Source organism: Lactuca saligna, chromosome 9 (genome assembly GCF_052625555.1).
Source record: "Lactuca saligna cultivar CGN05327 chromosome 9, ASM5262555v1, whole genome shotgun sequence".
Classification (NCBI taxonomy): domain Eukaryota; kingdom Viridiplantae; phylum Streptophyta; class Magnoliopsida; order Asterales; family Asteraceae; genus Lactuca; species Lactuca saligna.
The window spans coordinates 171,420,221-171,492,309 of NC_136425.1; the positions used below are offsets into that span (position 1 = coordinate 171,420,221).

The 72,089-nt window shown below is 35.6% G+C and overlaps 1 protein-coding gene across 3 annotated transcripts; it reads right to left on the reverse strand.

The window, feature by feature from the left end:
* Positions 1 to 24,894: 24,894 nt before the first annotated feature.
* Positions 24,895 to 32,092, reverse strand: LOC145015178 (protein argonaute 16-like). 3 transcript variants are annotated; one of them, XM_078973629.1, is made up of 24 exons: positions 31,933 to 32,092; positions 31,676 to 31,735; positions 30,965 to 31,191; positions 30,668 to 30,873; positions 30,387 to 30,584; positions 30,144 to 30,280; positions 29,959 to 30,056; positions 29,718 to 29,815; positions 29,466 to 29,637; positions 29,266 to 29,382; positions 29,074 to 29,181; positions 28,922 to 28,984; positions 28,680 to 28,793; positions 28,429 to 28,594; positions 28,229 to 28,341; positions 28,008 to 28,139; positions 27,526 to 27,656; positions 26,827 to 26,892; positions 26,678 to 26,741; positions 26,149 to 26,260; positions 25,945 to 26,018; positions 25,762 to 25,856; positions 25,517 to 25,548; positions 24,895 to 25,299 (listed from the first exon to the last, which is right to left on the reverse strand). In XM_078973629.1, exons 3-24 carry the CDS (start codon positions 31,169 to 31,171, stop codon positions 25,142 to 25,144), a joined length of 2,661 nt encoding a protein of 886 aa, XP_078829755.1. In that variant the 5' UTR covers positions 31,172 to 31,191; positions 31,676 to 31,735; positions 31,933 to 32,092; the 3' UTR covers positions 24,895 to 25,141. The 3 variants fall into 3 exon arrangements, with proteins under 3 accessions (XP_078829755.1, XP_078829754.1, XP_078829756.1); XM_078973628.1 differs by lacking the exon at positions 31,676 to 31,735; XM_078973630.1 differs by lacking the exons at positions 31,676 to 31,735; positions 31,933 to 32,092 and having other exon boundaries at positions 30,960 to 31,071.
* Between the last annotated feature and the right edge of the window lie 39,997 nt (positions 32,093 to 72,089).

Below are 72,089 nucleotides of genomic sequence, written 5' to 3' on the forward strand. Positions count from 1 at the left end.
TACAAAGGAAACCCTAGGCTAGAAGGAATCATATAATCAGGCAATCCTATCATGCAATTCCTGAAGATCTCTAGCCTAGTACTAGCATGTTGTTCTAACATATAACATAATCAAACAACTTGTATGGTATTTTGGGGTCTACTTACTGGCTTCGGCTGATTGTACACTTTGCATCCTCCTTTACTTATTTTGAAAACCATTTAGAAATCATTTTGAAAACTTCGCTTGATTTGAGACTGGATTCACACGAAGGTTCCTCCAATTCACTCAAACCAAGGCTCTGATACCAACTTGTAACAACCAAAATTTTCCAACCAATTTAAACTTTTCAAAAACAATCAAAATCCATTAACTATTACTAAAGGGTTTTCAATTAGTTATTTATCAGAGTATCCCAAAAACATCAGCATAAGAATGAGGAGCGGTACGATCACGCCTTCGCCTTGCCACGATCTTTTGAGGTACCTGAAACAATACACTGAAACTGTAAGCCCAAAACCTTAGTGAGTTACCCCCAAAAACCACATATAACCATACTCATAACATATCACAATATAGAACAACCATGCATATCGAGTCTACAGTATCACTGGTCCGCCCGCACTGGACCTTTAATCCACCTAATCCACTCTCTGAGTCTACAGTATGACCGGTCCGCCCACACCGGGCCTTTAATCCAAAACCCTACTCGACACGTCGAGTCATCTCCCAGACTCGCCAATTTAATACGAGTATTCCCATAATCGAATGATACATAGCTACTCCTTTGATCCAAACAGTAGATCTAGGTCCCTAGAGCGCATTAGCAACATAAAGTTGCTACCTTTACGTGCTTTCATGCCCTAAAATCAGAAAGCCAAGTTAGAAAGGAACTTAATTCAAGTGGGATGGCTTTTGCATAACAATACTAAAGGCTTTCTGCATTTAGGATCCATGTAGAACTCAGATCTGGAGTTTCAACTCCAGATCTAACTCATGCACTAAAATGTCATCATATTATCGCCAACTAAACCCTAAACTCCATGAAAGAGGGGTCTAGAAAGGAGAAAGGCCAAGGTAATGATTCTTTACCTCAAAATGACCTCAAACTGAAGAATAATCTGGATCTCATCAATTCTCCTTGATACCAGCTTCTTGATCCACAAGATCTCTTCACAAAATCACTTATCCAAGCTCCAATATACTCCCAAAGGCTCTCACTCATGATTTTAGGGTTTTTGGAATTTAAAAGGGTAGTAAGGGGCTGAGGGGAGGATAATAGATCCTTTAAATTGGGTGCAAACCCTAAGATTTAGGGTTTTTTCTTCACAGCACTGACTCGTCGAGTCCTACCACCGAATCGCCGAGTCAGGCCACTTAATATGTGCTCTTCACATGCTCTGACTCGACGAGTTATAGCTCCAACTTGATGAGCCCACCCTCCCATTTACACTTTACACCCCTGAACCCTTGCTTTTGAACTTAGGATGTTACATGGTGTAAGTGGTTTGAAATATGTAACCAATCTGGGTAAACTTTAGGGAATTTTTAGAAAAATATATTTTACAAAAGGATTGTTGTTAAACAACAAATAGCTAGAGTCAGTCATTTTCAATTTCTTAGGTGTGTTAAAACCAAACAAAAAGGGGTACAAAAGTGACTCCAAGAACATTGTTACTTTGCACTAAAAATGTAATACAAGATAAGCAGGGTCGATCCACATAACACAGAACAAGTGCTTATACCTTTTTTGTGTAAGGTACAAATGTTTTCACAGAAGTAAGGGGGGGTATGCACTGATTTAAGCAAAAGACTAAAGTAATAAGTAAATGATTGATTAAATAAGATAAACTCAGGTTTTGTAAGTATTCCAACTCTATACAACACAGATAAGTAATGTGATTCCATGGATGAAATGAAATTTGTTTAATTTTATCTATGTTGGCACTTGGAAATGCTAAAAAGCTCTAGCACTTCCCATTCACCACATTGATTAACCAAAATAAGCTCTTTTGATTAATCCTAACCTTACTTATCTAATCTAAACAAGCTCCTTAGAGTTAGGTTGAAAGATTGCATTAAACTTTATGTGAATGTTCCCAACAATATTCACTACTCCTCACAAGCTCAGGAGTGTAAAAATGTATGAATAAGATTTACTCTAAATTCATTTAATAGAAATCAATTTAGTGTTTGTTACCTAGTCCAATTTACAAAACAATTACGGATTTTGCAATTAGATAACTTGAATGGCCTAATCCTAATTCAAATGGCCAATAAGAATCACAACTAAATCAAACATTCGATTGAAATGAAACCAAATTTACTTGATAAAAAAATAAAAAAAATATATCAAGTCACATGATTGAAATCACTCCCAAGTATCAAGACATAAAGTTGGAGAATCTAGGGTTCTAGCCACACATGACTAGAACAAGAACACAAATCCAGAAAATGAAGTTAAAGTAATCAAATCCAAATAAAATCCAAGTGTTTCCAAGTGTTAATTGACTCCAAAATCCTCCAGAAAATCGCCCACAAAGCTCCCAAAACTGACCAAACCAAGTATGAAATGGGTTATCACTTTTAAGAGAGAAGAAAAACTGCTTTTTAACCCATAACCACGTTTACACGACCCGTGTAAATTAACATTGTCCTTTACACGACCCGTGTAATTGCAAAAGTAGACTGCCTAGTATGGCTGGGCCTTCAAAGTGCGTTACTGAAGAATCTTCATTTACATGGCCTGTGTAAAATCAAGGCTATAGTTTACACGGTCCGCATAATTCCCTGCATTACCAATATCTTCATCCCCGATGCCCTGTAAGTTTTGAAATTTTGTCTACATCTCTTATTTATCACCCTAAACAAGATCCTACTCCTAAAACTCCATGAAATATCACAAAATTTTGCGAGTGAAATAATATCATGGAAAGTCCCAAAAAAACATGTAAAATGCATGAGCTTAAGCTTAAATCCAATGCAATTTTATGAAATAAAACTAGAAACGGGTGCATAAAATGCACCTAACAATGTTTCAACAAAATGAGTCCCCTTCCCCAAAGGTTTGGTATAATTAAAACAAAACAGCCCCTCCATGGAAAATTCATAACAGAATCAATCTAATTCTCAAACATTAATCCTATTTAAACCATTTCAATCCCTCCCTTGACTTATTTAAACCAAAGTAGTCCTATTTTTGTTAATTAAATTACCTAACAACCCCCAATAGTTTAAATTTGTTACGAAACAGTCCCGAGAGTATTTCAAAGTTCAAGAATTGTGGATTTGTGGTTTCTCATGTTAAGCTTCTCAAAGAAACTGAATTCGAACGAGTGGAACCCACGCTTCAAGGGTGAGTGCTTACGATCCATTTTTAATACTTTATTTATTCCGTAGGGGGGGGGGGGGGAATATAGGTGCCTAAATATTTTGTTTATAGAAATCAATTTCCTTTTTATGTGAAAACACAATAAATGTAGTTTATAAAAATATTATTATTTAACGATTTACCATATTATTACGAATAAACTACTATAAGTTTTTTGTATACGTATTATAGTTATTTTATCGTGAAATAACCATTTCACACAACAAATATTACACGATACAAAGTTTTATGATTTTTATGTAACATTGTATATTATAACAAGTACGTTATAAAATTTTGTAGTATTTCAAGGATTTAAACTATTACTATGGATGTTTATTTGTATGTTTAAGTACACAACGTTTATACATGTACATATGTTCATTAATTTGAAACATTCATTTTTATAAAAGCGAGCACACCATACTTTTGCATACATGTCAAACATACTCGGCTTTTATAAACCTTATACAATTATATTTATTATGCCTAGTGACTTAATAACAATTAAGTTGGGTCTGAGAGTTATTCATAAACTTTTTTGTTAAGGGCTTTTTAGTGAGATGTTTCATTATTCATTAGCTGAGTTTAAACATTTAACCTACACACACTACTGTAACCGGTAATCTTCGGAGCGAGATACATATGTATAGATCTATACAGGGTTGACATCCCCACCTGAGATTGCTAGCTACAACCCTTGACCAATCAATCGATACGGTGTTAGGTGTCTACAATTTTTACTACAACGTCCAATGAAGCGTTATAGGGGGTACACTCAAGTCATCTAGCTCAGTTATAGGACTCACTATAAACATTAACTAAAAATATCTCTTTCTCACTAACAATCATCGGCTTGAATGCTTTCAAAACTATTTTTGAGTATGGAATTACTTATGTAACATAACAGTTTGGTTTTCAAGGATATTGAAAGGTTTATTATAAACACGGTTTTTAAGTATGGATATACTTATACAAAGATACATTTTTGATTTTAATGACTCATTTCAAACATGGTTTGTACTCTATTTAGTCATACAAAGAAAATACTTTTTGGAATTTTTAAAAGTAGTACTGCGGTTAGGAGAAAACCTATAACACTCACCAACCTTGTGTTGACCGTCAAAACTACATGTATTCTTGGGAAATCACTAGACAGATATTCAAGATGTATTAGATTATAGGTGACATAGTTTACTTGTTGTTGTATTATATGCCTATCAGTTAAGGCAATTCATGTATTATTATTATTATTTGTAAAAAACCTTGTATACAAACATCAATATGGAATGTAAATGTTATTTTGTTTATTGTTGGATTTGTGTTATATATTCAGTTTACCTGTGATCCATGAACTTAGTCACACAGCCTGGCATGTTCCGCCACTTCGGTCGGGGATGTCACACTATTGGGGTTGCGTACAAGAGATCTTTGGTGTTGGGTATCTATACTCTCAGCTTCAGGAGCTGTTAGGAAATAAGTTTATATGGTTGAGCAGTTCACCGTGGGGACACCAATCCTTTTTGTCAAGAAGAATGATGGTTCACACCGGATGTATATTGATTACTGGGAGTTGAAAAAGATGACGGTGAAGAATCATTATCCATTGCCGAGGATTGATGATCTCTTCGATCAGTTACAAGGGGTATCTTGGTTTTCCAAGATTTATCTGAGGTCTGGCTACCATCAGATGAGCATACAAGAGGAGGCTATTCAAAAGACGGCCTTCCAAACTCGTTATGGGTATTACAAGTTTGTGGTGAAGGCTTTTGGACTCACCAATGCACAGTCGGAATTCATAGATCTCATAAACTGGGTGTGTATACCCATGTTAGACCGGTCAATGATTGTCTTCATCATTGACATCTTGGTCTACTTGAAGACCAGAACAACATGAGGAGCATTTACACGGGATTCTTGGGGTTTTAAGGATAGAGAGGCTATATGCGAAATTCTCCAAGTATGAGTTCTGGTTGCGTGAGGTTCAATTTCTGGGACACCTCGTCAATCAGAATGGTATAGGAGGCAATGTCGGAACCCTTCATCTTCAGGTTCCAAAGCTCGTGCTCCAATTCTGCATCTCGCCCCTCAAGCAGTATTCTGCGAGCATGAGCTCTTTCAAACTTTCCCAACCTATGGAATTTTCCACTGGCAGGGTTAGGGATTTAACTCAACCATTCCACCAGGTCAATGCTCTATCAGTGAAGGTGCAATCGGCGAACTTCACTTTGTTTGCTTCGGAGCACACACAAATCTCGAAGACAGATTTGATCTTCTCGATCCATCAAGTTAGGGAAATGACACCTCCATTGTTGTCGAAGGATTTGGGCTTTGCGTTCATGAAGTCTTAGTAGGAACACTCCTTCTGATATCCCTGACCACCCTCCAGATTGAGAGGATGGGTACCACTTCCCGACCCACTAGAGCCGCCAGAATTTATCTGCGACATCGCGGCAGCCACAGTGGCTGTGACTGTTGTTTGGAACATGGCTGGGTCAAACTGAGGAGGTGGTGGTGCCGGATCTGTTGGGGGATTGTTGCTCTTTCTGCTGGGTCTTTTCTTCGGAGGCATCTTGTTCTAAAATAATCAGGAAGAAGAGGATGGTAAGTCCCCTAGAATTTTGAATTAAGAGATGTGGAACAAGATATATCTTAGCCTGATAGATAAAGTGTTCTACTAAGCAATAAACAAGGAAGAGTTACTAATACAAGTAAACTATTGCTAAGAAGAAATAAGTAGCAACACTTGGAATGAATCTCTACACTTTATTCGGTTCTGGATAAAATACTCCTATAGTATTTTTAAATTGTATGTTTTGTTCTATCGATATCTTTTTGTATATGGCTTGGTAAGTTTTAGGCCAGTTGCAACACCACAATCACTCCCAAGCACATGTTGGTCATGTCTCGAATAAATATAGTTGATCAGGCTATATTGACCCTAGACATGATTACATAACTGCCCAGGTTTAACCGCAGTGTCCAACATCCAAATACTTTTGTTTTGTTCTACTTATGATATTGTTTCTGGTATGTATGTATACTTATATACTTCTTATAAAATACTTATATTTTAAAAGTATACTTTTAGTTCAAAGCACTTCAGCCCCTTAGTGTCTATAGTTGTATACCTTGTAAGGTTCGGTATACTAAGTTCACTATAAACAATAGCTCTGATACCAATCTGTCACACCCCCAAACCGAAACGACGGAAACGTCCGGGGTGGATGATGTCATATGTAGTATCACAACCATCGCATCATAGTAATCATAGTAAACACAACCATTACATTGATAATATATGAAAAAGAGTTTACATCTGTTTGATTCTTGTTTTTATACATCGATCAAAAATATAATCAAAAGAAAACGACGTGACTCTATACGTTCCATCTTCTCAAAACTCCAGGAGGTACCTGTCTACTGATTCCTTGAGAATACAAGCAGTTTTGAAAGGGTATCAGCATAAAGCTAGTGAGTTCATAAGCGCTATTTTTATAATGAAAACCTATTGATGAATCCGCAAAAATGTTCGTATGTTTCCAAGAAAATCCAATATTTTCTTTACTAAAAGTAAGATAATACCAGTTCTTCTATCACCACTTAGTTCAGACTAGTCACGTAAAAACCAATATCGAATAGACAATGGATTATGTGGATCCGCCATAAGCCCACAACCAAACAACGAACCGAAAATGAGGCGAAAACCACATACTTCACGGCCTATCCAATATTCTTCATACGTAACCCTGATGCATAAACTAAGAGGTTATAGAACCAACTCTGAATGTTTGTTGTTGTGTCCTTTGTAGTATAAGAAACATGATATTTGTAAGTTTGGTTACTACTAGTATGTATGGTATATTCTGTTTGAAAAACCCTGCCAACTACCAGTATGTAAAGTATATTCTGTTTGAAAACCCTGGCTACCACCAGTATGTAAATTCTGTTCTGTTTGAAAACCCTGGCTACCGCCAGTATGTATAGTATATTCCATTTGAAAACCCTTAAGTATAATGAATGATAGTTCTATTAATGAAAATATAACCATGCTTGATATGACCTAGTGACATTTTCGATGTTCTTCAAGTGTCGGATAAATGACATTTGTCACCCCATGCATGCTTTCCTAACTGTAGCTAGCAGTTCAGGTGTGGGATTTTCAGTCCCGAATAGATCTATTCATAAATCTCATGCTCTCCCTCCAGGAGACTCTGGTTATACTATGATAAGATTTAATTCAGTACACCTAAGGGTACAGTTTTTAAGTAGAGTCTCACAATCCTGTATAATCTAGTTTACATGTAGTTCTGTATTGTTCTCTCATAATTGTAACTATTTGTATACTTAGTAGAGTATAAATATTTATACTTAAATAATTATTTAGTGTTATACTCTTGTTATTTGAACGTAGTGATGAATATCATAAACTAAATCCGTCATAGTTTATATGTTTGATCCATAAGTAGTTCGTATCGGTAAAACTGATAATGAATTTTACAAACTATACCTATTATAGTTTGTCTAAAAAGTTATGTTCTTATTTCGCGATTTGTTTTGAAAACTATGCAATTATGATTTGAAGATGTCCCTTATGCTCCGCATAATACAAAAGGGAATAAAATATCTATATGTTTTATGAAACACATTGGTTTGTATTAATTGCATAAGTTTTAACTCGTTGAAAACCTTTTTGTTTTCGTTCACAAAAAGTCTTTATGTTTGGCTTGTATGAATTCAATGTTTGTTGTGTGTTACCGTCGACTGGAAACGAAGATCCTCGAGTTGTTGTACGTGGCACTTATCGGAATCCTAATATCAAATAAATACATATGTGTATCTAAATTAGCGATTTTGTTAGATGAAGTGTTACAAAAACACTTGTTTTCGGTTAAGGAATATTATCGGGACTTGGTTGAATCGAGGAAATGAGTTTTTCACCACCCAAGAGGTGTATACGGCCGTGATCAAGGGTTTAATCTAAACAGTACAATGGAACACCAAAAGGATTACAACCTTTAGGTGATGAATTACAAGTCCAAGCAATGTAACAAGCGTGTATTCATGTGATGTACACTACCGACATGCATTGCGGAGGAATCCCCGAAGTAGTATTGTCAATGCGATGATAGGTGAAGAATATCAGGAGAAGCCCTTAGCGATGAAAATATAAAATGTGATGATTAGGCGATGAACATTAGGAGAAGCCCTTAGCAATGAAAATATAAAACGTGATGATTAGGTGATGAACATTATGAGAAGTCCTTAGCTATGATTATATGTGATGAAATTATACAAAAATGTGATGTTGGTGATGATCTTTAGAAATAAAAATAAAGAAAACGGGGATATGTAATTAGGTTAATTGTTTGACAATTAAATATACTAACTATATTATTATGGGTTGAAAACCATTTGTACTCACTAGGTTTTCTAACATGACATACTCAGGTTCTTCACAACACATGTAACGGTACAAAATAACATGCATGATATGATATTCAAGGAGATGTAGACTGTTAGTCTAAGATATCATGATGTATGTTTATTCTTATGTTTTGTATCAGTTATGACATCCCATTATTTTTATAAATTAATGAAAAACATTTCTTCATAAGTACTTTTACGGGACCAAATTCCGCATTAATAAATAAACTGTAGTTTTAAATAAGCATAAATAAAATATTTTAAAATAGTCGTAAAAATAAGGATGTCACAGTGTTTCCCAAAATATCAATATTTGTTATGTTTTATGAAATATGAATGGTTAGAAATACATGCTACTATGCAGGCTAGGGATATTTTCAAGAATTTCTGGTTAAAATTGTTTGATACTTAAGGTGCCTATTTGTTGCTTGGAACCTATACTAACATTAATTAGTTATTTGAAAAGTACGTTAGGTTGCATGATCCTAGAATTAAATAGTTTTAGATTTATTGATTTGGGGCAATTGCACAACTATCGTTTTAGTCTAACTGTTGTAGTATCGAATCTATCAATCGACAGACTATTTGATTTTAGCAGCATGTAATTGTATGTGTCCAATAATTAGTTAATATTTGTAGAAGTTCTTCCTCGACTAATAGTATGGTAAAATGAAAGGAATCATAGAAGGAGAGTCTAGGAAGTATAATATGTGCTTGATTGGGCATATATTAATCAGATAGGGCATCGGTAGAGAGGTAATGTCCTAGTGGAGGTAGGAAAATATGTTGTATGTGATCATTGGACATATATATATATATATATATATATATATATATATATATATATATATATATATATATATATATAGCGATCGTTGTATATACTGTTGGAAGTGACTTGGAAACTACGAGGCAATTCTTGGGACAAGCATAATTAGGTGTGAAATGTAATAGATGCTTACACTACCCGAAGCAGAGGACTCACACTTAGATCAGGAAGAGTCACGAAGTTGCCAATATACTAGTAGTTGGGTAGATAGTGTGGCTAACACTATAAATTTGTTTTACATTGTTTCCATCATTACCTATGGTATGGTGATGTCTATGAGAGTGACTCTAAGTTCGAGCCGAAGTGACCATAAAATATCGAGTCCAAATAAAAATGAATTGCGTAAGAGATTTGGTTCTGAGAACCTTATTGATATAATGTCAACTTTAGAAGAAGTGATCAAAGGTAATCGACAGGATGATTGTAACCTTCATTGGGGTGAAGCAATGGGGGTGGCAATTGATGACACGACACAGCAAAAATACACGACACGAAACGAAATTGGGACAAAACTGAATTCGTGTTCGTGTCAAGTATAAAAAACACGATGTCGTGTCGTGTCGTGTTCGTGTTCAAAATTCGACACGAAATTGACACGATTTAACATTTGGCAGTCGTGTTTGTCATGTTATGTATGATTATGTATTAAATAAATAAATTATATTTTATATTATGTCGTCTTTTTCATGTCGTGTTTGTTGTTTTTTGTTATGTTATTTGTTATATGACCTGTTAGGGTGGCTGAGGCATTTTCACTCCCTGCAGAAAGCCAAGATACGGGTGGACCAACTTTATGATGAATGCTAAGGGTGAGTTAATGGCAATAGAAACTTAAGCGATTATAAGCCTAATAGAAATATAAACTTAAGTGATTGTGAGCCTAAATATTCAAAAGGAGAGGTGATGACAATAACAACTTAAGCGATTGTGATCCCAATTAACAGTAGTAGCAACTTAAGTGATTGTGAGCCTAGATAGGAGAAGCTGTGACAACCCGGAACTTTCTCATTGTGCATCTAGTCAATTCAATCAATGTTAAACTTGTTCTGATAACTTCTATCGTTGTTTAAGATTTCATTTGAGTGTTCTAAGCTTAGGTATATTCAAGTTTGAGGTTAGGAATGAGTCAACAAGTCATGTAGAGTCAAAATCAGGCCATACACCCCTTTTGGAGGAGTGTGCAGCCGCACACAAGGGTGTACGGACGTACACACCCCTCATGGACACACACCCACTCTTATATAAAGGGTAGACTCCTTTTCTTATATAAAGGGTAGACTCCTTTTCTTTCATTCCCTTCACCCCTCATGGACACAACATCATTTATCTCAAGCTTCTTCAACCACAAACCCTCCCAAGGCTTCAAAAATGTGAGTAATCCATCCCTTAGCTTGTTGTGCTTGAAGAACCACTTAAATTAAGCCTAGAATAATTAAATACCATCATGTTCTTCATCTCTTTAAAGGAGTGCGGCCACACACCCACTCAAGGTGGCCTCACACTCCTAAAAGACCCTCCAAAGTGAGATTTGGACTTCCATATTCGAGTTGGACATGAACCTAGCTTTGCTACACCTTAGAAGACCCTCAACTATGGCAGATTTAGTTTATGTTATATATTTTCTCATGAGTATAAAGTACTACTATTCAAGGATATTTATTGTTTTTATATTGTCTCTAGCTAGTAAACTAGATTATACGAAATTGTGAGGCTCTACTTCAATACTGTACCCTTAGGAGTACAGTGGTAAATCCTATCTCAGTATAACCAGAGTCTCCTGAAGGGAGAGCATGAGATTTGTGAATAGATGTATTCGGGACTGACAATCCCACACCTGAACTGCTAGCTACAGTTAGGCAGGAATGCCTGGGGTGGAAAAATGTCATTTAGCTTAACACCTGAAGAACGTTATAAAGGTCTCTAGATCATATCAATTATGGTTATACGACTCGCAAATAAGTATAAACTAATTTTGGTTTACAGACTCTACTCTTCATTGTTTTATTTTGAGTAATAAAACTACTTTCATAAATACTCTAATAGTAATCATGGATTTCTAAATTTTCATCTCTACCTCTAGTACGGTTAACCTGTTTTTAGGGAAAATATGGGATTTTTCCTAGGATGACGCTGACATTTCTAAAACTGATGGTTTATTTTCTACTAATAGATACTCTTTCAACACTACTTTTTATAAGAAAATATGGGATTTTCTTGAGGAACACTTTTCAAAAGAATCAAAGAACATTTTCCACTAAAACTAAATGCTTATGAACTCACCAGCTTTATGCTGATATTCTTTCAAATTGCTTGTATTCTCAGGAAATAGGTAGAAAGGTACTTCTTGGATTTAGAGGAGCCGGATCAATAAGAGTCATGTTTTTATAATTCTACATACTTTTGGTGTAATTAAAACAAGTTTTAGACTAATGTAAACATTGTCATATATGTATTTAATGTAATGGTTTTGTTACTATGATTGTTATTGTACAATGGTGGTGATGCTAAACATGACGTCCTCCACCCCAGAATGATTCCGACATCCTGGCTTCGGGGTGTGATAGATTGGTATCAGAGCCCTTGTTTATAGCGAACTAAGTATATCGAACCTTACATGGTATACAACTATAAACACTAAAGTGGACTAAGTGCTCTAAACTAAATGATATTTTCAAAATATAAAGTATTTTGTAAAAAGTATACTAGTATGCATATGTAGCAGAAACAGAGTCATAGATGGAACGAAACAAAAGTATTCGGATGTTGGGACACTGCGGTTAAACCTGGGAAGTTATGTAATCATGTCTAGGATCAATATATCCTGATCAACTATATTCATTCGAGACATGACCAACATGTGCTTGGGAGTGACTGTGGTGTTACAGCAAGCCCAAAACATACCAAGAACAAAAACTTCCAAATTCAATATACAAATTCATCCTATGTGTTGCTACCTCTTCTTCCTTAATCAATAACTTACTTGTGCTAGTAATATTTATGTGCTTATTGCTTGGTAGAATATTTTTATTACCAGGATGAGGTATATCTTGTTTCATGCATCTCTATGACTTACCATCCTCTTCTTCCTAATTGTTTCTAGAATAAGATGCCTCCCCATCCAAGACCCAACAGAAGAAACAACGACACACAACCATCACCACCCCCTCAGTTTGACCCCGTCATGTTCCTGGCAGCAGTTATAGCCGTCGGGACTGCAGTAATAACATAAGTGAATTCTGGTGGGGCTGGAGGTGGAACCGACCCTCAAAGACAAGATGGAAGTCAGGGAAATCAAAAGGAGTGTTTCTACAAGGACTTCATGACTACAAAACCCAAGTCCTTCAATGGAAATGGAGGTGTTATCGCTCTGACTCGATGGATCGAGAAGATCGAATCCATCTTCGAAATTTGCAACTGTTCTGAAGCAAACAAGGTGAAGTTTTCCGCCTGCACCTTCACCGACAGAGCTTTGACCTGGTGGAATGGTCAAGTCAAAACCCTAACCCTTCCAGTGGATAATGTCATGGGTTGGGAAAGACTGAAGGAACTTATGCTTGCGGAATACTGCCCGAGGGGCGAAGTGCAAAAGTTGGAGCACGAACTCTGGAATTTGAAGATGATGGGTTCTGACATCGCTGCCTACACCGCTAGATTCTGTGATCTGGCTCTCCTTTGTCCAGGAATGGTCACCCTGGAAAGCAATAAAATCGAGAGGTACATTTGGGGACTAGCACAACCAACCAAAGGAAATGTCTTGGCTGCTAGACCAGCTACATTTTAAAGCGCCAAGGATCTGGCGCAGACTCTGGTCGATCATGGAGTCGATCTGGATGAGGAATCAACGGTCACCGAACCACAAAAGGAGATCAGTGAGAAGAAGAAGAACTTTTGGAACAAACGCAAGGGCCAGTCTCCTCGAGAGCCCTCCAAGAAGCAACAAACAGTGGTTGTCCATGCTGCTACTACTCCTACTGCTGCTCCAACCACCCAAGCTCCTATTGGTGGTTATTCAGGGGAACTAACTTTGTGCAACAAGTGTACCTTTCATCATCACGGACCCTGTCGTGATTTGAACTGCAAAAACTGTGGAAGGAAGGGACACGCGACCCGATACTGCAGGGCACCAGTCCAACCAACTAATCCGACTCCTAGAGCAGGTGCCAGGCAAGCCTGCTATGGATGTGGGGAAGTGGGGCACTTCAAAAGAAACTGCCCCAAGACGGCAACGGGCAGCAATACAGGAAGGGTGCTGGTGATGGGCCAGGAAGAAGCGGTTGTTAACCCTACCGTTGTTATGGGTACGTTCCTCCTTGACAACTCTTATGCATGCATTCTTTTCGATTCGGGTGCGGAGAGGAGTTTTGTTAGTTATGCATTCAAACATCTAATCAAATGTAAATCCAAACCTTTAACCGAAACATTCACCATCGAGATGGCTAATAGAAAGAAAGAGAGCACTAGCAACATATTCGTAGGTTGTACTCTTACCCTAGATGATCATTCATATCCCATTGATCTTATGCCAATCTCCATAAAAAGTCCCAATGTCATTATCAGCATGGATTGGTTAAGCCCCAATCGTAATGATATCCTTTGCTTCGAGAAAGCTATACGTCTCAACCTTCCCTCAGGTGAAGCCCTCATGATTTACGGTGATAAACCCAGTTCAAACCTTTGAATCATTTCATGCATCAAAGCTCAGAAGTATATGCGGAAGGAATGTCGTGCATTCCTAGCTCATGTTGTTGACGAAACGCAAAAATTTAAAGACCTTGAGAGCATCCCTGAAGTCTGCAACTTTCCTGACGTCTTCCCTGAAGACCTCCTGGGAATTCCTCCTGAGCGTCAAGTCAAGTTTCACATCGACTTAATCCCCGAAGCTACTCCTGTAGCTAAATCTCCTTATCGCCTAGTGCCGGTAGAAATGCAAGAGCTATCCAGCCAGCTCAATGAGCTGATCAGAAAAGTATTCATAAGACCGAGTTCCTCACCCTGGGGAGCCCCGATCTTATACATAAAGAAGAAAGATGGATCTTTTTAGATGTGCATCGACTACCGGGAACTGAACAAGCTGACCATCAAGAACCGTTATACCCTACCCAAAAATCGACGACCTCTTCGATCAACTTCAGGGAGCCAGTTACTTCTTGAAGATAGATCTAAGATCAGGGCACCATCAATTGCGAGTTCAAGAGAATGATGTGCCCAAGACAACATTCCGAACTCGCTACGGAGACTGCAAGTTTGTAGTAATGCCCTTTGGTCTGACCAACACACCGGCAATAATCATGGACCTGATGAATCGGGTGTGACGCCCTTTCCTGGACAAGTTTGTGATCATGTTCATTGACGACATACTTTTCTACTCGCGGAGCGAGGATGATCATAAGCAGCACTTGAGGCAGGTGCTAGAAACACTAAGGATGGAGAAACTATATGCAAAATTATCAAAGTGCGAGTTTTGGATCAAGAAGGTAAATTTCCTTGGTCATGTGGTTAGCAAGGAAGGCATACACGTGGACCCTTCCAAGATCCAAGCGATTGAGAACTGGTCAACACCAAAGACACCCACAGAAATACGCCAATTATTGGGTCTCGCTGGCTATTATCACAGATTTATCTAAAACTTCTCCAAAATCGCTAATCCTTTTACCACCCTGACACAGAAAGGTGTAACCTTTAATTGGGGAGAAAATCAAGACATTGCATTCGAAACATTGAAGCATGCCTTATGCAGCGCACCTATCTTGTTCTTGCCCGAAGGGACGGAAGACTTCGTGGTCTACTGTGATGCATCCAATCAGGGCCTCGGCTGTGTGCTCATGCAGCGAGGAAAGGTTATTGCCTATGCCTCGAGACAGTTGAAAACACATGAAGTCAATTACACAACTCACGATCTGGAGTTGGGAGCGGTAGTCTTCGCATTAAAGATCTAGAGGCACTATGTAACATCCCGAAATATCAATAGTAGAGTTTAAGGGCCTAAAAGAGTAAGTTGTGAAAGAGTGACTCGGCGAGTCCATGGATGGACTCGGCGAGTAGAGTCGCGACTTGGTCGCATGTTAAGTGGCCGACTCGGCGAGTCAGTGTAATGGACTCGGCGAGTAGGCGCTGTGTGGAGAAAACCCTAATTCTCGGGGTAGAGCCTTATATAAAGATCATTATGTTTCCCTCCCAGCCTCTTTATCACCCCTTGAGCCCCAGAAAACCCTAAATCACGAAGAAGCACCATTGTTGAATGGATTGGAGCTTGGAGAATGTATTTGTGAAGGAATTTTGGGAGATTGAAGGCTTGGAGCAAGGGGCTTTGTTTGGATTCGAGTCTCATTTCTTTTGGGGCATTCCTTTGAGGTAATATCTCGTTTTTTTGAGCTGCTATTTCTTAGATGCATCATTTTGGGGGTGTTGGAGATCATATCTTTGGATGTATTGGAGTTTATAGGTTAGATCTGAGGTTGCTACCTCAGATCTGGAAGGGAGAAGGTCTAGAGTGCATGAAAGTCCCTGTATTGGAGTGTTTAGTGAAGCTTACATGTCCCAAACCCTAGCCCCAATGTGCAAATGGATTAGATCTCCTTGGATTCACGTAAAGTTTGCCACTTTATGTGATGGATGAGTGGTAGGAGACTAGATCTATGTTTTGGAGCAATTGCATGGCCTGGAATGCTTCTGAATGGATTCAAAATGGTGGTACTCGGCGAGTCACATGGGTGTACTCGACGAGTTGGATGAAGATGGCCTGGAACTCGGCGAGTTGTATGAACAACTCGGCGAGTAGGTTGAAGATAGCCGTAGACTCGGCGAGTCTGTTCTTGGACTCGACGAGTCTTGTCGAAGGGTCCCGATATTCTCTGGTTGAGTCGAGAATCGGTGAGTCGAGGGATGACTCGGTGAGTTGTGGGCGAGTGGACTCAGAGTTGTGGGACTCGGCGAGTTGAGTCGCAGATTGGGGAAGTTCTGAGCATGGGAGCTCGACGAGTCGACGGGTTGACTTGGCGAGCAGGGTCAACCAGGAGGGTTGACTTTGACGGGGGACTTTGACTTGGACCAAGAGTTGACCGTTGACTTTTAAGGCTTAGTCAGCGATGTGGCCTTTGGGCCAAGAGAGGGGTAAAATAGTCTTTTACCCTTAAGAGGGTACCATGAGAGGGTTGATTCTAGTCTCGAGAGTTATATTCATGAGAGTATTTTCCTTATGTGTTAGGTGGCGGTGGGTTCGAGATTCAAGTGTGGGGATATCTGCTTTCTGTTTGCCAGGTGAGTCTTCTCACTATACTTTACCTTGAGTAGGTAACCAGAGTTATGTGATCAGAGTATTTGTATGTTATATGTACGTGATGTATTGTACTGCATTATTTCTACGTGATTTATGTTGTGCATGTTTTTAGAGTTGGAACCGGAAGGTTCCCAGAGTTAGAACCTGAGGGTTCACAGAGTTTGGGTGCACGGACCCATAGAGTTATAGCCTCGAGTGGCTAATATGTGTTATGTGTGGTATTTTGAGGAACTCACTAAGCTTCGTGCTTACAGTGTTTTGTGTTGTGTTGTTTTTCAGGTTTCTTTCAATATCACGGGACGGCACCGGCTTGATTGTACACACCAGAGAAAGAGTCATGTTTTGGAGGATCCTGGTTTTCTATGCAAGTGAAAAAGGAGTTTTGTTTTTTTGTAATTCGTTTATAAATGAGATTTTAAACAAGTGTTTCTAAGAATTTACGATTATTTTAAATGAAAAATTGTTTTGAAATTCACGGTGTTACACACTATCTCTACAGAACCAAGTGCACTATCTTCACCGACCATAAGAGCTTGCAACACATCTTTGATCAGAAGGAGTTAAACATGAGACATCGACGATGGGTAGAGCTACTCAGTGATTATGAATGTGAGATACGCTACCATCCCGGCAAGGCCAATGTGGTGGTAGATGCCCTTAGCCGAAAAGAATGCTCAGGTCGTAGAGTAAAGGCACTGACAATAACCATCCATTCCCACTTATCCGCACAAATCAGATAGGCTCATCTAGAAGCCTTAAAACCAGAGAACATGTCGGATGAAGCCCTGAGAGGAATACAAAAGAACTTAGAGGTCAAGGGAGACGTAGTGTACTATTTCATAGACCGTATCTGGACCCCAAAGTATGGTGGTTATAGAGAAGTTGTCATGAACGAAGCCCACAAGACGAGATACTCTGTTCACCCAGGTTCAGATAAAATGTACCTGGATCTCAAACAACTCTCTTGGTGGCCCAACATGAAAGCAGAAATTGCTACATTCGTGGGCAAGTGTTTGACTTGTGCCAAGGTGAAAGTAGAATATCAGAAGCCCTCAGGTTTGCTTCAGCAGCCGCAAATACCTGAGTGGAAGTGGGAAATGATTACAATGGATTTTATCACTAAGTTACCCCAATCTCCAAGTAGTCACGACGTCATCTGGGTAATTATCGATCGGTTAACAAAATCCACCCAATTTTTGCCAATCAAAGAAAACTTCAAGATGGAGAGACTCACATGAATATATCTTCGAGAAATAGTTCGCCGTCATGGGGTACCTATATCCATTATCTCTGATCGAGATAGTCGGTTTACCTCAAGATTCTGGCAATCACTATAAAAGGCTCTCAGAACTCAGTTGGATATGAGCACAGATTATCATCCACAGACAGATGGACAGAGTGAGAGAACGATCCAGACATTGGAGGATATGTTGAGAGTCTGCATCATCGACTTCGGCACGTCACATCTTCCCTTGGTTGGATTTTCCTACAACAACAGCTACCATACCAGTATCAAGGTTGTGCCATTTGAATCCCTCTATGGCTGTAAGTGAAGATCCCCTCTGTGCTAGGCTGAGGTGGTGGCACGCAGCTAGCCAAGGGTCAAGTCCCCGATAGCACTCTCACAGGTCCTGAGATCATATGAGAGACAACTAAAAAGATCGTACAAATTCAAGAACGACTGAAAGCCTCTCGAGATAGACAAAAGAGCTACGCTGATAAGAGACAAAAACCCTTGGAATTCCAGGTTGGTGATCGTGTCCTTTTGAAGGTCTCACCCTAGAAAGGTATGATACGTTTCGGAAAACGTGGAAAACTAAACCCAAGGTTCATTGGACCCTTCGAGATCCTTGCTAGGATCGGTCCCGTAGCATACAAACTTTACCGCGAGAACTCGACAACATCCATCCCATCTTTCACATGTCAAACCTAAAGAAGTGTCTGTCCGACGAGACACTTGTGATTCCCCTCGACGAGATCGCACTAGACGAGGGTCTGCACTTTGTGGAAGAACCTGTCGAAATCATGGACCGGGAAGTAAAACGTATGAAGCAGAGTCGCATCCCGATAGTAAAGGTCCGCTGAAATGCTAGGCGGGGGCCTGAATTCACTTAGGAGCGCGAGGATTCAATGAAGCAGGAGTACCCTCATCTATTTCCAAGTTCATGAATTGTACTCTACTCTTGAATTTTGGGACGAAATTCCCTCTAATGGGGGGATAATATGACAACCCGGAACTTTCTCATTGTACATCTAGTCAATTCAATTAATGTTAAACTTGTTCTGATAACTTCTATCTCTGTTTAAGAGTTCATTTGAGTGTTCTAAGCTTGGGTACAGTCAAGGTTGAGGTTAGGAATGAGTCAACAAGTCGTGTAGAGTCAAAAGCAGGCCATACACCCCTTTTGGAGGAGTGTGCGGCCGCAAACATGGGTGTACGGTTGTACACACCTCTCATGGCCACATGCCCACTCTTATATAAAGGGTAGACCCCATTCCTTTCACATCCTTGCAGCACACAATATCATTTCTCTCAAGCTTCTTCAACCACAAACCCTCCCAAGGCTTAAAAAACGTGAGTAATCCATCCCTTAGCTTGTTGTGCTTGAAGAACCACTTGAATTAAGCATAGAATCATTGAATACTGTCATGTTCTTCATCTCTTTGAAGGAGTGCAGCCGTACACCCACTCAAGGTGGCCTCATACTCCTAAAAGACCATCCAAAGTGAGAGTTGGACTTCCATATTCGAGTTGGACATGAACCTAGCTTTGCTACACCTTAGAATTGGCTTTTTGGACATCATCATGTGGGGTGTACAACTGCACACACCTGTATACGGCCGCACACACCCTTGTGCGGCAGCACACTCCTTGTGTGCGGTCTTGTGTGCGACCACACACACACCCTAGGACCACAAACCCACTTCTAGGACCCTTAACTTGCACTACCATCGAGTATAGGCCTAGAACACTTCATGGATGCAAGTATGGACCTTGAAAACACCACAAAGGCACCACTGATCATGAGTGTGCATCCGCACACCACTTGGGCCACACACACCTTTAAGGTTGCCATACACCTCCCTCATGCAATCCTTTAAGGTCCTAACACTTAGTGCAAGTAGTTCCAAGTCCCGAGAGAGGTTCTCCATCACATCTACTAGTGAAATACCCTCATTTGACTCATTTATGTGTCATTACGTGTTAATTAGGATCAAATTGTGTTCAAGGCTTCACTTGAACATCCAACTTTCCGTATCGATCCTTCAATCAAACCACTCGCTTAAGGTGAGTTCATACCCCTACATGTTCCGTGTTTTTAATGTTTTCAGGGGGAATACAAGCCAAACTCAAAGAATTTTATTAAGTTTAAACTTATTAATACAGTCTAACGATTTCCATGTTCAATAACATATTTGGATATTTTATCCCCTTTTTGTAATATGTTGAGCATAAGGGAAACTTTTATTTTGGAAATCTGACTACATAGCTTTCAAAAAGGTTTTTACAAAGCATTTTCCTTATCAACTCTAATAAACTATAATTAGTATAGTTTGGGATAACCCTCTAGGCAGTCTCTACTAAATCAGATTTCAAGGATGAATATGAATAAACTATGGCAGATTTAGTTTATGTTATATATTTTCTCACAAGTATAAAGTACTATTATTTAAGGATATTTATTGTTTTTATACTGTCTCTAGCTAGTAAAATAGATTATACGGAATTGTGAAGCTCTACTTCAATATTATACCCTTAGTAGTACAGTGTTAAATCCTATCTCAGTATAACCAGAGTCTCCTGGAGGGAGAGCGTGAGATTTGTGAATAGATCTATTCGAGACTGACAATCCCACTCCTAAACTGCTACCTACAGTTAGACAGGCATGCCTAGGGTGGAAAAATGTCATTTAGCTTAACGCTTGATGAACGTTATAAATATCTCTAGGTCATATCAAGTATGGTTATACGACTCGCAAATAAGTATAAACTAATTTTGGTTTACGGACTCTACTCTTCATTGTTTTATTTTGAGTAATAAAACTACTTTCATAAAAAATACTATAATAGTAATCATGGATTTCTAAATTTGCATCTCTACCTCTAGTACGGTTAACCTGTTTTTAAGGAAAATATGGGATTTTTCCTAGGATGACGCTAACATTTCTAAAACTGATGGTTTATTTTCTACTAATAGATACTCTTTCAACACTACTTTTTATAAGAAAATATGGGATTTTCTTGAGGAACACTTTTCAAAAGAATCAAAGAACGTTTTCCACTAAAACTAAATTCTTATGAACTCACCAGCTTTATGCTGATATTCTTTCAAATTGCTTGTATTCTCAGGAAATAGGTAGACAGGTACTTCTTGGATTTAGAGGAGCCGGAGCAATAAGAGTCATATTTTTATAATTCTACATACTTTTGGTGTAATTAAAACAAGTTTTACACTAATGTAAACATTTTCATATATATATATATATATATATATATATATATATATATATATATATATATATATATATATATATATTCAATGTAATGGTTGTGTTACTATGATTGTTATTATACAATGGTGGTGATGCTAAACATGACGTCCTCCACCCCGGAACGATTCCGCCATCCTGGTTTCGGGGTGTAACAGAAGCATATTCCATCGGCGATCCAGAGTAAATCCCATAGGTAACCAGAAACAAATAGTTATATCCTTTATCTAAACCAACAGTCCTCGAAGGATAAAATGGAAAAACATAATCTAACTCACTAAAATTTCATGATTTCTTCAGAACAGGCAGAATTTTAAATAGGGTTCATGATCCATCTCGTTAAACATTTTGATCAATTCCTCAAAAAAAAAAAAGGAGACTGGTATTGATTTGCAACCTGTAAATGAAGAATTCCAATGGAACCCTTCTTCATCAAAGAGAAATTCTAACTAGAAGCGAAGTGAAAAAAATTGAATCACTCTTTTCCTTGTATTTGCATAAAACTAAGCAGCTTAAACAAGGTTCATAGGAATTTCTTTACTACATAAAGATCATAGGCCAATGGGAAAGATATGACAACCTCCACCATCACTTAAAGATCTTTGGGAAACTTAGAGTAGTTTGTAGAATCAAACATAGCAAAAAAGTTGTTCTTGTGAGAAGTCATGATGATGACTTCTTCTTTAAATATTGGATGTTGAACATGAGCATTGGATTCAACCATTATTTAAAGTTTGAGTGTGATTTTGAGATTTGAAATTGCTAGAGTTCTTGAGAGAATTTTGAGAGATGAGACATTGAAAGCTTTGTGTGTATCTTTTGTCCTTCTTGCACGTCCCTAGTATTTTCACAAATAGAGTCCTCAACAAGATTTTTGTTTCCTAATAGCATGGCAATTGAGTGTAGCTTTTGTCCTTCTTTCATGTCCCTGATATTTTCACATATTTGTACTTTTATCAGTTCATGGCTTCTTAAGTTTACAAGCATGCTTTGTAGTTCCTTAGTTTTGATATTTTCACTATTTTTATAACATCAACATGATGTTCCCTATTTTCATTAAGTGAATCAAGAGACTTTAACATAAGTTAAAATTATATGTTAATGAGTCACTCTTGTAAGCAAAGAAGTTTCATACATGTGCTAAAAGATGTTTTCTTTATTAACCTTAACCTCATCATAACCATCGTAAGAAACTTTTAAAGTATTCAACATCTCTTTTTTCAAGTTGCAACTATATGGTACTCATCATAGGGTAAAAGATTGTAGATTGAAGCTCTAGTTGTAAAGTCAAGATTGACACTTCATCTTTTCATCTTCAATCCATTAGGTTATTGGAGTTATGCCCCTTCTAAGAGGCACTCTTGCGTTAGGGATGACTTATGGGATAGGGATGCATTTTGTAACTAGAAACCCGACATGGAACCGAAACCGGGACTAGTTAGAATCGAAGTATGTATAACAAAGATGGGTATCGAGTTTTATTACTAGTATTCTCCAGTTTTTGGGTTTAGGCCCATCGGGTACCGGGTAAATAGGGTATTAGAACCAGAACCGGTAATTTAAAATGGGATTGGGATAAACCTGGTACCAGAATTGGAACCCGATATCTAAAAGTTTTTTTCTATTCCACATGATGATCGTCTACACCCACAACATCAACATTAGACCGAATTTTTTTCCGTACCATCGACGATTTTTTCCCTTCTGCTCTCATCATTATTTGTTTTGTCCTTCTGTTGCCATCGATTCCTTTTAAAACGATAGGACATCATATTGAATATGTTTGATTATCTTCTTTGGTCGACTTTTAAGAAAATTATGTTTGGCCTCTCTTATTTCTTAACTCGTTAACATAACCCCTCTACTTATCTTTGAATTACTTCCATTCTATAATTGGTATGTCTTTTTTATAGAAACACTTCTCAATTGTTACAAGACTAAAAAAGAAACTACATTGTTTAAACCAATTTTACCTGATTTCATATCCGGAACTGGACCAAAATCGGTTTCTGTATACCAGTCCAATTTATGGTTCAAAAAGGTTTTGGGTTTCCAAATCCGGGCCGATTATGGACCCAATGATATCCCTACATAGGAAGATAAGACTTGTCGGTGATTATCTCCAATATGTCGTAGTCTATTGTTTCTCGCACCACGAGAGACTTGTCAAGTCCCATTGTGAAGTTTTCATCAAACAAAGCAACTTGTTTTCAGGGTTTGATTGAAAGGAATCCAAAGAAGACATGACGATTACAAGATTCATAGATCAGTTTGGTTAATCCTAAAAAGCGCTTTGATACCACTTTTTAGTCCCAAAACATGCAATTACAATAAAAAGATAACACTTCGATAAAAAGACAGTTTGTAGATACCAAAGATTAATCTGAAACATATCTCTTTTAGATACTAATAATTTATCACAAAGAATCTACTAGCATATTCTCACAAAAATACATAAAAAGATAATCAGCATAACATATATATTGATAATAAACCATTATAGCAATCTTATACGAATCGGAAATCTTCTACATCTTTAAGTTTTATCTATATCTTCCCATTTGAACTTCAAACAAGCTCCATCTTCTATATCTTCATGTTTTATCTATAGCTTCCCATTTGTCAACTCCAATATTATATTAAAACACTTTTGATATAGAACCTTAAATTCGTTGTTGACTTTTTTGGGTTCCTATGTTATCGACTAAGTGTTTATTTGTATGAGGAAAATGGTTTACAATGAAAAATGTTTTTCTTAAAAAAATGAACTTATTTTAGCTTTAAATGCTCTTGGAAAAGTGCAATCAAACCACATTGAATAAAAAATAACTAGAATTTTTATATCCATCAAACTATATTGGAATCTACGATATAGTTTTAAAATAAAATTAAAAAAAATAAAAAAATAAAAATAAAAATAAAAAAAATAAAAAAAAAAAACACTAATACATATACAAACAATTTATTTTGATGTTCATCAAATTTGATTAGAAATTGGATTCAAACAGAAATGAATCAAAAATAAATGAACTGAGCTCATAGGGCCCATATTATGACAACAATATATGGTAATGGCACCGATTATTTATTTATAAGGTTCTTGATAATTGATATAGCTTGTGTCTTTGCTTATGATAATTATTAGGGAACCAATTAATTATTTATGAAAATTGAATCTGTTGTCATTTACTATCTGATTCACTAATTAGCTTACAAAATAGGTAGATATATCTAACGTTTCGTTTGGCTTTCCAGATATCTAACAAAACTCGATCAATTTAGGTTCTGTTTATCACACCATCATAGAATTTATTTTCTGATTTTCTAAATTGTTATATTTGTAAAACCAAAAAATAACATATTAAAAAATATATATACTTAGACTAACATATATATACTTAAATACAATAATCTGACCATATAATAAGTTTACAAATTTTATTCTATTAACATCTATCATAGTTTAATACATGTCGATGACAATATAAATCAAACTTTAAAAAATTAAATGGATGCAACCAAAAACAAGCAAAGGCATAAGGGGCACTTTAATCAATACCAAAAGGTCCATACTCCATACTACATTAAGGCTCAAGTTATGGGACTATCTTCAAAGTACCCACATGACTAATTGACTACCCTACAATAAAACCACAAAATAGTGACGTGGCCTCTAATTCACCAAAAATAATAATAACCCAAAAAAGAGCCTATATTAATTAACACTATGAACCTTATAAATTTACAATTACCAATAAAAATGTAACACGTTAACAAAAGAACATGGACCCTTGAACATCCTCATGCAACTTGGGCAGCTCGGGCACTGGTATACTTCCTACTGAACTAATACTTTCCGCCAAATCATCAAACTTTATAAACTGCCCGACTTGTTGGGCAGCAAGATGAGCGTACGACACCGGAGCCACTACAAAATATTACATTTTTAGTCCCTAAGTATATTTGGTTTTTGTAATTTTGGTCCTTATTTAAGGTTTTATAATGTTTTTGGACCATAAGTAAAGTTGATTTTTGCAATCTCATTTTATCTTGAACAAGGACCATAATTGAAATTTTAGCAATACTCAGGGACCAAAAATGTAACTAAGTATAAATAATTATGCAAAGATGAAGATGGTATATACCGATTGACGTTGCAGAGCTACTTCTTTGATACCTGTGACACAATTTTAAAAGTTATCATTTTATTGTGATTTAAAATATATTTATGTTATAAGTAAATCATATATATATATATATATATATATATATATATATATATATATATATATATATATATATATATATATATATATATATATATATATATATATATATATATATATATATATATATATATATATATATATATATATATATATATACTTACACATATGATAAGGAAAGGATTAGATTTTGGAGGTGATCAGGAGAGAAACCGATTTCATCAAGCAAGACATGATAGTGAGCAGGACGGGAAGTGCCCTGCAAAATTATTTAATATTTTCATTGAATAAAATAATAATAATATAAATATAAATAAATAAATAAGAAAAAGAATTTAGGAACTTACAATCATTCCTGATTGAGCACACATGTAAAAATCATAGTTTCTTGGATGCACAATTTTACTGTCTACCACAGTACCTAATAAGATGGATAATTTGAGGGTTTTTTTTTTAAATAGAATTAAATAGTTTTTTTTTTTTTAAATAAACATAAAACATTAAAATAAAAAAAAAATAAAAAAATAAAATAAAAAAACAAACAAACAAACCAGAAGGGACATTTTCAGGGGCATTAGCTTGGAAGAGCTTTGTGTGGTGATTCTTTTGAGCGATAATTACTGTGAATTTAGGAACATCAACTTCACCAAGATACTGGTAAGCCTGTTGTATTTTATAATATCAAATCTATCAAATCATTAAAAATAAAATAATTTACAAAAATGGTCCCTAACTGTTGCTATTTTTTGCAATTTAGGTCGTTACTTGACGTTTTTTGGTTCTTATTCGATATTTCATAACGATTTTGGTCCACTTTTATCTACTTTTTACATTTATTTTATTAATAATTTGCATGTACAAATATTTTTAAAAAATCAAAAAAGGGTAATATCGTCATAATTTTACTTGAAACATGGACAAAAACGTTGGAAAAACTCATATGATGACCAAAACTGCAGTAGAAACTATTTTGGGACCAAAATTGAAAAAAACTGAAATATTCAGGGACCATTTTTGTAATTTACTCTAAAAAAATCAAAATATGAAAAGTTATTAAAATTTTAAGCTTATTAAACATACCTTGATCATTTGATCCAACTCAAAATTTAGAACTTGACTGAACTGTGATTGGCTCACGCCATCCCTTAAAAAAAAAATAATAAAACATTAAATAAAAGAAAAGTAGCATATTTTTATAAAAAATAAGAAAGTAAAAAGACAAATAATACCTGAATACTATAATTTGAGTTGGTTTCCGTTGATTGCTTGTTTGATAAAATTCCAAAAGTAGTTCACTGTGCAAGACAAATATTATGTCAATACAAAACACATCAGGAACAAAAAAAATAATTAACAAATGATTTGATCAAGAGTAAAATACATTTTTGGTCCCTGTGTATATCTGATCTTTGCAATTTTGGTCTAGAAAAGTCTTTCATTGCAAATTTGGTCCTTATTTTATGTTTCATAACAATTTTAGTCCCTAAATCGCTAAATCCAACTACACGTTTATAAATGGCCATTTTACCCTTGGAAGTTATATTAATATATATTGTATGTTGTTCAAATATAAAGTTATTAATATATATTAGTAATTTAAATTTAATATATCGACATATTCAATTTACAATAGACTAAAAATATTATAAATTAAAAAAAAAAAAATCATATGTACATTTTTAACCTAAATTAAAAAATAAAGAGAACTACAAAATTGCAGATTGCCCCCTATGATGTATGATTTTTATCAGGTCTGGTCCGGGTGATCCAAGGGCAAAACGGTCATTTAAAAAACAAACACACAGGTAGTTGGATTAGAATTAACGATTCAAGGACCAAAAATGTAATTTACTCTTTGATAAAACTTTAAAAATAAAAAAAAAATTTTAAAAAATAGATAAAATTCATGAAAATAAGGGATTTAATACCTCATTATGCCATCATCTGTACCATCTGCTTGTGGTTTAAACAAACCTTCAATCATTTCCATCTTTGATGATTGAGCCCTTACAGATGCTTTATATCTTGATATCAATGGCCATGATATTGATCCAACAACCTATAATTTTAAATATAAAAAAAAAAAAAAAAAAAAAAAAAAAAAAAAAAGACCATAAACATACAGCCAATTTTTGCAAATTTTGGTTCTCTTACAAAAACCCCAAATAAGGATCAAATTTGCAAAAATCAACTAACCTTAGGGACCACTTTTGTAAATTACTCAAAGTTACAAAAATAGACCATGAGCGTATAGCTGAGGCTTAAAAATCTTGGTTCTCTTATAAAAAAAACTTCAAATAAAGACTAAAATTGCAAGACAAAACAATTTGGGACTAAAATTGCAAAAACCAGCAAAACTCAGGGACCATTTTTTTAATTTAGTAAAAGTTATAAAAAATTAAAACAGTACCGCAGCAATTGAAGGGATATCGGATCGACCCGGCGACCCGTGAGAAACATCCATCCCCATTATCATTGTTGGAGTGTCATTTATGAGGGGTATGCAGCCTTCAATTGCTAATAAAGAATTAATCCCACCAAGCTTAAAATGTAAAAAACAAAAAAACAATTAATTTAAGTTCTAAAAACAATTGAAAGATGTAAAAAAGTTCAAAGATTTACATTAAATACCTTGGAATTAATTTTCAAAAGCACATTTGTGAGATATTGGTCAGTGATTTTGACTGGGCACATGCATTGTGTAACAACTCCATAATCACTTAAACATTTTTTCTTCCAAGGACCTTCACACATTAAAAAAACACAATATATACTTTACATTTATTCACCCATTATAGCAATATAGCTAAAATAGAGTTTATATTTTATACCATATAAGTCAGAATTTTTTCTTTCTGGCAATATGCAAAGGAGAAATTGAGGGGCACCAGGGAGTTTTGCTAAAATTTGGTCAAACATTTTTTCCACACGAATTACAGGGCCAAATTTTCGGTTTTGTGGGTCTTCTTCCATTAGTGAAAATGGGCGATCAATAATCTGATAATCAAAAATCAAAATCAAAGTCAAAGTCAAAGCAAAGAAAACAAAAGTAAACATATCTTTGACTTTGACTTTGACTTACGATTCCTTTATTTCTTCCACAATTTATGAGCTCCCGTGAAAGATAACTTGCATCACACCTGGCAGAAAAATTGACAACTACCCATTTTTCGATTTTAATGGGAGTGAAAAGCTTCTGCAATAAATAAAAAATTCAAATATATAAAGCAGAAAAAAAAAAAAAAAAAAAAAAAAAAAAAAAAAAAAGATAATAGAAATATAAGTTGAAAGTAAAAAGGGGACAACAGAATAAGAATAGAATACCTTGTTATTAAAGTTCCATCGCCCATTACGAGGACAAATGTCTTCTCCATTACCAACCTTCAACTGTAATTTCAAAAAAAAAAGTAAATGAGAAAAAATATCATGATGAATATATGAAATTACGGAAATACCCCTAGTACTATCACACAAACCTTTGGTGCATCAAGAACACGACCATCAACTTGAGCAAGTTGTTTCTCAATAGTGATTCCACAGGAAGCGAGTAAAGGGTCATCATCGTAATTATACTTTTTCATAGCCTGGTTATAAGTTAAAACAAAGGATAAATTTACGATAAAGGACACAAAGGATCAAAAGGGTATGATGGTAAAATATAACTTTACATCGGTTATAACTCGCATTTTTTCAGGAGGCTTTTGTCTTGATTTTTCAACTAAAGATGCTCTTTGTAGTGTAGATAATGCCTTTGTATACCGTTGAAGTGAAACAAGAGAACAAAGCTGGGGACAATGGCAAAATGGTAATAACATTAAAAAACATGGAAAATATAATAATATAAAAAATAAAAAGATAAAGATTCAACCTCCAAAGGCAAATAGTTAGGCTTCTTTGGTTTCCCAACATCAATGCAAGGTATATATGCAGAGTAAGTAATTTCAATTTTACGATGTTTGGTAAAATAATCCAACACTGTAATATTTATTGTCTTGTCATCATCATATGTCCCATCATCTTTTTTCACTCTCAAAGGAAACCTGTTATCACCATGTCAGCATAGGGGGGGGGGGGGTTATACACTTATAATACTCAAAAGAAGCGAAGAACAATAACTTACAATAATTGATTACAAGGTTTTTCACTCATCCCAGTGATCTTGAATTCCATGTTGTTGTGACTTGTTTTTATTCTCAAGTTTTTAAGCATTTTCTTGGCCTATTAAGTGTGAGAAAATGGTGTGTGAAACTGAAATTTAAAAATATATATATATATATATATATATATATATATATATATATATATATATAAAGAAAATGGTGTGTGTGTGTAAGTGTGTGAGTGTAACTTTTTTTATTTACCTTAACCCAGTCAATAGAGCGAAAATCGCGTGCATTTTGGTTGGATTTTAGAAAATCGATCACAGGTCCAGGAGTAAGAATCAATGTAGTTGATACATCTGAATAGACAAATGTATGAGCAATTAAACTAACAAGTGAGTGAGAGCTAAGAGGGGTATAATAGTAAATTCAATGGTCATATATACCCATATTTAGTGACAAACCACCATGTGTTGGATGAAAACTAGAATGAAATCCACGGCATCCAGTGACACCCCCTCCAATATCACTGATGTTTCTTGAGTCATCATGAAAGAATGACTGTTTGACCAAAAGGCATCCCCTGTATCCAACGTTGACTTTTTATTAAACTAGAAGAAAAGAAAACCCAAAAATAATATCACATAAAGCAGATAGTAGCAATAAAGAATGGAATTTAAAAGTAGTGCCTTTGAGCTGCTTGTTGTCTCAAGATAATATCAAGAACCCTTAAAGAATCTTGAAGTTTTTCTGGCTCTGCTCCTTGAAGGGCAAGATTGACCGAATTTAATGGTATTTTAGCAGCATACTTAATCTCTACTTTGAAAGTCTTCTCTTGAAAAGACAGTTTTGACCTTTTACCAGTTTCATCGTCAGAAGGGGTTCCACTACAAAAGGAATAACTTTATTTAAAATCTCCAAAATGTAAAAAAGAGATAGAATTAATGACAAGGTTGAGAAAGTAACAAACCGTTTTGCAAACGAATTTTCTAATACAACCATGAATTCAGATTGATTTTGTGGGAGAGGACCAACAGTGTAAAGACTCTTTTCTCCATCATATGCGAATTTTTTACCAGAAAGTTCAGATGAGTATGTTTGGTAAAGTTTGTCAAGAATTTTTCTCCCTAAAACTTTGTTCTCAATTGCTCTATCATCTTCAGAAGTGATGGAAACCTGCAACAATATGAGATTATATGAACTATATGTTTGACTTTTTAAGACTATAAAAGAATATGCTTAAAGCTTTAATCCCATAATACCATACACTATAGTGGTAGAATATCTCATCTGGATTCTTGATAGAAACTTTGAAGTGATTAACAAGCAATGGAATGTGTCTTCCACCACTTCCAAATCCAGGCCTATTGGTTATAGAACGTGTATGATGATTTGGTAGCTCTGTTTTGTCTTCAGGTTGTGTGTCATTTTGTTGTGGAGAACCACTATCATCTTCACTGTTTACTTTCTCCATCTTTCACATCCACAAGACTCCTTAGGGATTTGAACATATGGAAAAAGAATTAGAGAAACAATAACTAATAAGATGGCATAATGATTTTACTTTTACCTCCTAATAACAAATAGGAACAAAAGGTGATTCTTTTGAATGTTATTGGGGAATATAATGAGTTCACAATCAAACAGATTAGACATTAGAAGTCAAATACAAACTATGGTCATTCTCAAAGTTAAAAAGCAACACATTGCCCTAAAAATCAAACACTAAGTTAGTTAGGGGATGGAAGGAGCACAACTAATCATCGTTTCATAACCTAGTAAATGAATCAGAAGCTTGAACTATCAAAATTCAGTCATATCGTACAATGCAAACTTACGAACAAGTGTATTACGAAAAGAAAAACTCAAAATACCTATAAGTTATCAAAAATTCTACAATGCAGCCCGTGAAAATGGATCAGAGACCCAAAATCAGCTAAAAAATCATCTACAAACACATAAGAAAGTAAAAACTAACCATCATACGTATTACAGACAAAATATAGTGATCCTCGTCGAATTTTGGGTATACTTGTTACTAAAAAGAGGCAAAGGGTTAAAATAACAAATTAGAGCATAGAACATCAGCGGCAGCAGCAGCACCACGGATTCCGAACATTATCAAGCATTCAGGTGGATTTTAAAAGTATAGGTATATCAGTCACAAACATTACGAGAGATTGTATGGAGAGAGGTCAAAAAGGTAAAACTGAAAACGAAGATTATGAATTTTACCTTTTGACGATGACGAAATTGGGGTTTTGTTGAAATGTTTAGGGTTTTAGAGAAGAAAGGAGAAGAAACAGCGATGCACTCGGTGTTTGATTCTCTCTCCCGCTTCTTGTAGCGAGTCAAATCAGTCGTAGTGTTGATGGTAATGGTGCAGCGACTACGTCCCAACAGTTGCAGTAATTTTGTAAACCATTTTTCATGAAAATCGTCACGCAAAATTACTTTTTTTTTTTTTTTTTTGTAAACGAAACAACTTTTGAAATGTAATATTTATTGTAAACAATTCTCAAAACAATTTAATTTCGATACAATTTTTTGTAACATCATACGTGAATATATTACTTGATATAGGGTTTGTGAACGTTGTTCATTATTTTTGCGAAGGTATAGATTTTGGATGTATATAATAAGCTACAATTTTATTGAGAAGTTGGGGTTGTAAAATGAATGGTTTGTTAACAGTTAAAAGGTGAAAACATGTTTATGTTTGTTTTTAAACACTTAACTCGTTTACATTTTGTTTATAATGGGATAATGACTTGAAAGGGTAACGAACTTTCAACTTTTGTCACATTTAGTCACTAAACTTTTTTTCGTTATCTATTTGTCATTGAACTATTGAAACTGTTCACATTTTACCCTTATGACCGACTATTACCGGTCATAAGGGTAAAATGTGAACAGTTTCAATAGTTTAGTGGCAAATTGATAACGAAAAAAAGTTTAGTGACTAAATGTGAACAAAATCGAAAGTTTGTTTCCCTCTAAAAAGTTCAATGACTAAATGTGAACACACTTCCTGTTGTATTATGTTTTAGGAAAATTATTTATTTTTGTTTAATTGTAGCAACATTTGTTGATGAAGAAATCTATGAAATAAAAAAAACAAAATGAAACATCCGGATTTCCAGGTATCATAATTTAAGTATTTTTCTTTTGAGTTAGGAAGAGAGACTCAACGAGTTGACGCCTCAACTCGTCGAGTAAGGTCGCGACTGATGAATTGGATTAATGAATGGACTCGACGAGTCGGTGAGGCGATTCGACGAGCCCGCGTTGTTGGCAGAAACCCTAAATCTTTGGGCCCGAGCCATATTTAAAGGAACTTATGACCTTCAATTGCGACTACTTTTCCTATAAGTGAGAACCCTAGCGAGCTTGAGTGTGTAGAGTGAGAGGAAGAGTTATCTTGAGATTTTTGGTGTGATAGATCTGGACCCTTCTAGGTCCAGAGAGACGAGAATATGAAACTTTAGTAGAGTAAACCTTAGGGTTCGAAGTTATGAAGCATAACCTTAACCAGCAATGTGATGAAATAAAATGATGAGAGATAGGTGATGATAGAAAGGTGATGATAATTAGGTAAATAGATGATGATGAATATGTGATGTAGGATGAAAGGAGATACCATAACCTTAACCAGCACTGTGGCGATGTAGTCATCTACCAGAGTATAGATGGCGACCACGGACTATTCTAGACAGCCCAGTGGAAACACCAGCAGGCCCATAACTTGTAGGTGATGAATTACAATTTCAGGCGATATTGTAACTACGTATTCATGCGATGATACTCTAACCCCTTACTATGAATTACGAGTTCAGACGATGTTGTAACTATATATTCATGGGATGTCACAAATTTCGCATGCCAAACCAATGGTCATAATTCACATCAGTGAGAATGATCCATTTTTTTGTAAAACCAACATCAAATTGGAAATTTTGATTTTTTATTTTGGAAAATGTCAAACCATTGGTTTTTTATTTCGGTTTTGGTTTTTTGTTTTTTTTTTTAAAATATATTTTCAGGGTTTTGTTTTGTTTTTTTTTTTTATTTCATAGATTTCTTCATCAACAAATGTTGCTACAATTTAACAAAAATAAATAATTTGCTAAAACATAATACAAGAGGAAGTTTGTTCACATTTAGTCATTGAACTTTTTAGAGGGAAACGAACTTTCGATTTCGTTCATATTTAGTCACTAAACTTTTTTTCGTTATCTATTTGTCATTGAACTATTGAAATTGTTCACATTTTACCTTGTTGCCGGTCATAAGGGTAAAATGTGAACAGTTTCAATAGTTCAATGGCAAATAGATAACGAAAAAAAGTTTAGTGACTAAATGTGACAAAAATTGAAAGCTCGTTACCCTTTCAAGTCATTATCCCGTTTATAATTGGTTAATTTTTTTTTTTTTTTGAAAAAAGTATCATAAATGGTCCCTGTGGTTTTCCCAAATCTGAACTTTAGTCCTCATGATTTAGAAACGTCATAGCTGGTCCATATGCTTTCAAAACTTTTGACGATTGGTCCTTAACTGAAAGGTATTTTCGTCATTTCACTACCACGGTGACCATTTATGATGCTTTCTTTTATTTTATTTTTAATAAATGAAATAATATACAAAGAGGGTCTCTCTCTCATATGAACACCACCGTAATCCCTAAAATACTACACATGTTCTGAATTTTGGGTTCTTGAATCTATGTATAGGAAAGGAAGGAAGAAACTTTGTGGTTGCTTATAAGGAGGTGGGGATTCAGTTAATTGGTACAAACAATGGGGAAAAGGAATCCTCGTCTTCATCAGGTCGATGAAGAAACAAACGAACAGAAGGAAAAATTAGGAATCTCCAGTGAGGCTGAGAGATCATAAGAAAGGGCAGGCGTCGACCTCCGGCTGCCCTCGTGGGTTCAATCTTCGTCTTATTGGGAGGGAGAAGTACGAACAAAATAAGCAAATGAGGTGGTCTAGTGGGGTTTAACAGATCGCGAGGAGGGAATAACTGATCCCCAACGAGCCTTCATATTCGCCCTGGTCATCGTCTTCATCTGATTGGAATTGAAATCGAACGGAGTGGTCAAAAGTGGTGGTCCGGCGATTGAAATCGATGAAGAAGATGGGCTACTGGATTTTTTGATAACCCTTATCTTGTGTGTTCGTTTCTAGCTAACACGAAAAGGGGAGGGAGGATTTTGGCCCTCACCTGTTTGAGAAAGAACTGGACAAAATCAGAAGTCGAGTGGAGGCGTGGGACCTCGTCTTCTTTAGATTGAAGGATAAGAGAATGAGAACAACGACATAGGGTGTTTGGGGGTTGAGCTTCGACAAGAAAGGATATGTTGGAGGTTGGGATGAAGGCAACAACCTCCTCTCTCTCTCTCATATTCGCATTTTCCTGTGATCGGAGGACCACCCACCTCCGGTGGGTGAGTCTTGGCAGTCTAATGAAGAAGAAATGGGGACAACAATATCAAGTATCGGGGGTGTTTGTGATGTTTTAAACAAATAAGACAATAGAAGAGAGAGAGAGAGAGAGAGAGAGAGAGATAGAGGGGTGGGACCCTCTTTGTATATTATTTAATTTTTTTTAAAGTAAAAGAAAGCATCATAAATGGTCTCTGTGGTAGTGAAATGAAGACAAAACCTTTCAATTAACGAACAAAACTTAATGGAGTTAGCAATAAGGAACAATCATCAAAAGTTTTGAAAGCACAGGGACTAGGTATGACGTTTCTAAACCACGATGACTAAACTTCAGATTTGGAAAAACCACGATGACCATTTATGATGTTTTTTTTTTAAATTAAATATAAAGGTTAAAATATTTAAAAATTTGAATTTATAAGAAAATAAGAAAAATAATAATTTATTATAATGGAAATGTTTTTATATCTTTTAGATATAAATGTGAAAATATTTTAGAATTTTGAAATTAAAAGGTAAGTTTATTAGTGAAATTAATATACATTTATTACAACATTTATTGCAATTATTACATTAAAATATTATATGAAATTTAATAAAATAAAAAAAAAACTCATAAATGATATGTGGAAAAAATATAATTAAAAAAATCACAAAATAACATTTGACAAATTGAATAAGAGTATGACAAGTATATATATATATATATATATATATATATATATATATATATATATATATATATGACAAAATTACATAAATGGTCCTCATGGTTGACAAAATCGATCAGTTATGGTCCTTATGACGAATTCTTTACACAGATGGTCCCTGTGGTTTCAAAATCTTACAAAGACGGTCCTTTTGACTAACAGCGTTAACTTTTTCAGTTAATTTTTATGTGAAATGACATATTTGCCCTTCATGCATAAGGACGCTTTATGTAATGTGTTTCTACCATAGGGACCATTTATGTAATTTTCTCTATTATTTATTATTTTTTTTATTTATTTTAATTATATATTTAAGGATTTAGATTTGTTTAAATTTATTGTTTTATATATATATATATATATATATATATATATATATATATATATATATACATGCTAACATTTTTTAACGTTTTGCTCAAATTATTTTTTCTAATCTTTTTGATATTTTCTTCAAATAAATTTATTAATGTTTTTTATTTTGACGTTTCATTCGAATATTATTTATTTATTTATTTTATTTTTTTGACGTTATGTTCGAATACATTTTTCAACTATATAACGTTGTATAATTATTATTTTTGTAAACTAATTTATTAACATTTTTTTATAAAAAAGTGTAAAATGTATGTTAAACGTGAATATAATTAATATAGATTAGGTAGACATAGGCTAAGCTGAGACCGCCTCACAACGTTGCCGAGAACGACGAGGTCATTTCACATTAGATTTAAATGTAATTATTTCGAGTTATTTTTTTTTTGTTTTGTTTTTAGCAGTGTTGTAAAAAATCACAACACAAGGGTCTCTAATCGGTCAGGTAGCGTTTAGGGATTAATCTGAGTTTAAACGGGCCTAATTGTAATTTTTTACAACACTACTAAAAACAAAAAAAATAAAATAACTCAAAATAATTACATTTAAATCCAATGTGAAATGACCCGGTCGTTCTCGGCAACGTTATGAGGCGGTTTCAACGTAGCCTATGTCTACCTAATCTATATTAATTATATTCACGTTTAACAAACATTTTACATTTTTTTTATAAAAAATGTTAATAAATTAGTTTACAAAATAATAATTATGCAACCTTATATGGTTAAATATTTGAATTAAAAAGTAATAATTATATAACCTGATAAAAGAAAAAAATGAAAACATAATTGAAAGTGAATTAAGTTAAGAATTATAATTACAATAGCCGTGAAATCCTTTAACAAATATAAACATACTATATGTTGAAAAATGTATTCGAACATAAAGTCAAAGTAAAAAACATTAATAAATTTACTTGAAGAAAATATCAAAAAGATTAGAAAAAATAATTTGAGCAAAACGTTAAAAAATGTTATATATATATATATATATATATATATATATATATATATATATATATATATTAAACAATAAATTTAAAAAAATCTAAATACTTAAATATATAATTAAAAAAGATAAAAAAAAATAATAAATAATAGAGAAAATTACATAAATGGTCCCTGTGGTAGAAACATATTACACAAAGCATCCTTATGCATGAAGGGCAAATAAGTCATTTCACATAAGACTTAACTGAAAAAGTTAACGCCGTTAGTCAAAAGGACCGTCTTTGCAAGATTTTAAAACCACAAGGACCATCTGTGTAAAGAATTCGTCATAAGGACCATAATTGGTCGATTTTGTCAACCATGAGGACCATTTATGTAATTTTGTCTATATATATATATATATATATATATATATATATATATATATATATATATATATTAGAGAGGAAATAAACTAATATGAATAATATTTTTTTATTACGTATAGTAACACAATTGATCTTGTTCGTTATTTTTGTTTGTGCCGTTTTGTTTTTTAGTGATCTTTTATGTTGTTTATATTTATTTAGATTTTGTTATATTTGTTCATGTCCGGAAAACATCTCAACAATTCTTGTAGTGACAAAGGATAGAGGAATCTCCAACAACTCTCATAATGACAAACTATAGAAGAATAAGAACATGTAAAAGGTCCAAAACCGAAGAAAACTCTTGGGCCTAAGAGGATGAGAAGCATGTCGTAGTTTGGGCAAGGCCTTTCATGGGTTGGGAACCTTTCTTCGGCCCATGGGAGTTGGGCTAATACGCATTTGTGGCCAAAATTCTGACTTGGGCTATTCTCCTTATTTTGGGTTTTGATCCATTTGGTGCTAGAGGTTGCTTTGCGGTTAAGGTTCATAATTTTTAATCTTTATATATATTATAAGAGAAACTTGATGATATAATCTTCAACAATCAGGATCATTCATTGTATTTTCTTGATTAATTTCAACCATTGGATCATTTTGATGATGTCATATAAAATAAAATAAAATTAATATTAACTAAATTAAGTTGACTAAGTTTGGAAAGTTGAAAACTTATTAATGGTGACTGAAATTTTTAATTGGAATCTATACAAGTGAAATAAATGTCGGTATAATTATCAAAACATAAATATGGTTCCTTCCTTTTTAAAATCAAGTAATTTGTATATACCTTTCATAATTATAGAATTTGAAATCAAAGAATTCAAAATAGTGTGATATGAATCACAATATTTATTTCTTCATATCCTTTCCAAAATCGTTGTTCAAAATTATGTTAAGTATATATTCTCATTCAGTTGTTATCACAATTTCGTGAAATTTGGACTTTATAGCATCACGTTCGAATACCAGCTTCATAAGGTTAGCAATTTTTTTGATTTACTTATTAATTTCTTACTTTTGATTATAGTTTATGTGTTCAGTATATATATATATATATATATATATATATATATATATATATATATATATATATATATCAGTGACATATTAATGGGTTTTTGATAAACGGATTTTCTATTCTCTCTCTCTCTCTTTATCTCTCTCTCTCTCCCTCTCTATGTGTGTGTTTGGATTGGATTAAGTAAAATTTAGTTTAATTGATTATATGTTAATTGGATTGGATTATGTGTTTGGATTGGATGAAAAAATAAATAAAGAAAAGTAAAAATATAGTAGCTTCCAGAAGGGTTTAGTGTCTATATATTAAAAGAAAAACTTGATGACATCACCTTCAACAATCAGGACCATTAATTATGTTTACTTGATTAATTTCAACCATTGGATCATTTTGATGATGTCATCATAAAATAAAATAAAATTAATATTAATTAAATTAAGCTGACTACGTTTGGAAAGTTGAAAACTTATTAATGGCGATTGGAAAATTTAATTGGAATGTATTGAAGTGAAATAAACGTCAACATAATTGTCAAAACATAAATATGGTTCCTTCCTTTTTAAAATCAACTAATTTGTATATACTTTTCATAATTATAGAATTTGAAATCAAAGAATTCAAAATAGTATAATATGAATCACAATATTAATTTCTTCATATCCTTTCGAAAATCATTGTTCAAAATTATGTATAAGTATAATCTCATTCAGTTGTTAATTGTTATCATAATTTCGTGAAATCTGGACTTTGCAGCATCACATTCGAATAACAGCTTCATAAGGTTAGCATTTTTTTTATTTACTGATTAATTTCTTACATTTGATTATAGTTTATGTGTTTAGTATATGTATCAATGACTTATTAGTGAGTTTTTGACAAACAATCCAAAGGTAAAAAAAAGTATATGTTCAGTATATTCTTGCTGTAAAAACTACTTTTAATTGGAATGATTTGTATATTCTTTAATATATATGTGTATGTGTTTCTCAATCAGCATATGCATTTTTGTCCAAAGGTAAAAAAAAAGGCAAATGTAATTTTGATATTGCAATATTATACATACTTGTTGTAAAATGACCTATTTACCTTTGTTGTGTGTGTTTGTGTATGTGTGTGTGTGTTTGGATTAGATTATGTGATTGTATTAGATGATGTAAATTTCAATTTAATTAGTTATGTGTTTGGATTTGATTATGTGTTTGGATCAGATGAAAATAGAAATAAAGAAAAGTAAAAGTGGAGTACCTTCTCAAAAAGTTTAATGTCTACATATATTATTTCTTCAAAATGACTTATTTACCCATGCAATAAAAACTACTTTTTTTGGGAATGATTCATATATTTCTTTAATATATGTTTGTGTTTGTGTTTCTCAATCAGCATATGGTTTTTTGTCCAAATGTAAAAAAAAGGCAATGTACTTTTGATATTGTCTTATTATACATACTTGTTGTAAAATGATTTGTTTACATTAAAATGATAATGCAGGTGTTATCATCCTCCTGCGTATGGCAAATATCAAAACTTGGGTGGTAAGAATATTTTTTTTCATTATACATGTTCATGTCATTACATTAATATTTTATTTATAAGATAAATTAATTTATAACTTTAATTGTTATTTACAGGTCAGCCTCAAGTAGGTAACTGTTTGTTTCGGTCAAGATTGCATATTAATGATGACATGTCTCACATTTCAAAATTCAAAAAAACATACGTCATTTATCATTAATTAATATTTTAATGTTTGTTTTTCCTTATTCTTAATCATTAATTATTTATATTGTTTAAATTCTTCATTTTTTTTTCTTCTTATATGTAGTATTGTTGATATGGATTTGAATATTAAGGGGATGTTTGGATTAGTTTTTTAGCTTATTGCTTATAGCTTATTTGTGGTGGGAATAAGCAATAAGCAATAAGCATGGGGAGGAATGCTTAATAAAATTAGTTTATTTAGCCTAATAAGCTGGATTTTATCCAAACACTAAAATTAGCTTATTGTGGGAATAAGCAATAATCACTTCTTTTTTTCCTATCCAAACACCCCCTAAGTCTTCCATTAGTACTACACAACTTAACACTAATACTGTTGTGGCTAAGGTAGAAGATTACTACCTCCATTTTCCAATCAAGAACATTGATGATATTCCAGATTACAATAAGGTATACTTAACAGTATTAATATTTTTCCATTAATTTTATAAATTTACAGCGCATAACACAATGAATATATATGATTTTTTTTTTATATATTTTTTTATAAAATAGGAAATTAGTTTGTCCATCATTGCTACTATCATCGGTTTTGATTTAAATGAAGACTGGTATTCTTTTTATTGTTGTGACTGTTCAAAAAAATTAAGTAAGAATGATGATGAAACCAATGCTGAACCATTTAATTGTGATGGTTGTGGTGGAGTTTCTGATGTTTACAGCAAGTAAGTTCATAATTTTACATTTGTAAAATTCTTGTGTCATTAATCTATATTCGAATGTTTCCAATTTTATTTCATTGTCCATTAAAGTGTCAATTTATAATTTTTAGGGTAGGAGTCGTAATTCGTGTTCAATATGAAACTGAGTCTGCTTTTTTTGTATTGTTTGATCGTCATGTTAAAAATATTATTCACCAGGGTAATAAGTGGCTGATGGAAAAAGTATCAAAGGTAGCGTTAATTTTTTTAATCGTCAACTCATCTCTTATTTTGTTTTATGATATTAATTTTTTTAATATATGTATTAAAGAATTGAATAAATTCATTTTAACCCATTAATGCATCCAATTCTTTTTAACATAAAAATTTGTCTACAAATATGTTCTTCAACGAGTTATACTTTTTTCATGTGTTCCCTCGTGTTTAACGCATGTTATAATCTAATATATATTAAAAGAGAAACCTGGTGACATCACCTTCAACAATCAGGACCATTCATTGTGTTTCATTGATTAATTTCAATAATTGGATCATTTTGATGATGTCATCATAAAATTAAAATAAAATTAATATTAACTAAAATAATCTGACTACTTTAGGAAAAGTTGAAAACTTATTAATGGTGACTGAAATTTTTAATTGGAATGTATTGAAGTGAAATAAATGTCAACATATTTATCAAAACATAAATATGGTTCCTTCCTTTTTAAAATCAAGTAATTTGTATATATCTTTCATAATTATAGAATTTGAAATCAAAGAATTCAAAATAGTATGATATGAATCATAATATTAATTTGTTCATATCCTTTCCAAAATCGTTGTTCAAAATTATGTATAAGTATAATCTCATTTAGTTGTTATCACAATTTCATGAAATCAGGACTTTGCAGCATCACGTTCGAATACCAGCTTCATAAGGTTAACATTTTTTTTTTGATTTATTGATTAATTTCTTACATTTTATTATAATTTATGTGTTCAATATATGTATCAGTGGCTTATTAGTGAGTTTTTGATAAACGGATTTTCTATTCTCACACACTCTCTCTCCTTCTCTCTCTCTGTATGTGTGTGTGTTTGTGATTGTGTGCTTGTGTGTGTTTGGATTGGATTCTATGTTTGGATTAGATGAAGTAAAATTTAGTTTAATTAGTTCTGTGTTAATTGAATTGGATTATATGTTTGGATTGAATGAAAAAAAAAAAAGTAAAAATAGAGTACCTTCTCGAAGGGTTTAGTGTCTATATATATTAAAAGAGAAACTTGATGACATCACATTCAACAATCAGGACCATTAATTTTGTTTGCTTAATTAATTTTAATCATTGAATCATTTTGATGATGCCATAATAAAATAAAATAAAATTAATATTAACTAAATTAAGTTGACTACGTTTGGGAAGTTGAAAACTTATTAATAGTGATTGAAATTTTTAATTGGGATGTATTGAAGTGAAATAAATGTTAAAATAATTGTCAAAACATAAATATGGTTCATTCCTTTTTTAAATCAAGTAATTTGTATTTACCTTTCATAATTATAGAATTTGAAATCAAAGAATTCAAAATAGTATGATAATGAATATATGTATGAATTTTTTTATATATTATTTATTTATTTATTTATTTATTTATGAAATATGAAATTGGTTTGTCCATCATTGTTACTGTCATCAGTTTTAATTTTGACGAATGTTGGTATTCTTTTTATTGTTGTGACTATTCAAAAAAAGTAAGTAAGAATGATGGTGATATTAATGTTGAACCATTTACTTGTGACTGTTGTGGTAGAGTTTCTGAAATTTATAGCAAATAAGTTCATAATTTTATGTTTGTAAAGTTCTTGTGCCATTAATTTATATTTGAATGTTTCCAATTTTATTTCATTGTCCATTAAAGTGTCATTTTATAATTTTACGGCGATGGTCGTAATTCGTGTTCAATATGAATATGAGTCTGCTTCTTTTGTATTGATTGACCATCATGTTAAAGATGTTATTCACCATGCTAATTAGTGGTTGATGGAAAAGATATCAAATGTAGGGTAAATTTTTTAATCGTCAACTCATCTCTTATTTTGTTTTATGATATTAAGTTTGTTTAATATATGTATTGAAGAATTGAAAAAATTCATTTTAACCCATTATTGCATCCAATTCTTTTTAATATAAAAAGTTGTCCACATATATGACATTCAACGATTTATACTTTTTTGTATGTTCCCCGCGTTTAACGCGGGTTATAATCTAGTAATACAAGCAAAATACATTCCAAAAGCTACAAAACCTAATCTAAATTATGAATTCTTTGATTCAAATATTACAAATCGAAACATATTGACAAATTTACAAATAAATAAGCATTATAGATAACACAATACTTGTTTTAAATCCAGTAATGATTTTTAATACATCAAAAAACAATATTTGTTTCGTGGCTAGGATTTTGGCTTCAAAGAGAGCTATTAGGGTTTTGACTCAAATAAGTTGTTAAAACTTTTATTTAATTGGCAGTTATGGATTTTTCTCAAAAGCCTTTGATGTCTATTAAATAAATCCCACTCCTCTAAAATAAGCAAGTTACATTTAAATTGATGAAAATCTCATAAATACAAACCTAAATAATAAGGAAACAGGGAATTTGTTTGACTGAGAGAGTCAACGATTGAGTTGCACAAACCCTTTTGACTGCCTTCCCTAACGCATAACCCAACACATTTGATACAAAAAATGCAACTACATTTTCAATCTGTAAATACATTCAACCTATTATTTTTGTTTTTTATTAAGGAAAAAATAATGAAACATAAATAGAATATGGTAAGTTATGTTAGAATGTTTTCTATACTTAATTATAAAAGAATAGCAATGTATTTTTGTTCTATAAAATCCTATTTTCCTTTTCTGTCTATTATGACATTGAACATTTAATTTTTTTTACGAAAGCGTATTGGTTTGGAAAATCTAGTCAATTATATTTATACCCAATGTACGGGATGTAGCAATAAAAACGACTTTAAAATTGGGTATGAAAATTATACATCTTTAAATGGTATTATTACCTCTCGTTAACAGAACCAGAAAGTTTATAATGATTAGGAAAACCTTGCAACCGTTCATTTTCAAGGATTGTAAGTAGTGTAGTTGTGCCTATCAAGGGAAAAAATAATAAAAAAAAAAACATAAATCTTAATCTTTGTAATTTAATATTTCAATAATTGTGAAAGGGTTAAATTTTACAAACCTGATTATGTGGCTCCACTCTACCCGCTTAAGCTTTGACAACATCATCTAGTGACGACCAAATTGCTTTGTTTTTTATTGTATTATTAACTTTTACCAACCAAAATCATTAAATGACAAAATTGCAAAAATGGTCCCTATACTTGTCAAAATTATGTGGTTTTGGTCCAAAATGGTTTCATGGTGCATAAGTGGTCCAATATTGGATTTTTTTAGTGATTTTAATCCCTAAACACTTGAAATTACTTTTATACCCTTATAGTTTATATTTTCTGTTTTTTAATTGCTGAAATGTTTTAATTAAATTAATTTAACTTAAAACAAAAAAATAAAAACCCAACTCACCCTTTCATCCCTGTCATAATACCAAGGAGGAGAGAATCCCAATCATCACCACTACCCTCCATCACCAGTGTCTGTAACCAGCGTTGGTGGCCTCCATTTTCACCGGAGTTACCTGGTTCGCCACCATCACCCTTTTATATATTTCTGCCAGACATCACTTAACTTCACTTCTTTCTATCTTTTTCAAATACACACACAAACACATAGTCTCAAGAACACCCACACCGGAAACCAACGACAATAGGCTGGAAACCCACACCACTAGTGGCCGGAAACCTACACCACCAGCTTCACTTCTTGCACATATGTCACCACTGCATCCTCTGTCCTACAAGCTCCTTCCTGTAAAATCTATTAACCCCCACAATCTCTTTACTCTAATACTCTACTTCACTCCCGACTTTTGATTTTGGCTCCTGAAACCAAATTGGTAACGATTTTGAGATCCGATTTTAATGAAAATTTCAATACATGGACTTTAATATTCGGATTTAAGTTTATCAGGAAGCATTATTGCAGTGAAACAAATCGACCATAAACAACTCCATCAATCTGGGTGGAGGTTAGTGCAGGCGGAAAAGGAAATGGGCGAGATGGAGGTTTGGGACGACAAACTTCTTGAAGGCGTAGTGTTTGGGATCGATTTGCAGGTCCATTACTTGGCATCGTTTTGCAGGTCCTCTACGAGACATCGATTTGCAACCCCTGTCTCACCTTCAAAATCAGTAGGTGTATGGTATAAATCGATCTCATTCTTCGGTACTAGAGGAAGAAGGAGGGCGACGAAGGCTGGTGACGGCAAAGTGAGTAACGGAGGCCGGTGACGGCACAGGGAGCTAAGGTCGCCGGTGTATGAGTGTTTTTTTGGTTGGATTTTAAAGGATAGAAAGGTAGAGTCGTAGAGGGAAAGGGATTAGAAGGGTACGGTGGGTTTTGTTTTGGTTTTTTAATTAAAATAATAAGGAATTAATTAAAAAAAATAAAAATAATAATTATTGAAGGGCATATTGGTCTTTTCATGTAGGGTATGGATCAAAACCACACAACAATGTGAACCATAGGGACTAAAACTACACAAGGTATCCAAAATTGGACCACTAATGCACCACCAAACGTTTTTGGACTAAAACCACATAATTTTGATAAACACAGGGACCATTTTTGCAATTTTGTCTCATTAAATTAAAAAATAAATCAAAAAAAGTAAAAATAATAATAATAATAATAATAATAATAATAATAATAATAATAATAATAATAAATTAGGGCTTTAAATTCATAGAAATGATCAATATTACTTTTTTGAAGTACCACCAACAAAGGTCGTAGAATAACTTGGAACTTGTATCATTAGCTAAAATATAATGACAAACATATATCTTGTAGCATCCGGGATTTTCCAGGTATTATTATTAATCATCTTAATTAAAGTATGGAATGGTTTGGTTGTGGGCTTTGACCTTTGGGCTTTATTAGAGGGCTGAGGAAGCTTCGTACGTAGGGCATACATTGCCCAGTGTGCTCGTGAGAGTGAACCGCGGAGGCCATGCACGTACGTCCAGCGTACATGTGCGACTCCTTAAACCCAAAAATTTAGAGTTTACTCCATATATAAAGAACATTACTCCTGTTTCTTCAGCCTCCCTTCACCCTTATACAGCCTCCACGAAAACCCTACCTTACTTTTGTGTGTCCTTGTGACTTGGGAGTTATTTGAGAGTATTTTGGTGTAGTTTTGGTGCTTTGGAAGAGAAAGGAACTTGAAGAAGGAGCAAGGATCCACCAAGAGCTTGTAGATCTAGAAGATTAGCACCATTTCTGACTTATTTGAGGTATCAAGTTCCAACACTGGCCATTATATTCTTAGATTTGTTTATGGGGTGTTTAAAGTTACTTTTGGACTCCATTGTTGAGGCTTATTACATCTTAATGATTTCAGACCATAATAGTTGTCCTTTTGGGCTCTTAGAGACACTAAGAGTCATAAAAACCGGACCTTGATGGTTAAGCCACAACCATGCAAGTGTTAGTGGGTCTTAAAGTTTGTTAAAAGGAACAAAATCATGTTTTGACCCCAACCATGCATGCAAGCACATAAAGTTCATGACTTTATGACTTAGGAGGTACTAAAGGGCCTGGATATGCATTTTGGATGTAAAGACTTAACGAATTAAGTCATGAATGAAGTCTCAAAGAAGTTGGCCAATACGTTGGGCGTACTCCTTGGTACACCGTGCGTACTGGGTCAACTCCCCTTTCTAATCAAGGCCAGCGTATACTGGGCGTACATGCCAAGTACGCCATGCGTATGCATGCAAAATGAATGTTTTGGGCCTTAATAAAATGGGCCTGGACTTTTGGGCCCTATGGCCCACTATGAAGTATAACTCTGGACTTGGGAATCTAAAATTAGAGTATTGGGCATATTGGGCTATAATTGGACCCTTTGGAATTAGTATATTAGGACTTGAAACTTTTTTGGTCCTTCTGGGGGTTAAGGCCCAATTAATAAATTGGGCAATTAGTGGGCCCTTAGAGAGTCCTTGATGGGCCATAGGAGGGTTAGGCTAATAAGCTAGAATTGGGACTTATGAATGTTCCAATCGGACCAAGGGGTAAAATGGTCATTTTACCCTAAGTAGCATTATAGATGCTAACTAAGTATTATTATGATTATGATAGCCGTGAGTCATCAGAGCAGCTGTTAGAAGTTACTTCTCGTGAGATTCGACACTCAGCTTGGCGAGGTGAGTTACCTTCCATTAGAAGTGGGTCCAAGGCCACAATGTCGGCCCACTAGTAGGAGTTCGTAATTTGATAATTGTATGTGTGATAATTATTTGGAATGCCGCTATATATTATGTTATATATGTCAGTATGTTATGATTTTATGTGGTAGTGGTAGGGGTGAAATAGTCTCCGGTATCCGGTTGAAATAGACCAAAGGAGAGGCGAACACCCAAATATGCTAGGCAACTATTCGGTTGAAATAGACCGAAGGGGAGGCCAACATCCAGATATACTGGACAACTATCCGATTGAAATAGACCGAAGGGGAGGCCGGCACCCAGATATGCTTGGCTAGATATGTTATTCTATGGTATGTGGTATGATTGGGGAACTCACTAAGCTTTGTGCTTACAATTTTCAATTTTGTTTCAGGTACCTCTTCAGTAAAGGGGAAGGAGACGGTACGATAGCAGCGCATCGCACACACATGATTTCCGCATTTTGAGATTCATGGGATTTGTACTATGACATTATGACTACTTTCTATTACAATTTTGAGATATGTGATTATGGTATGATAACTTGAAACGATGATGATGTTGTTTTCAAGTAAATGATTTTATAAGTATTATATTTAAAACGAAAATGTCTGGTTGTGAAAATTATGATGTTACATATCTGATGGTATAATTGCTCCTCCATAAAGTGAAATAAAAAAAACATTATATTTCAGATAATTTATGGCTAGTTTGAAAAAATGTTGAAACTTTAAGTGGATCATGGTCATGTCAATTGTAAGAGCAAGTGTTGGAATATGTTCATGTAAATTCAAAGCTTCCATTGTTCAGATTGTAAACTTATTTGCCATGCTAATCTTCAAATCATAGAACCAATTCACGTTTATTCAAGTAAACAACTAATCTTTGGCTTCAATAATTTATTAGAACTTGTGTTACCTTACCAGAACCATATCAGCAAAACATCCCCTATTTATTTCATATTTTCTGCAATCATGAAAAAACTCGATACATGTTTCTTCAATCTTGACCTTCTAGCAGATTTTTGGTTAGACTGCTTTCTCTTCTCTCTTCTTAGATCTTGATCATTCTTGTCAGTTTATTTGAGTAAGTGGATAGTATCACCATTGATGAAATGGTCACTTTAAAAGCATTTGCCCAAACAAATTAAAAATTATAAACTCAAATTTCCTTCCATCTAGTTACATATTGAATAATAATAATAATAATAATAATAATAATAATAATAATAATAATAATAATAATAATTAAAAAAAAACAAATTATACCTGAACATAATTTATATGCTAAAGTAAGGCGCCCCCTGTCCGGTAACATTTCAGTTTCTACTAAAACTAACCTCTTTCAAATTCATCTGCTTCAAAGTCGTAATGAAATGAAGGAAACAAATAACAACTGAGATTAGTATTTCATAAAAAAAAGTCACAGTAAAGGCGTATAATCTACCCAAAAATAGAACATTAAAAGTCACAGTAAAGGCGTATAATCTTATAGTGAGAAGACTCACCTCGCAAGTAGTAGCTAAATACCGCAACTCACACCCAACAAAGACTATTCCTACATGACACCTAACAACAATACATAGTACCCTCTCAGTATACAATCCAAAACCCTTAATTGATGTGACAACCGTTAATTTTAGTCAAAGGAAGTCAACAAAAGTCAACCAGGTCAACTCAACTCGTGATAGAATTTTAGGAGAAATGTGATATTCCCTAATGTTTCTAATATACTATTGACAATTTATAACACAAAGTACCTCTCTATTGTCAATTATCGAATATAAACCCTAATTAGAGTTAGTAACGTAACAATTCGATAATTCAATTTTATATTATTTAGGTATAAATAATATTCATAACACAATGTAGTGGAGTTCGTAAACCTTATACTACATGACAAATTCATAATAAAGGTTACATATACAGTTTTTTGGTGAATTCATCACAAAATGCGATAGATTCGATACCCGACTTAGTTACTCAAACGATAACGAAAAGAATTAAGAATTATCCTAACTTTCGTGTAATGAGTTATTATTTTTTATGATAGTGATTTTTATAATAATTTGAATTTAAATGATCCAAATTAAGTAAATATACATCATTTTTAGCGAACTTTTTATAAAAATCACAAACTTTGATCAAAATTACTCATTCTTTTATAAAAAATAAAAGAAACAACTTTTGTCTTATATGGTGATGACATATTTATTAAAGAAATAATATAATAATCAAAGTCTAACCCTACACCTTACCTCCCCCCAATACCTTACCTCCCCCATACCCTACCCACCCCACCACTACCCTCCTCCCTCCTTTAAACTTCGGTCGACCCCCCCCCCCCTTTCTCAATTCATCTTCATCATCTTCTACATTTCCTCTCAAGAACAATGTCATTTATCTCAAGGTTAATTCTCATAAGTGGGTTCTTGATCTTTTGATAAGTTTTTCTTTACTAATCTAGTGATTCTACGCACATATATACTAGTTTTGTTACAATTACATGCATTAACATTAGGGGTGCAAACGAGCCGAGCCGAGCCCGAGCCTGGTCAGGCTCGGCTCAGGCTCGTTTAAGTTATACAAGGCTTGAGGTCGAGCTCAGCTTGATTCGAGCTTTCTTTTACTAAGCTCGGCTCAGACTCGTAAAGAATTATACAAGCTCGACTTTTTTTTCGTTTGATGTGCCTAAATAAGCTTAAGCTCGACTTAAGCTCATTTACTAATACCCGAAATCCATAATTTCCCAAATTTGTTTTTTTATTTTAATATATGAAAATAATAATAAATTATATTATATAAAGGCTCGGTTAGGCTCGCGAGCCTAATCGAGCTTAGTGACATAGGCTCGAGCTTGAGCTCGTTTAATAAACGAGCTTAATATTAAGCTCGAGCTCGGCTCGGGCTCGTTTAAAACAGGTTTCGAGTCGAGCTTTTAACGAGCCGATCCCGAGTAGCTCGCGAGTAGCTTGGCTCGTTTGCACCCCTAATTAACATGTGTTAATATCCAGAGGGTAATTCAACCTTCAAGTGTTCTTCAAGTATCTTCAAGTGTTCTTAGCTTGAAACATTTTATCTTCACCTTTTTATCCACCAAGAAACACACTCAAGGTGAGTTCACATACAGAATTAACAATACATTTATTTTACGGGATAACATGCGTTCAAGTGGTTTTATAAAATAATAAAACTATGTAATACTATTTTAAGTATTGAAATACTTATACATTTTTGGTCTTAGGGTTTTTAAGACTACGACTCATTTTTAAGAAAATATTGGATTTACTGCGAACAAACACTATCATTTTACAAGGAAAGAGTTACAGATTTTTCACATACAAAATTCTTATGAACTCACCAACTTAATTGTTGACATTTTTCAAAACTACTTGTATTCTAAGGAAACTATTAAACAGGTAACCACAAGGCTTTTGAGGATGGGATGTTACAACGTCATATTATTCATTTTTTTTCATCATAATATAATTGGTTTGAAACATACAATACATGGTAACAATGTAACATTTTCATTATATTTATGATGGTTGTGTTTGCTTTTATCACTATTGTACATTATGTTGTGATATTGTTCATGAAAGTCATCCACCCCAGACCTTTCCACCATCCTCGTTTGGGGATGTGACAATTGACCAAAAGTTAACTCATGCTGAAATCAATGGTTAATGTCAAAGTCACCAGCCAACAGTACTAATAGTTGGTCCTCACATCGTGACCAGCCCTTGGTCATGTCGTGAGAATGCACTCAACCCGATTCCAACTCAACCTCGCTCCATCTCAACTAACTCAGTCACAGACAACCCCAACAACTGGCATCATAATGTGAGCCTTCCATGGTCACTTCGTGATCACATCTAGACAAATTAGTCAAGGGACCTCCCATCGTTACGTTGTGACACTCTCCTGGTCACGACGTGACCGCTATCGGAAACAAGATCCTAATGGTTTGAGTCTTTAATCCTTTAAGCCAAACCTTCCAACCTTCCAGAAGGCTTTCCCCAACCTAAGGGACCATAAAAATTACATCTTTTTAGTCATTCATGTACAATGCATGACTTGAACACTAATTAGGTTAAAACAAAGGAAAATGTGATCAAGACTCATGCTTGGAGTCCAAACCACCATAAATCATCATCTCTGAGATATATATTAAATAAAATACCTCAATGATCCATAAATTTGCTAACTTTATGGATCCCATGCATGCTACCCAACCCAAACATGAAGAAACGTGCTTAAAACTTAGATCTAACATGCTTACGAGAGAAAAGAAACAGCTTTAGGACTTACAAAAGTACAAAAACAATATAAGGTGGTGATGAAGAAACTTGATTGCTGAAACAATGCAGTAAAGGGACCATCTTCTTCAACAAGGAGCACCAAAAGTCCGAAACCACTAAAATGAGCTAAAACCACCAAGATGAACTAGGTTTAGGGTTTTTGGGTTTAAGGGAGATGGAGGTTAAGAAATGAACCCTAAATTCGATTTTAGGGAGCTTAAATATGAATCAAACCCTAAAAGATCACGGGCTTAAGCTGCAACTCTTTGCATGTCGTGGCCAACTATGTATTACGACGTGACCACTCTTCTAATGCGTATATTCTTCAACTCAACTTGTCACGTCGTGACCACTCTATGGTCACGTTATGACTCGGTTTTCCCCAAAAACCAAGTTTTTGACTCCGCAATACCCTAAACCGATCCAATCCTGGAAATGGGTGTTATATTTATAATAAAAAGTTAATACTTTTTTTTTTCAATTTTATTCTTATCAAAACATTGTATTTTAACAAAAATGAACCCATTACAATGAGATAAGTAACCTCTTAATTTAAAATCTCCATGTCGAATATATTGATATCATCCTACAAAATAATTAACATTTTATTATTCTAAATTTTTTTCCTTTCATAACATTTTTCTTGAATCGGTTATGTCAACAAGTGAAATGACAACCGATGTATTTTTTATAAAGTAGCATGCCTTAATAAGAAAAAAACTTAAAATAAGAACATACCAACGTCATTTCAAGGACAACCAGTTTAATTTAGCAAAACATTTACAAAATGTTGCATTTATTTATAGTTTTATACCTTCAAATCCAAGAATAATATCAAGCTACAATTTAGGAAAACCTAACTGAGCAGTAGAAATAGCAATTCTAGCATGGCAAGCTTGAAAATTAAATCAAGGAAACTTCACAAAGAAATCACTAATAAAAAATTAAAAACAGCCAAGACAAGTAAAACATACCATAGCAACTTCCAATCCTTCACCTAAAGCAAGCCCATCAATAGCAACAACAGATAATTTTCTTACAGCTGAAACCAACACCAACATTTACAATAAAAATAAAAATATATAATTATCTTTATGAGGGGTACCGTGGTAAATAAACATTCCTTCAAGGGTATCATATAGAATAACAACTGATACATAAGTTGCTCCCGTGTCATAGCTGTAAACAACAAATCACAAATGGAAAATTAAGAAATTTTAGCAAAATTATGGATAGAGTGTACTTCATACACTATGCATACATTTTCCTTTATGAACTCCACCAAGAGTATTAATGTCAAAACCACAAGAAATTTTGCTTTTGCATCTGTTTCAGAACACGTAAAGTGTTAACTATTATATAATGCTAAAAAATACTCAATTTATATGTAAGACTTTGTAAAAGAATAAAAAAAACTTGCATATAAAAACGATTTCCCTCAACTCATGTATTTGTAAGGCTTGGTTAAAAGAGTACTGGAAATAAAAAAGATAGGAGAATTTCAATATATTTAACAGATAATAAAATATTAGTAAAAGTACATAAATAACACTATATTCAAAGGCCATGACAATATTCTCATGTCTAAACAAATCACATATCATGTGGATAAGTTTATTAATGGAAAATGCTTTCTGGAAACTTGATTATACATACTCAAATACTTTTCACAAATTATCTTATGCTGGTATGTATATGTCTCTCTATTTAATCTACTAAGGGAATTGCAATAAAAAAGCATGATCATAACTTCCCACGTGTTTGATACTTATTAAAGGAATTCACAAACTTTTCCCTAATTGAAGTATGATGATAATAACCCAAATAATTTTGTAACATCCAAAAATATTAAGTAAAAATTACATTTTTAATTCAATCAAACATTCATCAAATCATCAAATCAAACCATCGAAGTATGCCAATGTGAAAATAGTTATCAGAGTACAAATCCCAAAATCATAAAAATTACGGAAACACGGGTGGATGCGCTGAGATCAAGCCAGGACCTTCCCCCTCGAACTGGAAGCACCTGAAACATAAACTTAAACCGTAAGCACAAAGCTTAGTGATTTTACTCAAAATACCACATACCATACATATAATGGGTCTCTCCTGACATTCATCGGACCCCGCCCGGTACAGATTTATCAGTACCTTGCGATGGTCCCCGCCCAACACATTCACTAAGCCCCACAAGGTATATATACAAGCACATACAATACATGCAAGTGTCACACAAACAACTAGCATCTTATAAACGATAATCAATGGGCCGACATTGGTTCCTTCGACCCACCAAACACTATGAGAAGACTCACCTTAATCTAATGATAAGCAATCATACGCAAGCTACTACTACAACGAATCCTCACACTGAACATATTCAAACCAACCCTAATCACTATTTAGGGTAATAAACCATAACTAAAAGCCTAAATCATAATCCCTCTCACAAAGGGTAAAAGACCCATTTACCCTTCCTACCCTAGGCCCAACAAACCATGATCCATAATGGCCCAAACCAACCCTAAGGCCTAAAATGGCCCAAAATAACCCCAAGGCCCAAAAATACTGATCCAAGGTCCTTTGGTGAGTACGCTAGGCATACCACCCTCTAAAGCCCAACGCACAAGTTCTAACAACAACGAAAAACGGGGACTGAACCCAACTCTTTTTTAAATATATAAATAAAAGCCAATTGATAAATAAATTAAAAAGAGAATATAGACAAAATAATAATTTAGAGTTCAAAGTAAATTCTTAATTCAAAATTACTTTGACTTTTAATAATCATTAAATGTTAAAATATAATAGGAAGAAACAAAACAAAAGAAATAATTCCATCTAAATGAATATATATAAAGATCAAGCATGTAAAGTGTCTCAAACTTTAAGGACTATTGAAAAATTTTACTTTAAAATTAAATTAATTTAACTTAATTAAATACTTAATGCTTTTCTATTCCAATTTCAGACACTAAATAATAATTGTATTTTTATACGCGGTGAATTTTCATAAATATAATATAATGACAGATATTTTTGTTTATCATAAATCGTTGATATTTTACAAACTATGACATATTTTTATAACAAACATGTTTTTGTCTGTCATCACATGGTTGTACGTTGTAATTCGGTTGTTATTAAATGTGTTTTTCTATTAGTGTTACTTAGGCTTGAAGAAGTAGGTAGCAAAAAGTCTATTTGGTTTGCCATACAAACATCACACCTCAAATATAGCATGGCAAAATAGCATGTTAGTGCCATACAAACACCACTCATCCTCTAAAAATCGCATGCTTATGTAAAAATAACATGAAAAATATTTGTATGGTTTTCAAAGATACGATAGCATGTTTACACTCCTTCATTTTAACCACCAGCACCACCAAAAAAAGAAAGAAAAATTAGTGGCCATTATATTTTGGACACTTTTTCCGAGATGTAAAGCAAACATTTTTATCGGATGTAAAAGGCAATAATGGCCGCATTAGAAAAAAAGAAGTAAAAATTGTATGTTTTAGTTGGACAATTCCATTTTTTAGTTATTAACCCCAGAATTGCCGACAATATATATAATTTTATGAAATTTGGCATACCTTTTAATAAGATGATTATTTAAAAATAGTTCATTTAAACCGGCCCCTATATCCCGATTCAAAAAAAAAAAAAAAAAAAAAAAAAATAGTCTTTTATATTTTGTTTCTAGTATCATCCTACCCATCTTAGATGATAACATGTCTTTTAACGATGTAAAAGATAATAATGCATGTATTAGAATAAATAAAAAAAAGTCAAAACTGTATGTTTAGTTATTAACCCCAGAAAGTGCCGACAATATAATTAATTTTATGAAATTTGACATACCTTTTAATAAGACGTTATTAATTAGAATTGCTAAAACCTTAGCTAAAAAGTATACTTTAAAAATAGTAAACATCATTTGAAACTAATTAAAAATTGTTACCAGTAAAGATCATCATGCTTACATCACTCCTGTTTCAAAGTCCGTACAGGCTTTAGTAGGCACAGCTTTAAAAAGATTCAAGAATTTGTTCTTTATGCATATTTATACAACTAATGTTTGATCAAAGTTATCTTCCATAAATCTTAACTTTTTGTATATTTCACTGTTTGCATACTTTTCATGTTTGATCTCTTCGGGTGGGTACTTTCAGAAGCCGCATGCAAAAAGACACCTTTGGTGCGTCTTTCACTAAACAGTGATTGTGTAAGCCAAACAAATGTAGCATTCAGCATTCATCAATCATAAGGTACACAACATTACTTATTAAACAACAAAACATGAATATTCCAAATAAAATTACATAAAGTTGCCCAAATGACTAATTAACATTTGTAGAATTAATCTTCTTCACCACGATACATCTAGGCTCTTCCTCTACTCTTTTTACAACATTCAACACCTTATTCTTTGCTCATAGAGATCTTCCATGCCTTCATATACAACTTGTAGAGTAACTATTATAACTTGCATTACTTAAGCAAGATCAATGTCGTAAGAGATGAACAGTTTAAAAAGTATAAACAAGAAAACCGAACTTCCATTTCACAAGGTTATGAACATGGTTTACAACAAGCATCTTGGAAAAAGTCAAAGATAGCTACGGGCTTGCAAGGTCAAGAAAAAGCAGAGATCATCTACAAAGTTGGATAAAAGAAAGAAAAGATATAAGAAGAATAAGCTCAGGAGGGATAACACCAAAACTCTTTTCATAGTTTTGTTTGTTGTTCTATCAAATTAGCAAGGTCACTTATAACCAAATCACACATGACCAAGAGACACAAAAGTGGGTGGTTAGCCAGGCTAGCCATGGCTTAGGGTCCAAAGAGAAAAGTGGCTCAGAGAAGAGGGTTTTAGGGTTGAACCACTATATGTTATGAGAACATGATTGGATGCTTCACGTATTTATAGAGTTTTGAGAGACTGATTGATGATAATAGGGTTGAAGAGAAAGAATGGTATGGTTTGGGTGATCTTTTTCAAAACCCCACAAATAGTACAAGTCCTGATGCATAAAGTACGGTTTTATTGTACTGAAATTGATAATTTATGTGTCAATAAACAAATATTAATGTGGGTTTGACTTTGACTCATGAAAGAAGAGGTTGGGTATGTAATAAAAGATGGGTTTGATATGTCATTTTCTACATCAAAGTACAGGGACAGAAAGCATGATGAGAGTTTGTTTGTTTTTTGCTTTTGTAAATCCGGCCACTAATCTTTTTAGCTTTGACATTTGTACGCTCTATAGTAATCTTTTTAGTGAACATGACTGAATGAATGTTTGTGCTTTACGTAAATGTTGCATGAAGTATATGATATGCAGCTGATCATTAAGCAACGTAAGGATCAATACATTAATGATATAAAACATACGAAACTTAACAAACATAATTTTTCATATGTGAAATGATTGGAACTTTATGAAATTGCTCAATCTTCTTTAAGCTAAACTTTATATAGTTCATGCTTGAGCTTAAACATATCATAATTCGAGCACGAGTGTATAAAGACTGGATTTGAGTTCTTATTGAGCTTTTCCAGCAAATTATGTGTAACTATTCCGAGTTGAATTTTAACTAAACTTGTTTTATTAGATAAAGTTTCTATAAATTTTAGAGTCGAGCTTGATCTCTTGAGCAAGTTTTGACGTTAGTCAAATTCAGTCAAATAATCGACTTGAACTTAGTTGTGGAGTTTGGTTCATTCAGGCTCATTTCTAGTTTTGGATGTAAGGTATTGACCTAATTATCCCTTGATGCCCAAGAAAAATATGCAACAGGAGAAATAGGAGAAGAAACAGGGAGAAAAAGAAACGTTAATATTACTAGTTAACCAAAGTTTTATTGTTGAAAACTCTAAATAAAAGCAACGAGTACAAGCCCCATTTACACTAAACTAAAAGACTTTGACTTTAATAGCCCAAGATATGAAAACTGTTTTTGAATTTATTTGACTAAACCGATTAACCCAAAATCACCCTCTTAATTAGTTTGATCGTACTTCTCATTCACAGTCACAACAACATTTAATCACATTCTTTTTGAACTATCTCAATTCTTGATCTTCTACGGACACTGGAGGTCACATTGAAAGTCTTCTATCAATCCATTTATAATCATATTAATAGTATGTTCCTTAAGGAACAATACTATTAATTTATTGGACCAACATTTTTTTTTTTAAATTTTTTCGGTCGGTGGTTTTCTTCCCAACGCTTATCATAGGCTTTCTCCGCACCACCGCTTCAATTGATCATTCCAGTTTCAAAAGAAGCCACCGTCTCCCTCTCCACCACCAGCATGCCAGTCTGCTTTGTATGTTATCTACCGTTAGCCTGAATATATGAATGATGTAAATGATCGGGAGAAGTGAGGTCATGAGGGGGATATAGAGATTGAACATTCAAGAAGCACAAAGTGGAAGAAAACCCGGTAGAAATTAGGGCTTTTCTTTTCCCCCAATTCACATACTCTATAAAAGCCCTCGTAGTGCTTAATCGTCTTCCTCAACTCAACGTCTTCGAAGTTTGATCTCCATTTTTAAGCTACACGAAATCATGGTGAAAGGTCCTGGTCTATACACCGACATTAACAAAAGAGCCAGAGGTTTGTTCCCTTTGAACTCCTTATTTTCTCTCCTTAAATATCACATACACAGATGTCTATATATATATATATATATATATATATGTGTGTGTGTGTGTGTGTGTGTGTGTGTGTGTAATTCAGCTTGAAAAGATTGTAAATATTGTTGTTATTGGATTTGCATTTACTATTTAATTTAATTTAATTTATTTATTATTATTTTTTTTTGTGATGAAGATCTTTTGTATAGGGATTATCAGGCCGATCATAAGTTCACCATCACCACCTATTCACCTATTGGAGTTGTGAGTTATCTTTTTGTTTTTCGTGTCTGAAGTGTCACATTTTTATCCGACCATCACCCTATAACTTATTGTTCACCACCATCATCATTCTATACACTTCACCTCACGATGACCCCCGAGTTGCTTTCAAGTTTTTCAGGTACCTTTTGTATATTTTTTCCTCCTTTATATGTATGCTTTTCGTTAATTGAAACATCCAAATTTTGTAGGTATTTTTTTCATAGTGAACAAATCATGATTGTAACGACCTCTTTTTTTTTTTTTTGTCCAAAAATTCCATTTTTAATTAAACACCTTGCAAAACATTTGAAAATAAACAACATTCGATCATATCGTTTCTTAAATCATGTTACGTATCTGAAAACCAATACATGGAATCAACCATAGTGTCAGAGTACAAATCCCAGAACAATCTCATAATGCGGAAAACAAGGGGTGTGTATGATGTGCCGCTACCGTGCCAGCTCCTTCTCATTCGCTGAAGAAGTACCTGAAACCAAAACTCTAAACTGTAAGCACGAAGCTTAGTGAGTTCCCCCATAATACCACATACCATACAATCATATAATGAACAACTAAGAGATACGGGCCTCGCCTACACTCATGGAGATACGGGCCTCGCCCACACTCCGCTATCTGGGAGATACGGGCCTCGCCTACACTCCGCTACTAAACCATAACATACAAGTATCACACAGACAACAAGTATAAATAATTCTACCACACTAGCATATATCATCATCAAACTCAACTATGAGATACGGGCTCTGCCCAAACTCTGATACTATCATATCATCTATACGGGTCGGCCTTAGTGCCTTAGACCCGTTCCTACTGGTAGGAAACTCACCTCGAAAAGTAGCTACCAAAAGTATGACTGTCGGACGTCTGACTGCTGCACTGGAAATCCTTAGGCTACAAATCCATAAACATAGATTAGCCATTCATAAATACCCTCAGATCAAATGACTGACATACCCTTGGTCCAAGGTCAACTCCTTGGTCAAAGTCAACTTCCAGTTGACTGGACTCGCCGAGTCATAGCACAGACTCGCCGAATCCTTCTCCTACTAACCTGGTCCTGCACGCCAAGTCCCTCTTCCCACTCACGGAGTCACCCTTAACTCACTACTTGGGACTATAAAACCGACTCGCGATCCGACTCACCGAGTCCAAGAACAACTTGCCGAGTTTGAAGAACAACTCATCGAGTTCCAGGTAATATTCATATGACTCGCCAAGTTGTTCATCCAACTCGCCGAGTCTAAGGCCACCTTCATAGAACTCGCCGAGTTCCACCCTGGGACTCGCCGAGTCCCTATGACCCATCTCCTATACAGACCAAATCTGAGACATGCAACTCTTCCAAACCATAGATCCATGTTCCTTGAGCATGCTTATCACGTAAAGTTGCAAACTTTACGTGCATGCATGGCCCTATAAGATCAAAAAGGAAAAACCAAGCTCTTAATGAGGTCACACACTCAATAGGGACCTCAATCACTTCAACCACAAAAACTTTATACTTCTAATATGCCCATAAGGTCCAAATCTGGAGTCCTTTCAGAACATAGAGCATTAACACATGGAGCTTGAGGTTTTAGGGCTTGAAAACCACTAATTTGGGACAAAAAGGGGATCTAATGAACTAGTGATCAAGGTAAGAACTTTTCTACCTGAATGGAAGCTTCTCACAGTGTAGATTCCTGATCTATCTCCCCTCCTTGCACATTTCAACCTCTTCCTTCTTCTTCTAAGCTCCAAACCTTCTTCACAAAGCCAAAAACACTCTCAAGAACAATATAGGGGCTATGGTTTCGCTCTACAGCTCTCTGGAAGTGTTAGAGACAAAGGAGGCCAAGTTAGAGCGTTTAAATTGGGTGCAAACACCTGGATTAGGGTTTTTGCCCAAGCAGGGTCTACTCGCCAAGTCCGGGGACCGACTCGCCGATTCCAAAGTTCAGTCCCCGTGCCTTATCCCACTCCTACTCGGCAAGTTGGCCCATCAACTCGTCGAGTCCAAGGCAAAATGCATTATTTTAAAAATGTAAATTGCAAGGAGTATGTACCGGGAACTAGGTGCTACAAATCTCTCCCACTTATCTTAGACTTCGTCCTTGAAGTCTGCTGCTCGATCCTGAAACAGCTCGGGGTAGTGCTCCATCATCTCTTCCACCGGCTCCCAAGTCCACTCCGATCCCTTCTGGTGCTGCCATTGCACCTTCACGAGTTCCACCCTTTTGTTCCTCAGATCCTTCGACTTCCTGTCGAGGATTACCACAGGCCGCTCGATGTAATTTAGGCTGTCATCGCCCTGAATATCCTCCAAAGGCACCACTGCCGAGTCGTCCACCAAACACTTCCGCAACTGAGAGACATGGAAAGTGCTGTGGATTTGGCTGAGTTCGGCTGGCAGGTCCAACCTATACGCCACCGCGCCCACCCGGGCTACAACCCTGAATGGCCTGATGTACCTTCGACCTAACTTTCCTCGCTTTCTGAATCGGATGACGCCTTTCCATGGCGACAACTTCAGAAGAACCATATCCCCGACTTGGAATTCCAAGTCTGAACGACGCTTGTCGGCATAACTTTTCTGCCGACTCTGAGCAGTCTGAAGCCTGCTCCGGACCTGTTGAATCTTCTTTGTCATCTGGAGCACCACTTCGGTGCTTCCCATGACCCTCTGGCCAACCTCTCCCCAACATATCGTGGTCCTGCATCTCCGTCCATACAACATCTCGAACGGAGGATGATCAATACTCGTGTGGTAGTTGTTGTTGTATGAGAACTCAGCTAATGGAAGATAGGTATCCCAACTACCACCGAAATGTAGCACGCATGCCCGTAACATATCCTCAAGAGTCTGGATGGTCCGCTCACTCTGACCATACGTCTGCGGGTGGAAGGCAGTGCTAAAATGCAGACGAGTGCCCAACTCATCATTAAACTTCTTCCAAAACCTGGAAGTAAAATGCACATCTCTGTCTGAAATCACTGATACTGGCACCCCGTGCCGTGCCACTATCTCCCAGATATAGATGTCGGCCAACTTCTCGGCCGAGATGCTCTCCTGAATCGGGATAAAATGGGCGCTCTTGGTTAATCGATCCACGATGACCCATATAGAATCCACTCCTCGCGCGGTCCTTGGAAGCTTCATGATAAAATCCATCGTAATATCCTCCCACTTATACAACGGGATTTCCAATGGTTGCATCTTGCCGTGCGGTCTCTGATGCTCGGCCTTGACCTTCCTGCAGGTCAAGCACTGCTCGATGAACCAAGCCACATCCCGCTTCATGCAGGGACACCAATAGTCCAGACGATGATCCCTATACATCTTCGTTGCCCCGGCATGAATGGAGAACCGGGATTTGTGCACCTCCTCCATTAGAACCTGATGCACGCCACCAAGATAAGGGACCCACATCCTACGGTGAAGAGTCAATAACCCTCGAATATCATAGTCAAAGGAGGAAACCTGCCCCACAATCCACTCACTCTTCCGATGCTCTTCTTTCATAGCCTCCTGCTGAGCCTCCTGAATCCGCTCCAATAGCGGAGTCACTACTGTCATTCGTAGATAGATATCTCGGATCGGTGCTGCGTTACGGCTAAGCGCGTCGGCCACCACATTGGCCTTCTTTGGGTGATAAAGGATCTCACAATCGTAATCCTTTACCATATCCAACCACCGCCGCTGCCTCATGTTTAGATTCGGCTGATCCATGAGGTACCTCAAACTATTATGGTCCGTGTAAATGGTACACCGAACCCCATAGAGGTAATGACGCCAAATCTTGAGGGCGAACACAACCGCCCCCAGCTCCAAGTCATGTGTTAGGTAATTCGCCTCATGAGGCTTTAGCTGCCTCGACGCGTAGGCGATGACATGCCCTCTCTGCATCAATACCGCGCCCAAACCTGAGATGGACGCATCGCAGTACACAACAAAATCCTCTATGCCCTCTGGCAGGGCTAAGATTGGCGCCTCGCACAATCTATGTCTCAGTGTCTCGAACGCTGCTTGCTGATCAGGCCCCCAACGAAAGACCACAGACTTCCTTGTTAGCCTGGTCAATGGTATGACTATCTTGGAGAAATCCTGGATGAATCTCCGATAATAGCCTGATAATCCCAGGAAACTCCGAATCTCGGATGGAGACTTCGGAACCTCCCATCTCATCACGGTCTCTACCTTGGCCGGATTTACTGAAATCCCTTCCTGGTTGACTAGGTGCCCCAGAAATTGCACCTCACGTAACCAGAACTCACACTTGGAGAACTTGGCATATAAGCTCTCCCTCCTCAAAGTCTCCAGCACCTCTCGCAAGTGCTCCTCGTGCTCCTCCTGCATCTTGGAGTAAACCAAGATATCATCGATGAAAACTATCACAGACCGATCCAGCATCGGTTTGCACACGCGGTTCATGAGGTCCATGATCGTGGCAGGAGCAGTGGTGAGCCCAAATGGCATCACCACAAACTCATAATGGCCATAGCACGTCCGAAACGCGGTCTTCTGCACATCCCCATCTCCGATCCTCATCTGATGGTAACCTGAACGCAAATCGATCTTGGAGAACCAAGATGCTCCCTGTAACTGGTCAAAGAGATCATCAATCCTCGGGAGTGGGTAATGGTTTTTCATCGTTACCTTGTTCAGCTCCCGATAGTCTATACACATCCGATGCGACCCGTCCTTTTTCTTCACAAACAAAATCGGGGCTCCCCAGGGTGAACTGCTCGGCCTGATAAATCCCTCGTCTAGCAGCTCCTGCAACTGCGTAGACAACTCCTGCATCTCGGGAGGAGCCAACCGATAGGGTGCCTTGGCTATGGGAGCTGCACCAGGGACTAGGTCGATCCTGAACTCCACCTGATGCTCCGGAGGTATCCCAGGCAGCTCCTCAGGGAATACATCCACGAACTCTCGTACTACAAGCACCTCATCCACCGTCGCTCTACCCGCCTCCCGGGGCATCCGTAACGTACGCGACGTAACCTGCGCAACCCTGGTGGAGGTAGCGCCTTGCCCTCGCTGTCGAACATAAGGCTAGCCCTCGTTGTGGTCATTCACCCTGAATCACCAACTCTCCCCCACTTGGGGCTCTGAATCGCACTAGTTGTTGCGCGCAGTCTATCACTGCTCCATTGGGGCTCAGCCAATCCATACCAGTAATGACCTTGTTTCCCTGCAATGGAATGGGAACCAGGTCAACCAGATACCGCTCCTCAAACAATCTCAATACACATTCCCGGAAAACCTCTGATGCTCGAACCGATCGATCGTCGGCAATCTCCACCTCTAAAGAGCAATCCAACCTGCCCGAAGACTCAGGAAACTTCTTGCTAAGCGTAAGGGAAACAAATGATTGGGTAGCCCCCGAATCAAACAACACCTGAACTGGGATACCATTCACATGGAACGATCCTAAGTAGAGCACATACATATAACATATCAACATTACAGCAGCATAACATAAAAGCATACATAAAGAATCATACCAGTCACCACATCGGGTGCGACGCGTGCCTCCTCGGTAGTCAACTGAAAGGCCCGTCTCCTCACCACTAGAGCCTCTGACTTGCCCTGTCGGCCATCTGTGATCTTCAGAGTCGCTAGAGTCGGTGCCTTCACAGACGCTGATGCTGCTGTCAACTGAGGGCAATTGGTCCTCTTGTGGCCCCTCTAGTTGCAATGGAAACACAGCAACTCAGATGTCTGAACAACCGAGGCAGGGGTAGTACAATCCCTGCTAAAGGGTCCCGTCTTGCCGCACTTGTAGCAGCCTGGCGATCCTAATCTGCATGCTCCTTCGTGTGACCTGCCGCATTTCCCGTAGCGGCCCGGTCCTCCTTGGCCTTTCGGCCTACCATTTGATCCCTTAAGATTCTTCCCCGAATCCCCAGCCACCTGCCCCGCCTCTGCCTTCCTCTTTTAGATATGCTCCAGATCAATCTCCCTCTCCCTTTCCCTAACAATCATGGACTCCACGGTAGGGCAAGCTGAAAAGCTAACATGCTCTCGAATGTCAGCGTGGATCATGTCATGGTAGCTAGTCCTCCTCATATCCTTATCTCCAGCATACTGGGGCACCAACAATGCCCTCTCCCGGAACTTGGCGGTGATCTCCGCCACAGTCTCCGTAGTCTGTCTCATGTCTAAGAACTCCCTGGCCAGCTGCTGAAGCTCGACAGCCGGTGCAAACTCTGCCCTGAACCTAGTCACAAAGTCTGACCAGGTCATAGCCTCAACAGTCGAGGCTCCCAACGAGTCACCGACGGACTCCCACCAATCTCTAGCTCTGTCTTTCAAACACCCTCCTTCGTATCTCACCTTCAACCCCTCGGGGTAGAAGCTAGTCAGCTGTGCGGACTCGATGTCCGCAATCCATCGCCTGGCAGCAATGGGGTCCTTCGCCCCATGGAAATCCGGCACACCACTACCCCTGAAGTCCTTAAAGGACAGTGTGCGAGATCCTGACTGGCCAGATGCCATGTCACTCCTGAACGCCCTGAGGCGGTCCTCCATCAACTCGACTATCCCTTCCTTGATCGACCCGAAAATGATGGGGGTCGACTCAAGGATTCCTATGTTGATCTCTGACGCGATGAACTCGCGTAGCCTCTCATCTACTGGCTCGGAACCTGATCCCGAACCCGATCCCTCTCCAGAACTGCCACCAGCTAGCCTCTGACGTAGTACCACCATTCTGCAATAGACATGGCAACCATTAGTGATACTGATACTTCTAAAGGAATCACATCTATTTCAAGTTCCCTGGTCTTGTCTTGGCCTTTCTTATTTCGGGTACGGATCCTCTGCTTTCAGTAGTACGGGCCCATACTACCTTCCACATCTATCTGTACCTTCTTCAAGGACTGCCTCGACTCCACCAGATCCCTTTCACTACTGCTGATAACTGCTATACTCATCCTAGGCTTGCCCTAGGGAAACCTCTGACTCCACCCTACCCGGTCCTTAGCTGCTGAAGGCCTCCTTGTGATGCTAATTATCCATTACCTGAATACCATCACATGTGATGAGGCTCAGATAATCCTTCGAGTAACCGACTCGTCCCTACAACGGTTAGACTCAAACGAGAGCTGCGCAATAGGGCCAAATTCAGCACTCTAAGTTTATTCAACCCTGGTCACATGTGACGTGATGTATTCACCTAATGGCTAATTCCCATCATTCAGAGCCCCACAAAGCACAAAGCAAGCAGCATTTAGACAAAAGGGAAAAACCTCAAGCAATTCCATCCTCATAGAGAGAAACGGGTCCAACATACAGTGCTAAACTCATACTGTCAGGTATAACCTAAACAAGCTATCCTACTGCTGTCTACTCAATACTAGCATGCAATTCTCACAAGATGAAGCACATAAAGCAGGCACGTAAGGCATCACTCCTAGATCCTTATTCCTATTCTAGCATGCTGTTCTACTGAAACTGTTAAACATAACATAAACATGTGTGGGTATTTTGGGGAATACTTACTTGAGCTCGGCCGGTCGTGCACATCACACACTTCGTTCTTTCGTAAAACTCTTTACTTAAACCTTTAGGAATTTTTTTGAAACCCATTAATCCCGTGATTTGAGTTCAGACATTCCCAAGGGTGTGTCCGAATCCCTCAAACCAGGGCTCTGATACCAACTTGTAACGACCCAATTTTTTTTTTGTCCAAAAATTCCATAACTAAAACTGTAAGCATGAAGCTTAGTGAGCTCCCCCAAACTACCACATACCATACAAAACACATATAATAAATAACAAAACTTTGGGACTCTTCCCAACTGCATTGGGATGAATCCCGACATTGGACTCCTGTCCGGCATCGGGCTCACCCTGGCATCCGACCGCATCGAGCATCGGGCTCACCCCGACATCGGTCTTGCCCTGGCATCGAGCTTACCCTGGAACATACTCAACATAACATATATATGATAAACACATAACATAATCACGTAAACTGCATCGGGCTTTCCCCGACATCCGACCGAAGTCCAGAACATATAACACATAAACTAGCATACACCGGGCTTGCCCCGAATACGTAATACATGGCATAATGACTAACATGCATCGAGATTGCCCCAAAATCGGGCTTACCTTGGAATACATAACATATACCATAAACACATAAAGTGCATCAGGCTCGCCCGATATCGAACCGGAGTTCAGAACATATAACACATAACACATAAACGTGCATGAATCACAAAGACATCTAGTATACATAACTACTTCTTGGGACCACCCCGACATTGGACCGAAGTTTGGAAACATATAAACTGCATCGGGCTAACCCTGACATCGGGCTTGCCTCAACATACTCTACTACTTAAACCGGTTGGACTTGATGTCTTAGATCCATTCCTACTGGAGGAAAAGTGACCTCGTAAAGCTGACTGTGAAATCTCGTGGTGAGGAATATCCGGTAACTGCCTTGGCGTCCCTACGGCTATCAAAACACAATAATACATAGTCAACATCTAAAACTCCTTCCTAGAGTAAAATGATCATTTTACCCCTAATCAAAGTCAACGCTCTGGTCAAAGTGAAGTAAAGGTCAACTCCAGTCAACTCAACTCGTCGAGTCATCTCCCTATTCGACGAGTCTCTGAAATGTGTTAACTCGTGGTCCATTGAGTCAACTCGTCTAGCCCTTATACTGACTCATCAAGTTCTGTCTGCAATATTCATTGGGACATTTCGACTCTACTCGTCCAGTCCCTCCTTGGACTCGTCGAGTCCTTTAGCTCCATGGTCCTACTCTTGATCAACTTACTGAGTCATTCCCCCCCCTTCTTAGTTAAATGGCCTCGCTCATAAATAGAAAAGATTTGGGGAACTCGACCCGACTCCCCGAGTCCGAAGAACAACTAGGAGAGTTCATTGCATGCTTAACCCATACGATCGATTCTAAATGATTCCAATGCTTCTAAATCATAGATTTGAACTCCTTAGACTAGTATTACATGTAAAGTTGCTAACTTTACGTTCATGCATGATGTTATGAAGCTAAAACACTCATTTCAAGTCAAAATAAAGGCCTACACCATATCATGGAGTCATGGCTGGATAAAGGTGGCAACTTTGAGCTTCTAGGGCTCAGAAATGTCTAGATCGGAAGTCCTTTCATCCCCTGAAGGTTCAAATCTCAGAATGACCTTGGAAAGGACCCATAAAGTGCAAATAAAAAGTCTATAAGAAGATCTAAGAGAATGGAAACCAAGGTACAAGCTTTATAAATTCAACACTAGCTTTGGATCTACAATCTCTTCTTGAATCACCAAGGGTTTCCTTCCTTCTTCTAGCTTCAAATCACACAAAAATTTCAAGTTTTGTATGGTTTATTTATGATTCTTGAAATTGTTGATATGAAAATTCATGAACTTATAAGTTTAGAAGATCATAGAAATTATTTTTAACTTGCATGTTAGTTTAATTCTTGATTTTGATGTGTTTTAATGGAATTCATAATTTGTACTCAAGTTATGGATTACCAAAAGTCACACTTTTAAAGTCTATTATGAAACACATAGGTTACATAAAATGAAAAGTCTCTTATTTTATTAAACCATTAACTCATAAGTTATGAAAGATAAAAAGTTTTGGAAGTTACAAAACTTGCCTCAAGTTCTGGAACATGTAAAGTCTCTTTAAAAACTTTAGTTCCAACCCTATAATTTTAAAAGTTAAAATTCAACCCTTATACTTGTATAATATTATAAGTTAGTAACATATATATATATATATATATATATATATATATATATATATATATATATATATATATATATATATATATATATATATATAAGAACAAAAGTCGTTTTACCGTTAGTAGATGTAACACCTGTCAAAATAGGTCAATAACAATCACATGTGATTATGCCAATCATGTAATGTTATTTTGTTAAACTAGTAATGTAATAAATTTACTATGTATTTCATGATAATTATAATACAAATATGAACTTTCCTTATGATACAACTCAAAGTATACGTCCATACGATTCAAAAAATATAGAGAACATCTAAATTTGACTTCGCGTGAAGAAGTTATGATAAACCGAACACTATAAAATCTATATAATAAGAGGAGTTTAAAATAGACTTATAACTAGCTATTGGAGTCTAAAAGAAAGTCGTAGTACTCGAAATTATCTATGTGTGCATATAAAGAACGTCAAAAACGGAGTTCGTATGCAAAAGTTATGACCTTCCGAAGTTACAACTATTTTAGAGCATGACATGTGTCAGAAACCCTAATCTGACTGGACTCACAACGTGAGCATAAAAACTCACGACGTGAGGAGTCAAACCGCCTTATTTTGAAGCTAGAAGTCTACCGAAAGATAACCCTAAGCTCACGACGTGAGCAAGGTTTTCTCACGACGTGAGAACGTTGTAGGACACTATTCAAGGCTAGAAAACATGCGTTAAGGCTACGAGATGACTCTTTCCATAACTCACAACATGAACCTATCATTTCTCACATTGCGAGGGCCAAAAAATCATCCTATAAATATCCATTTCGACCCCAAGGCTCATTATACCATTTCTACTTTCTTTCTCTCTCGTTTGCTGAAGCCGGTTCGCTTCCCGAGCTCGGTGATCGCGAACTGCTGACTGTTTTCAGTTAGATTCTATCGAAACACGATATTAAGGTGAGTTTCATGGCCCCACTTTTCAATATCTTTTGGGTGAAAACACTTGCTAAATATTATACATATGTTAATATTATGTCTATATGATAGTATATTCGTGTCGATATAGATAGTTATATTAATCGGGATATAGTTATTTTAAATATAATATTTTGAAAATATACAACTATTATCAACTTATTAGCATGTTATTATACAAATGTAAATCTTGAGTTATACTTAAGATTCTATATATATGTTGTGTGCGGTATAATTTCGAAGTTATATTCGGAAGTTCTATATGTTAATTTATAAAGTATGTTGTTGTTATTGGTTTTATGTCAAGATAAAACTTGGTTTTACTTCATGTTATAGCTGTTATACTGCCTAAATGTTATGAAGTTAGGAGTAATGTTTAGAAGCATAGTCTAGTAACTTAAGGTTTTAGACACGAAAATGCTTTGTTGTTAGAGCTATATGAAGCCGTTGAAGTCTACATGAGTTATTGTATTCATCAACTAAGATTGGAAATCATAGTGAAAGTCCTCTGACCTGTATTCGTTAATCTCGTGTGAGCTTGACAACTCCACCCATGGTTGTTAGCTACAACCAATATTTGGGGGGTGATGAACTTGCCTAATTTACTACCTTCCGATGTCGATGAAGCGTATGGAAACTACCGCAAGGTGTGATCCTTGTAGTACCGCAAGGTGTGATCCTTGTACTACCGCAAGGTGTAATCCTTGTACTACCACAATGTGTGATCCTTGTAATAATAATAAGAGGTATTAAACTAAGTCATACGGTCGCAACTACAGATTCATGATAGCACAACTTTAGAAGCATTATACTTTGTCGATATACAAGAATGAATGTTAAGTATAAGTTTCCCAAAGACTTATACTCTAAGTATAAGAATATAGTAGGTATATTATTTGTATATTAAGTAGACCACTACACCTATCTTACTTACTCGTATAGAATTGAAATAGATTTATGCGTATCGGTTTTAGTCGTATAGAATTGATATAAGATTTATACGTAGCAACTTAGTTTGTGTGGAATTACAAACATTTATATTTATAATATATGAGACTTATAGGTATATACTTATTTGGTAAATAAACCATTATACCTAGGATATATATACTAAACGTTGAAAAGTCAAAATAATACGTTCAAAACTATACTTTTGAACTTGGAAAATGTATTATTTTTATATGGAGTCAAAACCTGTGGACTCACCAAATTTATGTTGACGTATTTTAAATTGCATGTGTTTTCAGGATGTTGATAACTATGATACAAGAAATGACGTTACACTGCCCGGTGTTTCCGAGATGGCCTGGGTGTGACAGAATGGTATCAGAGCTATTAACTATAGTGAATTAGTACTTTCTTAGGAAAGCATGACTATAGTTTAAGGCTTACTCTATTAGGTTTAGATATATCCCTTAATCTACAATAAAAAGTATTATTAAACTATACTACTGAAGGACTACTTACGGGAGCGGTGACATGATAGACATGTCGTGTTGGGTTGCTGGATTTCAGAACGGCTATATGCTAAAATGATCCTGTCCACCGACTGTCCTGACTGGCCGGTGCCTTATCAGCTACACTTGAAGTAACAAACAATAATTAATAATACTCGTGAATACAACAAACATAAAGATATAGAGTTATGTATGAACTCAGTCCCGCAATGAGAACTCCTGTATATAAGCCAAAAATATAGAAAACCCAAACCCTCGTTAAAAATTCAACGTAAGGTTTTAGGTCAAACTACTTAGTCGAGTTTTATTGTATATGGTACGAACCACAACTAAACATAGACTGATCACCTATGTTTAATTTTGGTCAGACCGATGCACAACTAAACTTAGATACAATGGTTGATAGACTAAAACACCTGAATATTCTAGAAGATTAAAGATAGATCTCAGATGAGGATACCATCAACTCGAAGTACAAGTAGACGATGTTCTTAAGACAACATTTAGGACTTGGTATGGTCAATCTAAGTTCTTAGTTATGCCTTTTGGGATTGACCAACACTCAAACAATGTTCCAGGACCTCATGAACAGGGTTTGCAAACCGTACTTGGATAAAATTTTGATAGTAGTTATCGATGATATATTGATATATTCACAAACCAAGGAAGAACACGATCAACACTTGAAAATAATCTTGGAACTACTAAGAAAGAAAAGTAGTATTCCAAACTCTCCGAATGTGAATTTTGGATTAGAGAAGTACAAATTTTTAAGTCATGTAGTTAGCAACGAAGGGATTCTTGTCGAACCCTCCAAGATTGGAGCAATTAAGAATTTGGAAGCACAAAAGATTCCAACAGAAGTGTATCAATTGTTAGGACTTGATAACTATTACCGTAGATTCATAGAGAATCTCTCCAAAATAGCCAAGACGTTTACAACACTAACCCATAAGGATATGAAGTTCAACTGGGAAGTCAAACAAGAAGCTACTTTTCAGAAACTAAAGTAAATGTTGTGTAGTACACCAATCCTATCCCTTCCAGATGGGACAAAAGATTTTGTTGTATACTGCGACACATCAAATCAAGGATTGGGATGTGTGTTGATGCAAAGAGTAAAAGTTATCACCTACGCATCACGACAACTTATGGTGCATGAGAATAATTACACTGCCCATGACCTTGAATTGGGAGCTGTAGTTTTTTCACTGAGAAGTTGGAGACGCACAATTGGCAAGAGAACATATATACCTTATGTCCCGAGCTAGAAATAACCCACGAGACAACTTGAAAGATCGTGCA

Coding starts and splice junctions, on each gene's coding strand:
- LOC145015178 (XM_078973628.1), bottom strand. CDS start 31,171: ATGGAGAAAGTAAACAGTGAAGATGATAGTGGTTCTCCACAACAAAAT. Junction 28,140..28,228: donor TTTTGAAAATTAATTCCAAG/GTATTTAATGTA, acceptor TTACATTTTAAG/CTTGGTGGGATTAATTCTTT. Junction 26,019..26,148: donor CCCTGAAAATGTCCCTTCTG/GTTTGTTTGTTT, acceptor CCATCTTATTAG/GTACTGTGGTAGACAGTAAA.